At 34.5% G+C, this 72089-nt stretch overlaps 2 pseudogenes; both read right to left on the minus strand.

Annotated features, from left to right (window-relative positions):
* Positions 1-3880: 3880 nt before the first annotated feature.
* On the minus strand, positions 3881-14215 carry LOC101405393 (casein kinase II subunit beta-like; annotated as a pseudogene).
* Positions 14216-14482: 267 nt separating this feature from the next.
* Positions 14483-54569, minus strand: LOC101405655 (T-box transcription factor T pseudogene; annotated as a pseudogene).
* Positions 54570-72089: the final 17520 nt, after the last annotated feature.

Genomic DNA, 72089 nt, shown 5'->3' on the forward strand with positions numbered 1-72089 from the left:
ATTTTAACGTGAACGCTCTCAATTATGGGATGTTGATGTTAACAAAAAGTCCTTGTGAGCCAAAAAAAATAAGTTGGGAAGCTCCTCCTTATTAAGCCAACAGGAAAAGCATTACTTGACCTGGGACCTGTGCCATCCCCAGCTATTGTAATCAAAGCCCTTAAAGGCTTTTTAAAAATATTTAAGTGACAACTGTTTCTCATACCAGTTTTGACTTGGGAAGCATCAAGAGAAAAATTTATTTTCTGTCAAAAGGTTGTCAATTGGTTGAAGACTAAGCAAACTTTAATCATATAATTAAATAAGATTTTTTATGTATTTCCCAATAATCAAATAATGGTTTCTCATTTGGTAAGGAGGAAGGATATTTAAAAGATTATTTTAAAAAGTCACTGTAGAACAGGTGTTTTCTGAAACAAACAGTGATTGCTTTCAACACATTTTTTGCCTAAAATATATGGTCTCTTTCCACATCTCTTCAAAACCTCTAAAGGAATTATCTTACTTTTTCAAAATTGTAGCTATAGGCAGGGCTAAATTACATCAGCTCTGTCACCAGACTCTCGGATTCTGAATCCAGTTCTGGTGTTTACTAGTTATTCCACTTCGTGTGTCTTACCCAGACTCCCTGAGTCCCAGGTTCCTCATGTAGAAAATAATGGTCATTATGGAATCTACCTCACAGGTTTGTTAGGAAAACTTTGTAAGGAAATCTTGAAAGCAGTGAGCATAACAACTGGAAAATAGAAAGTGTTCCATACCTCTTAGTTATTATTATGTCCTTTGAAGTCATTCTATTTTTTTCTGGTTTACGTGGAAATACTGCTGTAGGTGTCAGAAGGCACATTTTCTCCCCAGTTGAAATGTCACACATTTATAGCAATCAACTTCTTGGGGAAAAAATAGTATTTTTATTCACTGCTGCACATATCTAACGCATGTTTGAGATTACACTCTCTGATCTTTTTAAAATTACCATAAAATTATAAGTGGCTTTGACAATTATCCAGTTATTAGACACAAACGGATACACGGGAGCTCAGAGAGAGTGACTGATTTTCCTGGGATGAAAAAAAAAAAAAAAGAAATGGCAGAGCTGGGACTAAAACAAGTTTTCCTCATTTGTTTTGCCTTCATTATACCTTTCTATCTGAAAGCATTTCAGTTAAAAATATAGATATGAGAAAAAAACTTCAAATGTCTTAATTCATAAACTTTTTCCCTTAAATTGGAAAGAAAAGAATACATCAACAAGAGAAAACGATTATTTTTATAGAGAAACAAATTTCTCAGTTCAACTGTAGAATGGCAAACAGCTGGGTACCTGTCAACCAATTCTACATGATTGAGAGTTTGCATTCACATCCAGGTATTTCCGCATTTCGAGATCTGGTTTTACACATTGATAGTTAATGTAAATGATCAATAGAAAATCATATTTTATGGGCATTATGAAGAAAGCTCAACAAGTTTATTTTGGTTTCCTCTAAATAAATATGTCTTAAATGTCACATTTGCACAGCATTTAAAAGTTTTAAGCAAACACTTGTGAAGAGTGCCCCTGTGACACTGATGATGGAATACATTATCTTGTCTCTTTCTAATGAAGAAAATAGTATAGTTGCCAGCTTTATTTGAACTAAGGGAAGATTTCTGACCACTTGAGATGTCCAAAATAGATTTCATTTTGAAGGATGATATTATGCTAAAATAATATGAGATTTATCTTTATTGCCCACTAAAGAAATAAGGAAAATACAATGCCATGGAAATTGTTATTTTAATGTAGTATTCAAAAGAAGAAAAGTTAAATATAGAACTTTGAATTGCTTTTCTCTTTCTTTCTCAGCTAGCAGTATATGTTAGTATTCTGGAGATTGGGAAATTCAGCTTCACACAATACATCCAACTAATGAGATTGCAGAAACATTGCGCTCTCCATCATTTCCTTATCAGTGACAGTCAGTCCATTAAAAGCTCTAACCCCAAGAAGTGAATTTCAGCTTTAAACTTTTGCATTCTGAAAATGGTCTTCCCAAGACTGTTAATAGATAAGATGGATGCCACATTTGGTGACAGGTCAAGGCACTTACCCTCCTAGAACTGTTTTGAAACCAACAACAGACCTATTATCTTCTTTTATAAAGACATTTTATAGTGTTCTTTAATGAATTGTGAAATTCTGAAGAAAGTTTTACTTTTATTTACTTGTGTTTTCGTTTCCTTACACAAAGCAGTATAACACATACGATACACGGGGGCCAGCCCCATGGCTTAGCGGTTAAGGGCACGCGCTCCGCTGCTGGCGGCCCGGGTTCAGATCCCGGGCGCGCACCGACTCACCACTTGTCAGGCCTTGCTGTGGTGGCGTCCCATATAAAGTGGAGGAAGATGGGCACGGATGTTAGCCCAGGGCCAGCCTTCCTCAGCAAAAAGAAAGAGGAGGACTGGCATGGATGTTAGCTCAGGGCTGATCTTCCTCACAAAAAAAAAAAAAAAAGCAGATGATACATGTTCATGGTCTACATTTTAATTGCATCTTTTCAGAAAAAATTGAATAGTTCTACTAAAAACAATCTTTCTTTCAACAGTGGCACTATTTGTCCTTCTGAGAACAGAAAAGTGATAATTTATTCCTGGATCCTTAATAGGATCTAACTATGACTTCCAACATAGTATCCACAGGATAAATCCAAGTACCTCAAGTATAGATAGGTGTAGAAAAATCTAGTTAACAAAAACTAACACTTATAGTATGAGAAAAACTAGAGCAACAAGGTGCTTGGCAAACAATATCTCTTAGCATACTGTGAAGAATATGGATATTACAGTGTCTATATGTGTTGTTACTCACATAGACGTGGTGAATTCATTGGTCATCAAATTGGCCAAGCCAGATTTTAATGGCTAAGGACATTCTCCAAATAGAAGCAAAGCTCCTTGCTTGCTTCCTCTGGGATGGGACTGGTATTTTGGTTCTCCACCCAAGAGATTTCTGTCTTATCACCCCAATTTGATATAACTAGCCAATTCTCAATTCAAGGTATTATCCAATCTCTCCTCACTGATATTTATAAATTTTGCCTACACTCTTATTTAATTAGATTATTCATTATCTTTTAACTTTACTCTCTATTCCAAGACAAAAATATATAGTTTTATAGTACATGATAGAAGCTGATAGGTCAAACACCTCAATTTTATCTTCTGTTCTCATTTACAATATTAAATCTGTTAAATTAATTTCAGAATATTTTGGAATATATATGGATTGAGATACATATTCTTAGTCATGTTTGGATATGTCTATTGCTATTTATGCTTTCCTTGGAATTTTATTAAACATTGAATTAAATTTTATCAAGTATAAAAGTATTTTTTCTTAAGATTTAATTGTTATTTACAAGTGAGATTGGAGATTTGCATTTTAAAAAAATTCCATTCAATGTGGTTTAACGCATGCAATGTCCCTTTCAATCTATATCCCAGAACTGTTTAAATACCATAAGAATTAGTTGATTTTTAGGTAATAAATTTCTGTCTAAAGCCTTATGATTTCCTTAGCTGTTCAATGTGGTAATTTTTGTAGATTGGAAAAAAAAATTTCATTATTATTGTAATGTTCCTATTCTCATTCATTAACCAATTTTGCTAATATATTTTAATAAAAATAACTTTTATTTAATAATTAAATCTATTAGCATGGCATTATCAACAATACCTTATCATTTTGCAATTTCTATATCAGGAGACATGAAGCCCTTCCTTTTACATATATTTCTTGAGGAGATCTGATAAGATTTTATATAAATTTTGAATAAATGTTTTTTTTCCTGCCTTTTCTACTTTATTTCATATTCCCCCCGCAATAATGACTCCTTTAATTTAAACTAAAAACCATATATGGTTCCTGAAAATGTGGCAGCAAAGAAATGGAGGTGTCAAAGGCTGAGGGACAAGTGGGGTGAGGAATCAGCCAATCGTCTTGACTGGGCTCTTGAAGCTTCTGGTAGGCCGTCAGGGGGATCTTGAAACTGTAGAGCCTGGACACAAACTGGTTGGTGGGATGCTTTGGCTCAGCCAGGAAGAGCATGTGAGGGAAACTGGTGCCAAAGTAGGCATGGTCTGTGTGTTGATGCCTCAGGTCTGAACACATCCATGCCCTTGGGGCAGTAGAGCTTCACCATGGCCTCACTTGGGATGTCTGAAAGGCCGATAGAAAGAATTGGCTGGTTCTCATGGTACACATGGGGACGGTAGCCAAAGTCTCCCCGCTCATACTTTCCCAACATCTGGGCAATGCTATGGTTGGTGAGGATATAGCAGGTGTGGATCAATCCATAGAGCATCTCTGCTGCCTGGTCAATCAGGTCACTCTGGTTGGGGTTGTCTTCCAGCTCTTCATCAGGCTCCAGGTCCAAGACCATGTCTAGAGCTTCTCAATGAGTCCAGTGAGATTGAATTTGTCTTTGATGTGGTCTTCATATACTTCACAGAAGAATCCATTGCCATGAAGCCCACAGAAGCAGTATAAATAACACTATTTTCCTAATGTTTAAATCATTCTTATTTAACTTATCACTTATTTATTTTTTCATACTGATTTCTTGATGCTTCCTTGTCTCTATAATTTTTTTGTTTTCTTGAGTGATCACGAAAGTCTTTGAAAGTTATTTTTTCTCTTGTTTTCTTTTGTGTCACAAAGGATGTAATGATTAAAAGTTTTTCCCACTTATTTTTAATGCATTATTTACAAAAAGCAATACACGTGAATAGCATTCTTAATTTCTATGTACTTTTAAGTTTTTCTTGAGTATAGTGTCTGTAGAGAATAGTGCCCACATCAAAAAATTCCACCAGGTGGATTGATATCATAATCAGAAGAAACCTTTCAGTCACACTCAGAGCAAAAAAAGAATGCCATCAACCTAGAACATTCTCATCCCAATCACAACTCCAGTTAACCACTCTCCTGACTTCTAAAACCAAAGATTAGTGCTGTCTCTCTTTTTTTTTTTTGTACTTAATATTAATGAAATTATACATTATATACATTGTAGATCATTGATTCTCATGGTGTGGATATTTCTTAATTTTTGGTGGTTGTTCCTGTGACTGGACATTTTGATAGTTTCGTTTGGGCTTACAAATAATGCTGTTATGGATATTCTAGTGATGCCTTTCAGTGAACTTTTGAATACATTGTTGTTGGGTTCATGTACGTACATAGTGGAATTGATGAAATTTGGAAATGTGTGTGTTCAGCTTTTGTAGATACTGCAAACAGTTTTCTGACCCGGACTTATGCTTAAGTTTTGAGGTACACGATTGTGTTTGATACTTATAAGAAATCGAAAAACTCAGCTTTTATTTTCTTATTTAAACAAATATTCAGAAACATGTATGTTTTAACTTTATAATATTTTTATTTATTTTGTCAAATTTTGTTATTAATTACTAGCTTTGTGACATTGCATTAAGAAAATGGGATTTAAATCTTTATTATTTATACATTTTCAAAATGTGTTGTGATTTACTTTAAAATATACACAGTATGTTAGAAAAATAAGACACAGAAAGATAGGTAGTAGATACGTAGAAAGATTAGTCTATAGCTTAATAATTTTAACTACCTCTTTTTACCTTTTTCTATTTCTTTCTTGTTAGGTTGAAGTTTTATTTTCTTGTTCACACTATCATTATATTTTCATTAACTTCTCTTTGTACTTCTAATAATTTTTTTCTGCTATTTAATGGTTTCAGACTAATTATAGCCCTATTTTAGGCTGTAATATTTGTCAATATCAATTGAAATTTCTTTTATTCTTTTCCACTTTTTAAATATTCTTCTTTGTGTATAACTATTCATATTCCACATTTTTTGGTCAAATATTTGGGTAATTTGATTTTAACTATCTCCATATTTGTTGATCTTTTGTCTTTTAAACTCAGACTTTATATTTTGTCTTTTGATTCAGGAATTTAATCAGAAGAGTTTTATTGGTACAACACTTATAATTATATTAATGTTTCTTTTTGTCTGATGGCCTCTATTGTGGCTGTAATTTTTAGGTTGTATTTTTACTCCCTTAGCAGTGTTTTTTTTTTTTTTTTTTTTGAGTAAGATTAGCCCTTAGCTAACATCTGTTACCAATCCTCCTCTTTTTTTGCTGAAGAAGATTGGCCCTGGGCTAACATCCATGCCCACCTTCCTCTACTTTATATGGGATGCCTCCACAGCATGGCTTGATAAGCAGTGCGTAGGTCCGTGCCCAGGATCCAAACCTATGAACCCTGGGCCCCTGAAGCAGAGAGCTCGAACTCAACTGCTACACCACTGGGCAGGCCACAGCAGTGTTTTTTAAATCTCACCCAAACCCATTTTTGACTCTCATTATTACCTTTGCATTTCACCTTGTTCTTCCTATATGATTAGTTATTGCTGTTGCAGAGATGTTATATATTTTTATGCAATTATGACAGCAAAAGGTTCGGAAATTTATCCTGGGTCACTGATTCTTTTATTTGACACACTGGCACTCAGCTCCAACTATGTTCAAAAAATGGTTCTGAGAATGGATCCATTAACAAGACAAACAAATATTTCTGCATTTGAGGAACTCAAATTCTGGCAGAGGCAGCGGAGGCAATCAATAAACAATACTGAAAATAAAAGAGTAAATAACATAGTTTAAAAACTGATAAGTTATGAAAAAATCTAACAGACCAAGGAGTTTTCAGAGTGCACTGGGGCAGCTGATGTAGAGTGGTCTCTCAGGTATGGCCATACTCTCAGGTATGGCGTCCATGAGAAGTGAAATTGAAGAATCCAGCCATTTGTGACAACATGGATGGACATTGAGGGTATTATGCAAAGTGAAATAAGTCAGAGGGAGAAGGTCAAATACCGTATGATTTCCTTCATTAAGTAGTAGATAATAACAACAATAAACAAACACACAGAGACAGAGATTGGATTGGTGGTTACCAGAGGGGAAGGGGGGAGGGAGGAGGGCGAAAGGGATACTTCGGCGTGTGGTGATGGGTTGTAATTAGTATTTGGATGGTGAACGTGATGTAATCTATGCAGAAATAGACGTATAATGATATACACCTGAAATTTATACAATGTTATAAACCACTGTTACTGCAATAAACAAAAAATTAAAAAAAAAAAAAAAAGAATTAAGCCAGACAATTATGTGGGGGAAGCCATTTCCAGACAAAAGAAATATCCCGTGCAAAAGCCCTAAATCAAGACTAGCATAAAAATACATTTGCTCGTCTTTGGCAAAACGTTACTTTCACACTGATTTGCACCTTAATACTGTCAAACTATCATTTTTAGTCTAATACACTCATTGTTCCAGTTATAACAAATGAGTATAAAGATGTGTTATCTCTTCTTCGGATGAACTTAATCTAGGTAATTCGTCAGAAATTTTTAAGGTATATCATGAGCTAAGATTTATTAATATAAAACTTAAAGAGCCAGTTAAAATAATTTGAAGTTGACTTTTTTAATCGTTAATTTAGAACCACTTTGCATGTTTCCAATTAATTTAGAAATTACCTCTCAAAAGAAGGGGCATTTAAGAAGCATTTGATCTTCAGAAAACCTTTGTTAAGTCATTATAAGCTTTTAAAATCACTCTCCTTTGAAAAGAAAAGCATGTGTTCCTTTGGGTAATCCATCTTAAACTTTAAAGTTTTTCATTCTATGCAGAAGTTTGCTCAATGTTTCCAAAATAAATATTTCTAGATGAACAGTAATTTAACAAAAGACTAGATTTTGACAGTGTTGAATAGAAAACTAAAATTTGCTGTGGCATTTAATTTCCATAAGAATGATTAGAACATTGATGTTCAAAGGATAGGGCTAATGCAATAAAACAAGATCAAAATGAACATAAAATTCCTTAAGTTAAATAAATGCATTATTAACAATTTTATATAAATGTTCACAACTTACAATTCCATGAGTGTGTGTTTGTGTGTATTAACATACTTAATATCTTTGACATATTTAATCAGTATAAAAAAGTTTGATTGGAACATTTAATGCTGAATTTCTACTGAAACATCAGCCTTAGAATGGTTAAATAAAGATGTCCACAAATGTCAGTCACAAAAGAACAAGTAAAATTTGTTCGAAATACTTCAAATATTGTGTCGCAAAAATATTTTCCTAACTAAGCAACCCTAAATAAGAAACACTGTCTGAGTTTTTGTATACATTTGTAATAGTGTATACTTCTGAGTCGTCAGTGGGTGAAAATCCATGATGACTGTAATGCCTTACAAACAGTAAGTTTCTGTCTTTATCCAAACTGTCTTTATCACCTTTCTAGCAAAAAAGTTGCACTAATATATAATATATACACCAAAATACTTGCACTAATAAATAAATGAATATCATTTCCTATCAAGGTTCTCATTTTGGAATCCAACTGGATTTTTTATTCAACATGTTCTTTTTTTCTCTGTCCCAATATATTTTTCTATTATTCGCTTATGCATTTCAAACACAACTGTTCGGAAATTTTACTTCTCTCTCTCTAACATATTCACAATAACAACTTTTGAATGTATTTCTCAAATTCATGCTGATGTGTCAACAGAAATGAACTACGGTTGTCACCTAAAGAATACCTCAGTCCCTCGGTGTAATGCGCCTTCTCAGTGTTCTACAAACAAGATTCTAAATTTTATTTTTCTTCACTGGAGAAATGTTGAGGATGTTAGAAAAATTCAGAGAGGAAGCTGACCTCATTGAAATATTATTTAACCTTTAAAAATATTGACTAACTAAAATGTGATCTAATTTCTCCTCTGAAAACAAAGCACTTATTCCTTTGGGTAATCAACTTCAAGCCTAAAAAATCTACCTTCAGTTAAAAACTAGTTTATTTTATTTTTGGCAAAACAAGTTTTCCTAGCATCATAAAACTTATAGTTTTTGACTAAAAAATGAAATGATTCTTAATCACTTACTATAGTTTCCCTAGTGAATCATATGTAAATGGTGATACATAAGATTGTTGTCAAAAGGAATATTACCTAATTTCAAGGCAGGACAAATCTTTATCAACCTTCAATTGATATATATGATTAGGCTCATATTGTGCTAATAATCAGAAACTTTGAAGGAAATTGCTATAGAGCATTTTAAAACATTGTTTTAGACCACTGTTGGAACAAAACGTGAACAAGATAAAAATGTTCACGTTTATTTTTCACATGTATTTTGACTATCCTAAACATAAATGGAGTCTGTATAAAAAAGCATGAATGTTCATTTCAAGCACTACAGAAAAAGACGATATGAGCATTGCAAAATCTATTTCAAAATTTAAAAAAAGAAGACTCATGTGGACACTAAATGTAAACCACATTGACATAAACAATCTGACTTATTGGTAGCCAATAGCTGAAAAATATTTGTTTTAAAGTAGAGAAATTTTTAGCAAATAACTTTCCGTTACTAGAAGTAACTGCACATTCACACAGTCAAAAGAATGCTCATATTCTTTACATGCACTTGAAAACATAGTTTAGCTTTCCACAGAGGTGTGAGACTATCTATACCATGAGAAACATGTTTTGAAGACAAAAAGAAATGTCACTTGGATGTTTCTGAATACCAAGGTGATTAACTCAAGCTGTCTAATGCCCGCATGATTTTGTCCACTCAAAGTGATGGTTATTTGCCTGCTATGGTTCAATAGCTACATGATTCTTGCTTTACTATCTTTATCAGAACAAGATGCTTGCTACGATTTTTCCTTCCATATTCAGTGATACTCTGAAGCATTCTATAGGAGTAGTGTAAGGGCAAAAGAGATGATTGAATAATAATAGAACCAGGCAAATACGTCGCTTATATTTCCAATCTTTAATATTCTTAAGGAGAATACTATTGCTTCCTTTAAAAAGTAATGATCACACATTTATTCTATGTTATGACTATTCAAAACTTTGGTGTTATAGATGAATTAATACAGTAACATTATTGCAAGTATCAGATGGACTATTAATTAGTCAAGCTAAATGATACACATTTAATAAAAAATTTTATTGACCAAGACAAAGATAAGTTTCAGTTGCTACTTAGAAATAAAATACTAGACATCTTTCCTCTCTCTCAAGAAAGAAATTATACATATACACACACACACAAACTCATAGAGGTATGTGTATATAATTTGTATATCACTAATAAATTTATTTATCAGTTTAGTTATATAAAAGTTGGTTTTAAAAAATCAACAAAATCCAGGGGCCGGCTCTGTGACATAGCAGTTAAGTTCCCGCATTCTGCTTCGGTGGTCTGGGGTTCGCTGGTTTGGATCCTGGGCGGGGACATACTCACCGCTCTTCAAGCCATGCTGAGGCAGCGTCGCATATAGAAGACCTAAAACTCTGCAACTATGATACACAACTATGTACTGGGGCTTTGGGGAGGAAAAAAAAGAAAAAAGAGGAAGATTGGCAACCGATGTTAGCGCAGGGCCAATCTTCCTCAAAAAAAAAAAATCAACAAAATCTGTTATTTTCTTCCTAAAATAATTCTGATATGGCCTATAGGTAGGTCCCTTTGTGACAGCCACTCTGTGGAAGGTGGGTCTTTCTAGATTTTTACCTGTTATACAAAGCAGCTCTCTATTGTGTTGCTACCTGTCATGCACCAGCTTTGGGACAAATTTCTCAATATTACATAGCATAGGTTAAGAAATAGGCTTTATTGAGGAAATGAAAGCTTACATAGAAAAGGGAACTACAAAAGAAAAGGAGGCCAAATCAAAACCACAATGAGATACCATTTCATACCCATTAGGATGGCTATAATCAAAAACAAACCAAAATAACAAGGATTGATGAGGATGTGTAAAAATTGGAACCCTTGTGCATTGCTGGTGGGAATGTAAAATGATGCAGCTGCTGTGGAAAACGGTACAAGCATTCCTCAAATATTTAAGCATATTATTACCATATGATCCAACAATTTCATGTTTTGAGCATATACCTCAAAGAATTGAAAGACGATATTCAAACACATATCAGTTCACCCATGTTCATTGCAGCATTATTCACAATAGTGAAAAAGTAGAATCAACCCAAAAGCCCACTAACAGATAAATGAATAAACAAAATGTGGTATATACATACAATGAAATATTATCCAGCCTTAAAAAAGAAGAAAAGTTTGACACATGCTACAACATCGATGAACCTTGAAGACATTACGCTAAGTGAAATAAGCCAGTTACAAAAGGGTTACAAAAGGATAAATATTGCATGATTCCACTTATATTAGGTACCTAGAATAGTCAAATTTATAAAGACAGAAAGTAGAATGGTGTTTATCGGAGGCTGGGGGAAGGGGGGATGGCAAGTTTTTATTTAATGGGTGCCGAGTTTCGGTTTGGAAAGATGAAAAAGTTCTGTAAATGGATGACGGTGACGATTGTACAACGAGAGTGTATTTAATGCCTCTGAATTTTACACTCAGAAGCAGTTAAAATCTCAAATTACGTTATGTATATTTTGTCACAATAATAAAAAAAAAAGATGTGCAGGTCTTCCTTCGCCCACTACCACACAGAGAGATGTATGGCAAAGCCAGTGTGCTGCTGGGCCGATACGGTCAGTCTCATTTTCATTGGAAAGGCTCATCCCTAGTTACTCCCTCTTTTTATAGTTGGACTTGAGAGCTTGTTACTTTGGAATAAACAGACTGCTTGGTGTCAAGAAGTCTGTGTTTGAGGTGCCAGCTGCTTACAGGAGTTATGTGGGCAAACGAGTTTCCCAGCATCCAGAGATATCTTGGGGCCGATGGGATTCTTGTAGGCACTTGTCAGGAAATTTATTTGGCTTTAGCCACACTTCCCATGGGGAAAGCTGAGCAAGCTCCCCTTTCTGGAAGAAGGAGAGACCCTGGTCCCAGTGATTCCTTAGCCACTTCTCCCAGAGTGAGCTCCTTGAATTTCTCCAGTTGACTCTACTCCTTGTATTCCATGAGGAGAGGAAAACATTTTGTAAGGGAACATGGCATGTGGCCTAACTTAAAATTTTGTTTTAAAATTATAACTTCTTGCCAAAATAATACTTGAAGACGCTAACCAACTCAACACATTTTTCTCTTTCTTATTTTACTGTTACTTCTTTCTCTCTTCTCTTGATTTGTATCACAGTGCAAATTCTAGATTTTCTGATTGCTCCCTGCTAGTTAATTTTCTCTTATAACTAGTCCCTAAATATGAAGATTTCTTAGTGATCCATCCTCATATTTTTCTCTTTTTTATACTACCATTTATAGTTAAGGCTTTTAAAAAATTATATAGATTTTTCCACTCAAAATGATGATTTTAATGAGCTTATTTTCTCTTTCTCCAGAGACCTTAATAGCATGATATTCAATAGTAAAATGATATAAACTTACAAAAGAGAGAGAACAGAAGGGGAAGAAGAATAGACAAGATAATAAGAGATATTATAGACATAAAGCAAGTAGAAATATACTGGCTGAGAAAGTAGAGAAGAAAACTTCCTTTTAGAAGAGACATGGAGGAATTCAGATTTGGGAACTAAATAAATCATAATTTTATTGTCATTGAATATTAGGAATTTTTTTATGCAGCAATAGAAAACTAGAACACTTACAAAGGAGAGAACAGCAGACTTATCAATGTATGAAAATTATACGGCAGCAGTTCTCACAGTTTGGCTCCAGGACCAGGAGTGTCAGCCTCGCTTGAGAACTTGTTAGCAGTGCAGACTCTCAAGACCTACCCAGACCTACTGATTCAAAACCTGAATCAGCAATCCAGGGTTGAACAGGCTCTCCGGGTGACTGTCATTGCATGCGAAAGTTCAAGAACCATTGCCACAATGAAGTCTTTACCTACCTGGTAGAGTCAGGGTTGTTTACTAATAGATTGGTATATTTCTCAATATTCCAACTCTAGTTTACAACATGACAGTTGGTAATATGGATTGACATATGACAGTTGGTAAGATTTCATTTTTAAGATCGCTTTTATAGTGTTTACTGTGGATAGATTAAAATGGGAAGTATACTGAGTCAAGGATTTTTAATAGTCCAGACAAAGAATGCTAGAAACCTAATATAGGGGATAGTTGGGAACTCTGTACTTTCTGGTTGATTATTCTGATAATCTAAACTGCTCTAAAAAAATAGTCTTTTAATTTAAAAAATCCATTTTAATCTGCCAGTGTAATACCTTCGGCAATTTGAGCAGATACTTAATAAAGAAAAGTCATTTTAATCATTTATCAGCTTAAAAATATATATATGTAATAGAGTTTTACAACCTAAAATATATCTTTTTGTTCTAGGATGAGGGCTGAGCTATATAACTTTGTCAAATTTTAGTGGATTATGTTTGAGTTATTTGATTTCTAATATTGAATTCTCCCGCTAAATCTTTTAGCATTATATTTGTTGTTGTTGTTTCATTTTATGTTTGCACATTGTCTTTCTTTTGCTGAAAATATTTGGTTGATTGTTCTGGCTATTTTTTCAGAAGACCAATATAACAGTTGTAGGTTTAAAAATATAAGAAACAATTACATATGCTCAAAATAAACACATTCTAGTGGGCAGAACAATGAAATTTCCATTTCAATTAAAATCTGTTGTCCTCAACTATGAATTTATTCTGTCCTTAACAACTTAACTATAAGTATGATAACTGTCACAAAAGGGACCTGAAAACTACTCCAAAGCAAAAAGAAATAGAATTAAAAGTATGCTTTTTATTTCACTAAATAAGACCTGTTGAGTTTATTAATTCTACTGTATCAAAGTCATCTACATGCTCTATGAGACAAAAAATAAGGTTCTGGACCTTAGCAAACAAATTTGTATTATGACCAAATAATGGCAAATTAGGCCAACTGAATTTTTTTTCCATATTTAAATTTATCTGTGGCATATAAACACAACTCAGGACTAAACTGATATCGCAGGTGATGGGTGGGGTTATTTTTTGATAAGTAGCAGAACATGTATTCCTTTTCATATGTTAAAGTGAAGTTAATAAGGTTTCATGTTTTCTTTTTTTCAACCCATGAGACTGTCATTTTATACCTAGTAGATCAAATCAACACTAGTTGACATAACAAAAAAAGTCTGCGTATATTTTAAGAAAAGGCTTTGATTTACTTGGAAGGTAGTGACAGGGATGTCCATGATGTTATGAGGCCAATATTGATTGTCAAGAATGTATGTGACCATGACAAGATTTTTATACAGTGAGGATTCTGAGAAGAGGGGACCTGAGATTATTTGAGTAAGATAGTGTTCAGTGGGAAGAACTGGACTCCTGTCATACAGCCCTGCTGTCTAAGACCCTGGCGTGATGACACCCTACTAGCTGACCACAGGTTGGGGTACCAATGGAGTCCCATTGTGACTCAGGAGTAACATGATTGTATGTACAGACATCCTAAGGCTGGGTCAATTCTCATGGGATTGGAGCATGGATAACATGTAAATGAATTGTCAGAATAGGTTGGAGAATTATCCAATGAGTGTATAGGCTGAGGAATGGGAGTGAACTGTCGTTCCTCAGAACAGGGCTTCTTTCACACCAAGGGTGGAAGAAAGTGAGCGAGGACCTCCAAACTGAGAGTGGGGCTGGCAACAGACAGAAGGTACTGATTCCAGGGATAAGCCACTTCCATTGAGAATACCCAGGCTGCTGTTTGTCTCTGGGTTCTTCCATCTTATCTTTGTGATTCCTGCTTCTCCTGGCATGAAGGCAAGCCTTTGCAAATGGATTGTATTTAGTTTTGAGAGCTGTAATCTCCTTGTTCTGATAGGCTGTCACAGATATACGTTGAGTCTTGGGAATGCAATGGCTGGTGATCATCTCCTGTAGACCCTCAACTCTTACTACATGAACTTGAAGTTTATATTTATGTAAGGAGTTCAATATGATCTGACACCCTCCATTGTGCTTGTTCATGAGTTTAACTTTGCTGAAGGACACAGGCACATTCATCCAGTGGGCCCCCAAGTTCAGAGAGTTAGAGTGAATGTAGACACAGCTGGACACCTCTAGCTGAGAATGACCACCAGGCACTCACTCTCTGGTCACTTACTTCCATCACCATGAAGTTCAGGAGGAAAGGATACATGGCTTTGGTTCCAGGCCAGACATATTCACCTTCAGCACTGGGAACATCCTCCTACCGTCCTTGGAGACCACGATCTGGTTGGTGAGCTCTTTGAAGTGCAGCCACATCTAGCTTTTCTAGGCTGATGTTGGGGCTGCCCATCTCGCCAGCCTGCAGTTCTCGCTCCAAGGAGCTCAGCTGGTTGTCCATTTGGTACTGCAGGCTCCTCTACAAGCTCTCCTTACCAAAGGAGCTTGTCTTCTTGCCGACCCCTCCACATGGCCCCCAACCCTAATTAGCCACCCAAGAGTCATCTTCAACTCCTTTCAACTGCCACTCTTCCAAGAAGTGGAACTGCAAAGGCCAGCTGTTCCCAGGCATAGATCTGGGAGCAGAGTGAAGACTGGATTTGAAAGGGAGTTGGGGGGCAAACGGGTGAAGATAGAGGTTATTCCACTTGAACTCCAGCAAGGAGCAACTAAAGTAAGTCTTTGTGGTGTTGGATTTGCTTTAAACATTAAAAATTACATTATTAACCAACACATAAATGTTTATAAAATGTACAAATAAAACTATCGATATCTTTAAAGCTCTTTTTTAATCAAAAGGGGCATTTTACATGTGCTAGAATATAAATTATGTGCACATCAGGATTATTACAACATGTAATTTTCTACAATATTTTATTAGATTTTTATGCTGTTTTTATATATGTTGGCCACTGATACTTGAAGTTTGATATATAGTTATAAAGTTTCCTTAAAGGATTATTATGAGACCCAGGATTTTCGACAAGTTACAAGTTATAGACACTTTTGCATGGCAACTGGGTAAAGTACCACATGCTGTCAACATTACTTTTTGTGCTTTCCAATCAACACCAGGATGCCTTTGAACTTGACCTACACAAAGTCCTTATTTTGGTTCTTTAAGCTGCCTGCCAAACTATTGTGGTAGTTTTTTGATATAGGCAGATGGCCACTTCAAAACAAATCAAAATACAATATTTGGTTTCTGAACCTACCTGGATTCGTATCTCTGAATATCAATGCTAGCTCAGATGGAATTTCAGGTCTAAGTAATTGTTTTGATGTCCCTAGGCAGTTTGCATGAAACATGTTTGATCAAGTAGCTAACACAGGCTTCACCTCTTATTAGTTGTTGTGGAACGTCCCTTCTGGTGCTGTGTTAAATGAATGCAATACAAAATTAGAGGATAAAATATTAATCCGTAGCTCCTACCCAGCATAAGATGGACAAAATATGTATTAACAAGCGACATCAATCTATTTCCGAGGCTATGCATGTAAGGTTTACTGATAAAATCTAGCAGAACTTTTAAATGTGTAATTTCCAGGCAGTCTAAGAAATGTGAATATGAGCAAAATAGGTAAATTTAGTGGTATGGCACAGACTGCAAAGTATGATACAGATTTCAAGCAAACGTAATTACATTGATTTAAGGGGTTCTTTCCCATTTATTCATACATTTTATTGTCTTAATTTAGAGCTAGCTCAATGAACACCCCTTCCTTCCTTCCTTCCTTCTTCCCTTCCTTCCTTCCTTCCTTCCTTCCTTCTTTCCTTCCTTCCTTTCTTCCTTCTTTCCTTCTTTCTTTCCTCCCTCTTTCCCTCTCTTCCTTCCTTTCTTTCTCCTAGCTATCTCCTTAAACTGCAGTAGTGGGTAAAATAGATGGATGGTTTAAGATTAGCCCAATTGATTATAATCAAACATCTGTGTCATTAACATGGGGTACTTCCCTGGGTCTCTCATATCCAAAGAATGTAGATTTCATATTTCAGATGAAACAATGTTTGTTGTAAAATATTACATTTTCCATTGTATTAGAAGCATCATAATGAGAAAAATGCAAATTAAAACCGCAACCATTATTCACATATAAGATTCAAAAAATATAAAAAGTTTGATAACACACTCTGTTGATGAGGCTAAGGAGGAAAGAAGCAGTCTTATATTTTGTTTCTCACAATGTAAAACAGGATTACAACTGTGGAGAGGAATTTGGCAATATCTAACAAAATCACATATGCATTCAACCTTTGATCTAGCAATACCTCTTTGGGACATAAATCTGTTCCAAAGGCCCAAAGGTACACTAACATTAACTTGAAATGACATATGTCAAATGTTCTTCCATGTAGCATTATTGGTACTAATACAAAATTGGAATCAACCCCAAAATCCAAAAATCCAACTCCAAAATCCAACAGGTGAATAAATTGCAATATATCTACACAATGGAGTACTATGCACCCGTGAAGATTTTGTATATTTTGGAGTATAAGCTAATAAAATATTTTGTATATTTTGGATCATAAACTGACAAAAGCAAGTTGCAGGAAAGTGGGTATAGCATGTTACCTCTTGTGTAGGAATAGGAGGAGAAAACCTTCCTTTCTTCCTTCCTCCATCCCTCTCACTATCCCTCCCTTGCTTCCTTCCTCCTCTCCCTCCCTCTGGAATCTTATAGACTCTTTATATAATTAAAAAGATAATAAAAGGCAAATTTTAAATGTCATAGGAAACTGAAACAACTGTTTATTGTACAGGTGACTTAATCACACAGAGAAAATAATTAACTAAAGTAGAACACAGGATTTTGACAGTACTCACTCAGTGATTTATAATGTTAGGAACCCCAAAACTGCAAATAATCTTAAAACACAGTCAGCCATATTTTGATAGTAATAATATTGTTATAATGTGTTTGAAGCTGTTGTAAATATATTGTAAGATAATTGAAACAATTCATTGTACCACTGTTCTTAATATCTAAATTTTTTCAACAATAGTTAAAAGAAATACAAATATGAAATGTAAAGAATTAGCAAAACTCTGTAATTTTCGATTTAAGGTAAATATATCAAGGTGGATTTATTATTTTTCTCATTTTAAAATTATATATTTCCTAGCTTTCTCCACTGAAGAACTCTAGGAGCAATAACAATCCAATAACAATGAACACCACTTGTAACAAGATATTGGTATCTAAATACCATTCTTTTTTTTTTAAATTTTAATGTTTTATTTTATTGTAAGAACACTTAACATGAGATCTTTCCTGTTAATTTTTTAACTGTATAATACATCGTTGTTGACTATAGACACAATGTTGTACAGCAGAACTCTACAGTTTTCTTTTTACTTAAGTGAAACTTCACACCTGTTGATTAGTAACTCCCCATTTCCTCCTCCCTTCAACCCAAGGCAACTGCCATTCCACTCGTTGATCCTATGTATTTGACTATTTTAGGTACTTCATATAAATGGAATCATGCAGTGATTTTCTTTCTGTGACTGGCTTATTTTTCGTATAATAATGTCCTCATGATTCATCTATGCTGTCACAAATAGCAGAATTTATTTCTTTTTTCAGGCAGAATAACAATCCATTGTATGTATACACCATATTTTCTTTATCAGTTCATCTGTCAATGGATATTTAGGTTTTTTCCATACCTTGGCTATTGTGAATAGCACTGCAATGAACATGGGAGAGGTAATATCTCTTCAAGATCCTGATTTCCATTATCTTGGAGTATTACACAGAGTGAGAATACTGGATTACATGGTAGCCCTATTTTGAATTTTTGAAGGAACCTCCATACTGTTTTCCATAGGAGGTATACCATTTTGTATTCCCACCAACTGTGGACAAGGCTTCCAGTTTCTCCACATCCTGGCCAACACTTGTCTCTTTTTTTTTTCTTCTTTTTTTGATGACAGCCATCCAGACAGGTGTGAGCTGATATCTCATTGTGGTTTTCATTTGCATTTCCCTGATGATTAGTAACATTGAGGATTTTTTTGTATACCTATTGGCCATTTGTATGTCTTCGGAGAAATATCTATTCAAGTCCTCATGCCATTTTTAATTGGGTTATTTGTTTTTTTGTTGTTATTGAAATATAGGAATTCCTTATATATTTTTGAGATTATCCCTTTATCAGATATATGGTTTGCACATATTTTCTCCCAATCCATAGGCTGCCTTTTACTCTGTTGATTATTCCCTTGGCCATGAAGAGACTTTTTAGTTTGATATAGTCCCCATTGTTTGTTTTAATTTTTGTTACCTGTGCATTTGGCATCATAGTAAAAAAAAAAATCATTGCCAAGACCAATATAATAAAGCTTTTCTCCTATTTTCTTCTAGAAGTTTTACAGTTTCAGGTCTTATGTTTGTCTTTAATCCATTTGAGTTGATTTTTGTGTGTGGTATGATATAAGGTTTCAATTTCATTTTTTTTGCATGTTTTCCCAGCACTATTTGTTGAAGAGACTATCCTTTCCCCATTGTGTATTATTGGCACCTTTGTCAAAGATTGGTTGACTGTATATGAGTGAATTTATTTCTTGGTTTTCTATTCTGTTCCATTAGTCTATATGTCTGTCTTTATGCCAGTACGATACTGTTGTGATTACTGTAACTTAGTAATATATTTGGAAATCAGGAAGTAGGATGCCTTCAACTTTGTTCTTCTTTCTCAAGATAGTTTAATTTCCACATATTTGTGAATTTTCCAGTTTTCTTTTTGCTATTGATTTCTACTTTCAATCTATTGTGGTTGGAGAAGATATTTTGTATGACTTCAATCTTCTTGAGTTTGTTAGGTCTTGTTTGATAACCTAACATGTGATCTATCCTGGAGAAACACACATGCAATTGAAAAGAATGTATATTCTGCTGCCATTGGGTAGAATGTCCTATATATGTCTGTTAGGTCCATTTGGTCTGTAGTGTTATTCAAGTCCTCTTTTTCCTTAGTAATCTTCTTTCTGGATGTTCTCTCCATCATTAAAAGTGGGATACTGAAATCACTTCCTATTACTGCATTGTTGTCTATTTTTCCCGTCAGTTCTGTCCAAGTTTGCTTTATATATTTAGATGCTCTGATGTTGGGTGCATATATATTTGTAATTGTTATATCTTCCTGGTGGATTGACCCTTTTATCATTATATAATGTCCTTGTTTGTCTCTTGTGACTGTTTTTACTTCAAATTGACAATAAACGCTAAGTAAAATTAAGTATCATTAGCACAAATTCATGAAATCTGAGTCTACTCTCTCGTTTTCTCATTTTTTAAAACCTTATATTTATAACCATAATTATTTACATTTGGTAAATAAATTATTTATTAAAAATTTTGAAACAAATAAATGGAGATGTATCACTCAATTTTTCTTTTCTTACTAATGGAGGAATTTAAGCAAAAGTAACAATATTTTTAATTCCTAATTATGGTAATGAATTGATTTTAACTTTAAGTGTTGGGTAAGTATAATTAAAGAATAAAGAAACATTATAATAAATGCTTGATTATTATTAATGTTAAATTCTCTTGAGTCCTGATTTTAATTGAAAATTTTAAAGGTACCTTATATATATACATATATTTGTATTATATGTCTATAGCTAAGATTTGTGAATGTTGATAGAAATGATTATACTGTTGGATAATGAAACATAGTCTCTCATTCATTATTTAATTTTCATAATCTTTGTGGAATGACAAAGTTAACTAACTATTTGAAAACTTGCTATTCTTTATGTATGTGTTTTATAAAAAGAAAAAATTATATTCAGTCATAACTTAAATTTCTAAATTCAGAAAGGAAATTATTTCAAGAACTTTATTAACTTGATCATTTTGAACCTTTCTTAAAAAATAAATTATCTGTTTTTAAGAAAGTTGTGCTTATCAGGAAATAATTTCTACTGACAAATTAAAACAAATATGAATAATTATTCTTAATTATATTCATTATTGGGAGAAAGAAATGGTAGAAAATTACTCATAGAAGAAAAATCATACCCTTTAATTTGTAATAAATTTATTTGTAAATATGTGTGATATCATACCTAGCTGTGAAAATAAATAACACCACAAGTATGTGTTAAACCTATGGAAATGAACTAAAAAACATCTGGGTAATTATTTCAGACAATGTAATTGTGAGTTTCTTGGATAGGATTGGAGGTACCAGCCATTCTCCATTGGGAATAAAGCTATAGTGACTTACTCTCTGTTGCCAGAAGAACTGGGGGATTTAAACATAGAAATAGAATAATTGAATGATTTATTCCATAAACATACATTTTTAAATATTGATGAAGACTTTTCTTGAAAATAAAGCCAGAAAGATTTTAAGATTCTTAACTTTAAATATTAGAAATGAACATTATTATAATTTGCATGCTAAAGTTATTTAAATCTTACTCTTAATTATATATTCCCAATGAAAAGTATTTCTTGTTTTTTATTGTAGCTCTTTTAATGGTCATATTTTATACAAAACAAAATTTTCCTAATTGAAAATTATAATTAATTAAATTAAGAGCACATTTGAGTCGTGAGTATGGCTATTTAGACTATGAAGGCATAATCAGGGCACAACAATCCACTTGGTGGAAATTTAGTCTAATTAAAGACCAATTATTTTATTTACTTGTAATTCACATGATATATGCTTGCAAATAGAAGCAGCTGCTAGCCAAGTAACTAGGAAGAAACAACAAGCCTTGGGTGGGTGATATTTCAAACTCAGCAGTATAAAGCAGGAAAAAATAACATATTTTCACATAAAAAATGCTAGAAAAATATTTATATACATGACTCCAATTTGGTAAATTATTTCCATTCTATATTTTTTCATGTTAATTCAACAATAAGCATCCTTATGTCATAAGTCACTATCACTTATAAGTAAATAGGGTTAAATTTTTAAAATATTTGTTGTTATTAAGTAATATATGCACATTAAAAAAAAATCACATGTTAAAGAATGCCTTACAATGAAAATTAACAGTCTTATACCACTTCTTCACTTCTAGGTCTATTCTCCAGAAGACTTTTTAAAAATTTTTCATATTTTGGTTGTTTCCCTTCTGAAATAATATATGTTATTTTCTGAATTTATTAATATCAGATAACATTTATTATTCCCCCATATACTTCATCTATATAAATATTTAACTTGCTCAAGTCTATCCTCCATCTCTGTCTTTGACAATTGTTTGACTGTTTTGGTTTTGTATCAATTATCTTTAATGTAAAAAATGTGATCAAACCTCAGTTCATTTTTCTTTCATCTTTTTATTCGGTTTCCATACTTTATATGGCAATATTAACGCCCTTCTCTATCAATTTTTCCCACAATCTGCTGTTTATTAGTTACACTTTTTACATTTTCACAACTCTTAGATTTTCATTTCATCCTTTAAGCATAACATCTTCTTTCCTTGACCTGATGATTGATTCTCAAAATTGAAAGGCAAGAAACAATATTTGCATTATTATGTTTGTGAACATATTAAGTAATGAAATACCTATTATCTTTCCATCTCCAGGAGTTCAAAGTCAAAATCCAAATGCCACTTGAGGGAGAATGTTAGGCTAAAAGTATTTCCTCAATTGGTAAAAAATCATTTTAAATTGTGTTTAAAAAATAATCTTCATGCTCAGTTTCTGTCATTATTAGAATTTATAGTAACCATTTTAAAAATTAAATGTACTGCTTTTATCCTCAACATTTTTCAGTTTTAAATCATGCTTCATGCTTCTCATTGTCAAAAGTACCTGTAATGGTCTGCGCTGGAATTTCATTACCTGCTCTGTTGGGTTTTTCTCTCTCTCTTTTTTTTTAATCTTTTATCGTAACTTACTTTTGCTTAATTCACATATTAGGGTTTTTTTCCTTCCCTTAAGCTCACAATGAAAGATCTTCCTAAGTTATAAAACTAACATGCAACATTTCTGAGTCCTAAACTATAAATATACTTATACATGTATAAAATTAGATAGTATGTATCCCCTCAGCTGATTGGTGAATAGGTCTTCCTCCTAATTAGGTCTGTACTCATGTGGAGTATTGCAGGATGTGAGGATGCACAGAGTAATCTTTTTTTTTGACCTGGTTATAGCAGTGTGCCTAGTTCTTGACAACACAAACACGAAACTGACGAAAGCTTTATTTTATAATATCAACATTCAAACTACTATTTTTATCTAGGATTTAACTGCTATTATTTGATTTTTAAATGAAATGGGGGACATTGGTGTCAAGATGGCGGCATAGGCAGACTCTGAAATCACCTCCTCCCATGGACACAGCAGACTTACAACTAATCTTGGAACAATTACCCCTGAGAGAAAACTGGATAAGATGGACCCTTGCAACACACCACAGTCCTGACTGAGGTGGAAGAGACAGAAATTCTCTTCTGGAGAGAAAAAATGGCACCTTCACAAGCTGCAAGGCTTCAGGGCCACTGAAGAGCAACCCAAATGTATGCGGCCTTCCCTGGAGGAGTGGGGGACCTGAGTGGGACACTGTTGCCACTATAAGCATTTTTTGGACCCAGCACAACCGAGACGAGTATCATAATATCTAGCTTTGCTGGCTACTAACAACAACGGGGAATACCCCCAGAAAAGCTATCAGACATAAGCAAAAAAACAAGCCAGCTCTTAAATAAAATGGTCATTTTGAGGTAATCGTAGATTCACTAGTGCTTGTAAGAAATAATACAGAGGGATCTCATGTACTCATTACCCAGTTTCTCTCAAGGGTGACTTCTTAAAGACAACGGTCACAATCAGGGTATTGGAATTGTTACTGTCAAGACAGAGAACAATTCCATCACTCCAAGGATGCCTCATGTTGTCCTTTTATAGACACACATACCTCTTTATTAACCCTTGGCAAACATTAATCTGTTCTCCATTTCTATAATTTTCTAATTTCAATAATGTTATATAAATGGAATCCTATAGTATGTAGATTTGTTTACTCAGTTTTGTCACTTTGGTTTTTTCCCTCAGCATAATTCTTTGGAGACTCATCCAAGTTGCTGTGTTTATCAATAGTCCCTTCCTATTCATTGTTGAGCAGTTATTCCATGAAGTAACCATTCACCCATTGAAGAACAACTGGGTCATTTTGAGTTTTGAGTTACAAATAAAACTGCTATACATGTTCATAGATGGGTTTTTGTGTGAAAATAAATTTTCATTGCTCTGGGATAAATGCTCAGAAGTACAGTTGCTGGATCATATCATAATTGCATCTTTTTTTCCTAAGAGACTAACAAACTGATTTCCATAGAGGCTGTCCCACTTTGAATTCCCACCAGCAATATTTGAGAGATTCAGTTTCTCTACATCAGCATCTGATGTTGTCATAGTGGATTTATTTGGCCCATTACTATAGGTGTATAATCACATCTCATCGTAGTTTTAATTAGCATTTTCTTAACAGCTCATGTTGTTGAAAATCTTTTCAAGTGCTTATTTGCCATCTGAATATCCTCTTATGGGAAATGTCTCTTCATGTCTTTTGTTTAATTTCTAACTGTGATGCTTGGTATGTATTTGTTTATTACTGTTGAGTTTTGAGAGTTCTTTATATATTGCACATGCTAATCCCTTGTTAGATATGTGGTTTACAAATATTTCTCCCTCTCTACAGCTTGTCTTATTCTATTAACAGGTCTTTCACAGAGCAAAAGTTTTTTAATTCCTATGGAGACCAATTTTTCTTTTTATGAATAGTGTTTTTGGCGTCAAAAATCTAAGAACATAGGTTTCCAAAACCTTCTAAGTTTTTTGCTAAAAGCTTTATATTTTATATTTTGCATTTAACTTCATAAGCTATTTTCAGTTAATTTTTGTATAAGGCTTGTGACTTAGGTCAAGACTCACTTTCTTTGCCTATCAAATTTCTCTAGCACCATTGGTTGAAAAAGCTACTTTTCCTCCATTGAATTTTTTTTTCATTTTTGTCAAAAATAATTTGGTCATATTTGTGGGTATATTTCTGAATTCTCTATTCTCTTCCACTGACCTACATGTCTATTCCTCCACCAATACCACACAGTCTTGATTACTATAAATAGTATAATAAGCCTTAAGAATGGGTATACTGATTCCTTCTGCTATATTCTTCATTTTCAAAATTATTTTAGCTCTTCTATTTCCTTCACTCTTTTCCATATATATTTCAAAATAATCTAGTCCATACAAAAACTCTTGTTGGTGTTTTGATGGGAATTGGTTTCAACTTACATATCGATTTTGGCAGAATTGACATTCTTATTGTTATGAGCTGAATTGTGTCTCCTCAAAATTCATGTGTTGAAGTCTTAACCCCCAGATTTAACAATCTGAGAATGCAACTATGTTTAGACACAGGATCTTTAAAGAGGTAATTAAATTAAAATGAGGTAATTAGAGTGGGTCCTAATCCAGTATAACTGGCAATTAGGACACAGACACACACAGAGGAAGACTATGTGGAGGCACAGAGAGAAGATGCCCAACTACAAGACAAATAGGGAAGTCTTAGGCAAAATACAACCCTGCTGACACCTCGATCTGACTTTTAGTTTCCAGGATTGTGAGAAAATATATTTCTGTTATTTAAGTTCCCCGGTCTATGATATTTTGTTATGATAGCCCTTGTAAACTAATACACTTACCAAGTTGAATCTTCCAATCTACAAACACTGCATGTCTTTCCATTTACAGTTGTGTACCACATAACAATGTTTTGGTCAATGATGGACCGCTTATACCACAGGGGTCCCGTAAGGTTAGTACCATATAGCCTAGGTGTGTAGTAGTCTATACCATCTAGGTTTGTCTAAGTAATGTAGAGGAGGAAGAAATTTTCCTCTCCTCTTCTAGGTTCTTCTGGCTAATCTAAGAATTAAATTGACATGAGACAGATTAACAAGAGAAAAACAAACAAAAGTTTAATATTATGTATACACGGGACAAACCTAGCAAAACTGAGTAACTTGCCAAAATGGCCAAAGCCCTCACCTTAATACCATCCTCAGCTAAAGAAAAAAGAAGATGTTGAGGGTAAGGAGGATCCCCCTCTCAAAGAAAGGGAAGACAATTCACTGGTAGGTGAAAAGGAGCAAATGTTTGGAAAACAAGTGTTTGTTTAGCTACACAGAAACAGAACAACACAGAAGGGAGCCCAACAAAACAGGCTTTTCTGGGTTCATCCCTGTATACCATCATATTATACTAAGGTGATAGCTCACTTCCTGAGACAGGTTTTTTCATCTGAATTCTTTTAGGTAGTTAAGGGGGAGGTAACAAGAAAAACTTTGAGTCTTTTGTTTCTTAAAAGTCATCAGCCTGAAATAATCCTCATGTTAAGAAGACACATTTTGGGGTGGCAAATTTTGTTCCCCTTCTGTACACTCTATGACGTTCACACAACGATGAAATCTCCTAATGATGTATTTCTTGGAATATATCTTAGTTAAGTGATCCATGAATATATTTAGAACTTCTTTGATTTCTTTCCTCAGCATTTTATAGTTGTCTAATGACAAGTCTTGTAAATTTTGGTTATTTTAGATGTATTTCATTTTTTAAAGTGCTTATAAATGACATTGAATTTTTAATTTCAGTGTCCATTTGTTAATTTCTAAAGTATAAAAATACAATTAATATTTTATGTTTATCTTGTATCCTGTAACCTTGCTGAACTTATTAATTATTGAAGAGTGTTTTTAAAGTGTATGTGTGTTACTAGACTTTTCTTTGTATATAATCATGTCATCTGCAAATAGAGACAATTTTATTTCTTCTTTTGCCATCTATCTGTTTTTTAATTACTTGTCTTGCCTATTGCACTTGCTAGAACTTCCCATACTATGTTAAATGAGAGGGGTGAGAGTGAATATCCTTGCCTTCTTCCTGATCTTAAGGGGGGAAATAATTCAGTCTTTCATGATTAAGTATAAGGCTAACTGTAGGATTTTTGTTTTTCTTTTTGGTAGAGGCTGTTTATCAAGTGGAAGAAGTTCCTTTTTATTCTTATTTTCTTTGGAGTATTCTGTTTGTTTGTTTTTGTCTTTTTACATCATGAATGGGTTATGAAATTTGGCAAATGCTTTTTCTCCATTGAATTATATGATCATGAAATTTTTCTTAAGATGTTAATTGGGTGCATTACATTGATGTTTTCTGAATATTGAACTGGCCTTGCCTGTTGAGAATAAACATCAATTTGAAATGGTGTTTAATTCTTTTTATATGTTGCTATATTCTATTGATCAATATTTTGCTAAGGATTTCTGCATTTATTTCATGGCGGATATTGCTCTACAGTTTTCTTTTGTTTTGGCAAGGAAGATTTGCCCTGAGCTAACATTTGTTGTCAATCTTCCTCTTTTTTTGCTAGTGGAAGATTAGCCCTGAGCTGACATCTGTGCCAATCTTCCTCTATTTTGTATGTGGATTGCTGCCTCAGCATGGCTGACGAGTAGCGGAGGGCCATGCCTGTGATCCAAACCTGTGAACCCGGGCCACCAAAACGGAGCGCACTGAACTTAACCACTATGTCATGGGCCTCTGTAGTTTTCTTTATGTGTATTGTCTTATTTTTGTTTTGGTATTACTGTAATAACACCTTCATGAAATGAATTGAAAAGTATTTCTTCCTTTTCTATTTTCTGAGAGAGATTTTGAAGAATTCGTCTTAATTTTTCTCTAAATATTTGGTAGAAGTCTTCAATGAAACCACAAAACAGTTGGAGATTTGCTTTTAGGGAGTTTTTTTTTTTGGTTACAAATTCAATTCCTTTATTCGTTATAGAACTATGTAAATGATCTATTTCATAGTGGATAAATGTATTAGATTGTGCTTTTTAAGAAATTGGTCCATTTCATCTAATATATTATATTTATGTGTGTAGAGTTGTTCACAGTATATGTTTATTATCCTTTTGAAGGCTGCAAATTCTGTCTTGATATCCCCTCTTCCTACTTTGATATTCATAAATTGTCTTTTTACTTTGTCAAACTTATTAGAAGTTTGTCAATTTTATTGATCTTTTCAAAGAACCAGCTCTTTGTTTCATTGATTTTCTCTATCATTTTTCTGTTTTCAATTTCATTGATTATTGTTCTTATCTTTATGACTTTCTTTATTCCATTTGCTTCAGGTTTACTTTGCTTCTCTGTTTCCTCTTTTCTAAAGTATACTATTATTGCTGTGCATTTTTCTCTCAGCATAGTTTTAACAGTGTCCTATAAGATTTGATATGCTATATCTCATTTCCATGTAGTTCAATAAAAGTTTTTCCTGAAATTTCCTCTTTGACCTATGGATTACTTAGAAGTGTGTTGTTTAGCATCAAATGTTGGAAGATTTTCTTATTATCTTTCTGTTATTGATTTCTAGTTTGATTCTCTTGTGGCTGGAGAACTTGCTGTGTATGATTTCAACTCAAATTTTTTGAGCTATGTTTTATGGCCCAAGATATGCTCTATCTTGGTTTATGTTCCATGGGTGCTTGAAAAGAACATGTATTCTGTTGTTGTTGGAAGGAGTAGTTTATAAATGTCAATATTATCTTTTTGGTTTTTAATGACTTCAAGTTCTTCTTTATCCTTGAAGATTTTCTATCTACTTGTGCTATCAATAGTTGAGAGAGGAGTTTTGGAGCTACTAGCTATATCTGTGGATCTGTTTATTTCTCCTCTCAATTACGTCAGTTTTTGCTTCACATATTTTGTAGCTCTGTTATTTGCATTATGTTATGTGCACACATACACATTTAGGATTGCTCTGTCATGTTGGAGAATTGGTCCATTTATCATAATAAAATTCCCTCTCTATCTCTGATAATTTTGTTTGCTCTAAAGTCTACTTTTTCTGATACCAATACAGTTACTCCTATATTCTTCACATAAAGATGAGTTTTTCTATCCTATTCATTTCAATATGCTTATATTGTTATATTTGAAATGTGTTTCTTGTAGACTATATATAGCTGAGTGATTTTTTAATCTACTTGCCAATCTCCTCTTCTTAAATAGTGTATTATATTATTTACATTTTATGTAATTGTTGATATAGTTAGACCTAAATGTGTCACTTTACTTTTCTTGTTTTCTGTGTGTTCTCTCTGTTTTTCCTTTTTCTGTTTTCCTGTATGTTACTTGAACATTTTCTCTTAGAATTCCATTTTTATTTAACTAGTATTTTTGAGTGTATCTCTTACTATGCTCTTGTAGTGGTTCTAGGTATTATATTATACATGTGCTACTTAGCACAGTCTGCTGGTGTCATCCTTTTATCAATTGAATAAAGCCTAAAAATCTTAAGTCAATTCATGCTCCTCAATTTATATTTCTCTTAAATATTTATTCTACATATATTTAGAGTCACATTAAATAATTTTTATTATTATAATTGTTGTTTCAACCATTAATCATAATTTAGAAGACGCAAGAGAAAAAGGAAAGTTGTACATAGAATTGTTGGTTTTGCTTCCTATGTTCTTTCTTCTTTCTGATTTCCAAGTTTTCTTGTATCTTTTCCTTTCTGTTTAGTAAATTTTTTAATTTAAAATTTTTTCTATGGTATATCTACTGGCAACATATCTCTTCATTTTCTTTCATTTGAGAAAGTTTTCCTTTCATTCCTAAAGGATATTTTCACTGGGTATAAGTTTCTGGATTGACCACTCTTTTCTTTCAGCTTTTAAAAATTGTGTCATTTTCCTCTTTTGCCCTGTTTTTTATGAGCAAGTGGCTGCCATTCCTATTGTTTTCTCCCTTTTTAGATAAGCTGTTATTTTTTTTCACTGCTGTCAAGACTTTTTTTGTTTTAGTTTTCAGAAGTTTCAGTATGATATGTTTCAGTGTGAATTTCTTTTGATATATCCTGTTTGAGATTTGCTCAGTTTCTTGAATTTGTATGTTTATGTCTTTTGCCAAGTTTGGAATGCTTTCAGCTGTTATTTCTTCCAGTACTTTTTCAGTACTTCCTCTTTCTCCTCTTCTTCAATGAAAGGAGTGTGGCCACCATGTTTTTATAGTGTTTTCCTGGAATGGAGAATTTATTGTCTAAAAATTTTCTATCTCACTTGGCTGCTCTTTCTTGGTGTGTTGGCTCAAGAGAGCAGGCTTTTGGTAGAGCTTTTATTGTCTGGACCTGTTGTCATTTCCAGGTTTCCAGCTTCTTCAGTCCATGTCCAAGATATAGAAAGCAAAAATCAAACCTAGGAAACTCACCACTATGTCATTCCTTGACACAGTATTCTTTATCTAATCTTATTTTCCTCTCTTCATCTTATCTTATCTTGGCTTATCTTATGTTATCTTAAGGAATATTAAGAGTTCCTTATCTTAATCTTCCTTTCTTCATCTTTCAGAATCTTTTTCCATTTGTTTTGTATATGATACCCAGAGTTTTTAGTTGTACTTATTGAGAGGAATACGGAAAAGTTCATCTACTTCGTCTTCCTAGAAGCCCTAATTTAAATGTAAGTTAATTAAAAATGATTAAAATTAAATGATACTAAAATTTACATTAAAGTAAAATTAAAAATTTAAATCAATAGCCACGTTAGCTATAAAGTAACCACATGCGACCAGTAACTACTATATTGGATAGAGCAGGTAATAGAACATTTATATCATCTCTAAAACATTTATGTGGCAGTGCTGCTTTAAGGGTAAACATTCTAATGTTTTTCTTTGGGGAAAATGCCTGGTGCTTCCATCCTTAGTGCATCAATAGGTTGGTGGGAAGTGTACTACTTACATAATGAGTGCAGTTGTCTCTTAAAAAGTCTTTAATAAATTCTTCTATTTTCACCCATATTTCTTCACTTTCCTCCTGACTCTGAGCACAGAAACTCTCTGAGATAACAACAGGAAAATGGCCTCCCACTTACTCCACCCTTGAGAATTAGGCTGTCATTTTTCTTCTTTGTCTATTAATCACTATTACAAAATTTTTAACTTCTTGATGACTTATTCTTTTTTTATAATTGTAAACTTTTACCTAAAAGTGTTTTTTAAGAACACATGAGAAAAATACAATTCCAGTATGACTTCTTTAATGAGAAACAATAAGATTTTACTTCTGTTCTAGAAGCTAGGCAGTGGATTCACTTTATGTTTTTTAATGCTCCCCAATATAAATATACATTGTACATAGTATTTTGCTTACTTTATAAAAATTTAATGTTTTGTATTCCATTAAAAAGGGAAGAAAAAAACAACCTAAAAATCTACAAAATAGGAATTCATTATTTAATAAATGCATTGCATGCATAATTTCTATATATTTTTACTTTTATTTGTTGTAACATATATTACTTTAATAGAGGTAAAATGAAATGCATGATTTGAAGCAACTTACTCCAAAAAATAAATATTTTAATAATCTGATATTTTAGGTCTTTAGAATAATTATCTGCCTTAGATTGATTACTCCATTTATGAGAACAAAAATAGGATAAAAAAGTGAAAATTGTTCAGCATTAGAATGATAAGTAGGTTTATAATAAAACTAAATTATCGGAGATGTGAAGTATAAATTGAAATGTGGAAAAAAATTATTTAGCATAACAATTTCTATGGATGTAATATGTTAAATGCTACATTTAGATTCCTAAATAAAAATTATACTTACTAACAAGCTCATGAATATTTTTTAGTTTCCTTCATATTGCTCTTGGTTTTTGTTTATTCTTCACACCTTTCTTCTTTCCTACCAATGGAATTATACCACCTTGAAAATAGTAATAAAGAGAGGTAACCTTTGAACAGTTTCATTAACATATCACAAAATAAAGCCATGTATACAAACCTACATAAGATAAATTATTATCTCTGAGTTTAAATAACATAGCAATGTATATGTTAAGAATTTTAGAATATTTTTGAAGGTTATTAGTTATCTATCTAAATAGCTATAGTCTTGTATCCCTAATATGAGACATTTGGAACCTAATCATAGATAATCTCATATATTGAGAATTCACTTGCTCATTTAGTAAATGTGTATTGAGTGTTTACTATGTTTGGATTCTATATTCAGGACAGTACATATCTATCATGTAGGCATTCTCTAAGAAGTGGTTTGTTTTGGAAGTGTTTATTTCTTCAGTGACTGGCTAATTCACCCCAATAATTCAAAAACAAAGGAAAACAAGTTGTCCTCTCACTTCTTTCTTTAAGGTGCCATCTGGCTCTCTTTTGTGCTGTCAGATGGAGTATCACTACCTAGGCCAGGGAGACTAAACATGTGGTTGTAAGTTTTGAAAGGTTAAAGGTTATATCTCTCGGACTGTGAGATTTTTCCAGAAATAAATGTCCCTTTTTATAGTGTTTTACAGTGAAATCAAGGGCAAATTGATAGACTCTCATTTTTATAAACACCAAGATTTTGTTTCTAGGAACCTAATAATTGTGTTCATTTCATTCCCAGAAGTTTTAAGAGTATTAACATAAATTTTGGCTACTTCACAAATTTCTTTCTACTGTATATATTTATATGATCTTTTCAGAAGGGAATTTTTTATTTTCGTGTCACCGACAGTGATATCTTGAATTGATAATATTAATTAATTAGTGATGATATTTTTGTTGTTCATTTATAAATCACTCTTGCTTGTCTCACTTATAACTATTTGATTAGTCTATATTATGTAGTTATGAAGTATGGTACTTGGACTATAATTTTTCTGTAAGTCTTTAAAAATAATAATATATGTGAGTCATTCAAATCCATTAAATAAATATGTATCCAAATAAATGTTTAAATTTATACATGAATTTAAATAATTAATATCTTTATAATAAGTACAGAAGAATAAATCACATCTCCCAAAACACAATTACTTATATTTTAACACTTTATTACTATCATGCCACTATTTTCCCCTGGTAATTTTGAATGGGTAAGACAGGTGAGTTCTGCATATGCTTACCTTGGTGAACATGATCAAAGTTTATGAGCCGCTGAGCTAGGCAGTCAGATATTTATTAGGGTCTATTGAAATTGTACTTTACCATTCTCTTTACTATTGAGGCATCTTATTTCTGAAAAGTAGTTTTTCCAAGTTATTATACTTTATATGATAATGGGCCAGGGAACATTGATATTTGTACAAATTATTTTACGTAGGGCACCATATAACTACAACAATAGAAATAAAAATCTCAAAATGCTTAGTATTATACTTTAAAATTTATTATCCTCATGAACTAGATCGGTGATTTCTGTCATTAGAGATTTGCCGGTGCAGAGAATAAATGCCCATTATAGGTAGAAAAAGTTAGATGTTCATAAGTAGTTATGAGGGTGATTATCAGAGAGAGGGAGAGGGAGAAAGAGGAACGTAAATATGGTCATAGAAGGAATGATAGACTTAACAAAAAGGTATATCTAACATATATTATTGGTATTTTTAAGGAAAACTAAGCAAATGAAATATTTAAAATATAGAAAGAGTCAAAAGTATAATTTTTTAAAAATTTTCTAAAATAAAGACAAATTGAATGTGCAGACTGAAGGAGCTCAAAGATTTCCAAGAAATAATGATACCTAACATTCATACCTCACCTTCCAAATCAAAGCATATTCTGGTAAAGATGTTAAAATTCAAGTACAAAGAAAGAATCCTAGGAATAGGCAGGGGGAAAAAATCATGCTTCCTACTAATGTGAAATATCAAGTAGATTCAAATTCTTCACAGTAATATTCAATGCAAGAAGACAGTTTGATCAGTATCTAATATACACTGAGAGGAAGAAAATGTGATGCAAGAATTTTTAGAATCAGCCATGTTACCCTTTGATTAGAAAGAAAACTTCTGAGTATAAAGGCAAAGTATGCACAAAGTTCCACCATTTATGAATAACAAGGTCTGAATCTCCTGGGAAAGAAGCCTAGATGGTGATAAAATAAGAAAAAGGGGAGAACGGAGCTGAAATCAACTGCTTAGATAATGAGAACTACGGTATGGGTATGTTTTTTGAATACACAGAGGTATACACCCATTTCCACCCACCCCCACTTCTGCCCAAATATGTTAAGATAAATTTTTATTTAATGAAAGTCACAGAAATGCTAGTGAGGTGGCAAGAATGATCAGAGCAAAAGTAGGAGTATTCAGCCAGCTTCCTTTGGTTTCCAGAATCCCTAACTCTGACTGTGTCCCCATAAAAGAAGCCTTGTCAATATGCAAAGCTCAATTCTTTCTATGCTTACAGCTTTTTCAGACTCAAGTTACCCAACACCATTCAGAAAGATATTTACACTGCATCTATGTCCTTCCTATGAAATATTTATAGACAACTTGGATTCTGGTTTTCCAGCCAAAGCCCCCAAAATCTAGTGCAAATTCTCTTCTAAGAAAAAGATAAAAATGTAAATCCTATTTATCCTTTGCCCAGTTCTACCTCTCTCTCATTCTGACTCTCTCTCTCTCTCTCTCTCTCTCTCTATATATATATATATATACAGTCATGCCTTGCTTAACAATGGGGATATCTTCTAAGGAATGCATCATTAGGTGATTTCATTGTTGTGCGAACATAATAGAGTGCACTTACACAAACCTAGATGGTATAGCCTATTACACACCTGGGCAATGTGGTACTAATTTCCTTTTTTGTCATGTTGTGACATTTTCCAACTCACTTTCATACCCTATGGGCATCAAATAAAGTCTTCTCAAAACACTTGTTTCTTGTGGTTCAAATTTCACTAATTATTCATAAAAATGATATTATCTATAAATCCTTTGAGAATTTGGAGAACCATTTTCTTCATTTTTCCTGTTTTTCTGTGACCATCTTTTCTTCAGAAATGTCCTTTTACTGACTTAAAGAAAAAAGTTTTATGCATATATTAAGAATTCTAGACCCAATTCCCATGTGTAGAGGGAGGGGATTTCCCACACATCCAAACAATTCTCTGACACTAGCTGGGTGTCCTACAATTTAACTCAATTCTACTCAGAGATAGCATCAGATTTCATCAGGTTAAGAGTTCAGTCCTACAAGACGGCCCCCGAAGCAACTTCAGATATCAGTTGCAAACCCAAGTTATCACCTGTGCTTCTGACTGGCCGGCTATAAATTAGAGGTTCCAATGGCCTCCCCCAACTCAGGATGCCAACTGCAAGTCCAGGTTGTTACCTGTACATCTGATGGAGTGTAAATCAGAGGTTCCCACAACCCCCTCCTCGGTTTGGATTACTTTGCTAGAGTGGCTCACAGAACTACTCAGAGACACATTTTACTTACTAGATCACCAGTTTATTTTAAAAGGATATAACTCAGGAACAGCCAGATGGAAGAGATGCATAGGGCAAGGTATGAGGAAAGGGCATGGAGCTTCCATGCCCTCTCCAGGTGCACCACTCTCTCCACATCTCCATGTGTTCACCAACTTGGAAGCCATTTAGACTCCATCCTTTTGGTTTTTTATGGAGGTTTCACTACATAGGCGTGATTGATTGAATCATTAACCCATTGGTTATTGAACTCAATCTCCAGCCCCTCTTCTGTTTCCAGAGGTCAGGTATGGGACGGAAAGTTCCACTTTGTTATCACATGGTTGGCTCCACTGACAACCAGCCCCCATCCTTAGGTGTTTTCCAAAAGTCACCTCATTAACATAACAAAAGACACATTGATCACTCTCAACATTTACGAAATTCTAAGGTTTTTGGGAGTCGTGAGCCAGGAACTGTGGACAAAGACCAACTACATATTTCTTTTCATAAATCACAATATCACAGCATAAAACCCATATAATTTTATTTATAGTTATGACCCATCTTTGAATTACTTTTGATGCTTATCAGAGAATTTGGCAACCACGGTCACTGGGGCTATTTGGGGTTTGGATTCAAAGATGTTGTTTCCAAACTCTTCCTCAACAAATTGTTTGGTTGACAGAAAATCTTCTTTGGTATTCAGCATACATTTAATAGACATGATTTATCATGCAACAAAGCCCCTTGCTTGATTCAGCCAGTGTCTATTCCAATAAAGGGAAACTGTTCAGTATTTAAGTAGGGAGAAATTTATAGCTGACCATTGGTTACAAAAGTGATGGAATGGCTAAACGTGTTAAGGGAAGAGGAAGGCTGTTCTTCATAGATCAAGGAACTGTCACTACCTTTAAGCTGCAACTCATTTTGCCCCAAAGCTGCTGACAGTGTGAGGTGCAAAGCTGTCTGCTACTGTTAGAAATGTATTTTGCTGTTAAGCCAAAACAAGGAGCCCACCATCCCACTGCTGCCAAACTGAAATCACCTTTTTTTTTTTTGTAAACGGCTTTATGAAATATACATTACATATTATAAAATGCACCAATTTTAAGCATACAATTCAATGGGTTTTAGTTTTTTTGCAGAGCTGGTCTGCCTTTCTCTGCCTCTCACCCCTGCATACTCCTCTCTTTGGGTGGAGGTTCCATGCCAAGAAGACATGGGCAAGATACCTTCTTTTGACCTATAAGACTGCTACAGTCCCAGACCCAGGTACTGACAAAAGCTGAGAGAGACAGTAAAATAAATTCTTTTCCTTCTTTCTCCCTTCCAAATTCTATCCAGTACCTCCCGTTGGCAGAAACAAGGAAAAATTCAGCTAGCAAGGGTCTCTGAAAAATATGGTTTGGAGTTTATGACCCAGAGATACAAAAAAAAGCACAGAAAGGAAAGTGTAGTGTTGAGAGCCCATAGGCAGTATCCATTGTACCCCTCAACTCATCAAGTCGTAGATTGGCTTTCCCTATTCCTGTCTTAGCCCATTCAGGCTACTGTAAAATACCATAGACTGGGTGGCATATAAACAACGGATACTTATTTATCACAGTTCCGGAGGCTGCGAAGTTCAAGATCAAGGTCCCCACAGATTTGGTGTCCAGGGAGACTTTGCTTTGTAGTTCATAGACACATGTCTTTTTGCTATGTCCTCACACGGCAGAGGGAGGAGGGATCTCCTTGGGTCTCTTTTATAAAGGCATTAATGCAATTTAGTGCTCTGCCCTTATGACTTAATCACCTTCCAAAGGTCCACCTCCAAATATCATCACACTGGAAATTAGGTTTCAACTAATTTCAACTAAGTCAATGAATTTGGGGGGACACAAACATTCCATCTATGGCAATACCCTTCCTTCTCTTCTTTAATTTGTTCGGCTTCCATTGGAGCAACTATCAGGCTATCATAGAAAAAGTAGAAATGGTTTGTTAGCTTCTTTTTGTTTTCCAGTTATTTGCTTTTCTGTTGCAAATACCTGAGTTCCAGCAGGATATATTCTGCTGTATCCATAGCCTTCCTATAACTCTCGATATTTCAGCTCTAATTTGTAGGGGTTACGGAGGATAAAACATTTAATTTTATGGAAAAATATATATCTATTTTGGGGACTGAGGAAGGTTTGTGAAAACAAACATTGTGTGTTCTTGTTTAGGTTAATATTTCACATTTTTGGCTAGTATAATTCAGTATGTGTTTTGAAATTGTGATATTTTTCTATTTCTCAAATTTTCTACTATTTTTTCATTTTGAGGGGTATTTGCAATAGGTTGAAAAAGATGAGACTAAGTAAAATGCTTTTAGTCCACTATTTATTTTCCAGAAATTTTGTATTTTCCACTTCTAGCACTGTCTGAGACCAATTTCTAATTGTCTCGCATGAGAAGCAACACTGTTCGTTCATCGAGTATTTTTTGTTATTGCTGTTGTAAAGCTCATATTATGTATCTGGTCACAGGAAGCGAACCATAAATCACAAATCACAAATATAATATTTATATTATATATAAATATAATATAATAATAAAATATAAATATATAAATATAGCAATGCCCATACATATAAGAACATGGCAAAGAAACATTTTTCCAATTGAAATATCACTTGCAAATGTACTGCGTATAGTGTTTGTATTAGCATCCTAGGGCTGCTATAACTAAGTGCCACAAATATGTGGCTTAAAGAAATTGAAACTTATTTTTTCACAGTTTGGCAACTGGAAGTCTGAAATTGAGGTGTTAGCAAGGTCATACTCACCCTGGAGACTATAGGGAAGAATCTTTCCTTGTTTCTTCCTAGCTTCTGATGGTTGCTGGCACATCCTTGGCATATCTTGACTTGGAGTTGAATCAGTCCAATCTCTCTCCATCAACACATGGTCCTATTCCCTGTGTGTCTATTTCTTTGTGTCTCTCTCTCCTTATTAGGACACCAGTCATTGGCTTTAAGGTCCACCAGTATCCAATAAAACTTCACCTTACCTTGATTAAATCTGCAGAGATCCCATTTCCAAATAAGGTCACGTTAACAGGTACCAGGGTTTAGGACTTCAGTATATCTTGGGGCACACAATTCAGCCCACAACAGTACTTGATATTAATAATATGGAGCTGGCAGTTCCAGTAGATTTTTAGACCAATGGCAACCATCATATAGTATATAGATTCTCATATCAAATTGACTAAAATTATCTCAAACAAAATTTCAAAAAAATGAATAAATCCTCACCTTTGAAACTACTCACCTGCTTATTCCATTTTCTATTTAAAATAAATGTACAAAGGATGATGTGTGTGTGTACATGTGTATGTGCTGTACATATCTACATGGATTTTATGTGCAGGACTTTTCAAAACACCGCTTCCTAATTTACTACTGTACAATTGAATTCTGGAGCTTAGACTAGAAGGAAACCAGGACTTGATGTTGAGCTAGTAAAATGACACATGCAATAATTCTGGTAATGAACTTAATTCAACCAATTATTATTTTTCTTTTTTTTTGTTGAGATATAATTGACATATTACTTTTAGTTTGAATAACTGCTCCTCACTGGGTTCTAATTAAGCATGACTCTGGGACATCAAGTGATCATGTGACCAGAGCTGCCCAATATCAACTGGATATTTTCAGATCATTGAGCCTTAAAGTCAATCGGGCACAGTAGAAGTTGACTGTGTAATGAAAATGGTACATTCAGGATTAGACCAGATAGTTCTGGAAGGCACAAGCAAATTGCATGTATAAGTCACTCAGATTCCCCAGTCACCTACAACAGTGTGAACTGTTGCTGTTTCACTAAGTCTCTTGATTTGAGTCCATTCAAGGACCATGGCTGGATACTACCCTTAATGGGTCTCTATGACAGGTGGTACCTGTACCTCCCCTCTCTTAGAGAAGAAGTGCTGGCAAATTTTTCTCCCAGCAATGGAGGACCCATTTTGTAACATGAGAGCTAGAAATATTGGAGAGATACAACGTCCTAGCGTTACAAATGGTGGACTGTTTCTACGTACCACTTCAGATGTCCTCTGTTTTACTCTCTCTTATTCCACTACCACTGAAGGGACCTGTTCTTCAATGTAGAAGGATCTCACCTCAAGTCCATATCATATGCCTCTTGCCTACACCATGTTCCTTCTTTATTGACAGTAAGGCATGGGTTAGCATATAACTAAGGTGACCCAACCAACTCATTGCAGTATTCCCAGGCCTTTCCTGTTTTTAGCACCAAAAGTCTCTCAGGAACCCCCACAGTCCTAAGAAAACTAGGACAATTAATCACTCTAACTACAACCTGTCTGCCTTGCATATGCAACCCCAAAGTGAAGGGGAACTAGTGCATTATGTAGTAAATCTTTGAAAAATATGGAATGGGAGCTGATGGATCAATGCATTCTTCTTTAGCTCCCTGGTCCTGAGATGCACTTGACATCCCTTCTCAGACAGTCCCTTGGACTCATACAACCGATAGCACGTAGAGGTGGAAATATCACTTTGTTTTGGCCCTCCCTCTCGATCTGTTTTCCTCTCACTATTCTTCACTATTTTTCCCTGAGATCACCTCCCCAATAATGTTTTCACATATACTTTTATTTAAGTTGTGCTTTCTCAGGAAGTTGTTATAAATGCATGCTATATTAATAAAATATACTTTTACTTGAATTTGAAGTACTAAAAGAAGCCAAAATAGTACTGAAAGGCATGGTGAATTTCAGATACAAATTTATATTATTCAGATACAAGATTCTTCTTAAACACTCTTCTAAAGTTAAAAAAAGTATATTATGAAAAAATTTGAGTTTGGAGCATTACCTTTATTTAAATGTAAAAAGCTACATAATTTGACTTGGAATTGAGTTCTTTGAAAGATCAGGGAATTAGCTCACTTTAATTTCCTCCCACATCTCCACCCATTACCTCCCAATTTTCATCATTTCTTTTACTTAAATTTTTCTATGATAGCTTTAAATTCCAAATTGTTTAATATAAATTATATTTTATAATAGATTAAAGTCCTTTCACCATATAAAGCCAGAATGAGATTGCTTCAGGATCTACATTACTTCATCCACACCTGGTTTAAAGATTATTCCAACATTTATAATAAGCATGAAATAAAGGGCAGAATGTTCCAGATTTTTCCCATTACTACATCAATAGCAATTCGGATGTATCTAAGTCTTCGCGTTTCTTAATTTTCTTTAGTAGTATTTACAATAGTTCAACATAGCCACCAGTGTCTTTGCTAAAGCTTCTCCAACCGCAGGTTACTTTGTCACATTCAGCTCTTAGTTCATTGAATTTAATTGTATAATTTGTTTGTTGTTTCGCTTTTTTCTTTTGGAACATTTGCAAAAGCAGTTTGCAGATGTCTAGGTTTCTGTATGTTTGTGAATGCTTGAATGTTGCCTTTATTCCACTAAAAAGTAAATGCTGGGTACAAAATTTTTCTTTCACGCTTTCTCTCAGAACTTTTCAGACATGACTCCTCTGTCTGCTTTGAATAAATATCACATAAGACCTTTGCTTGCTTCTCTATGAGTCTTTCATTTGGCTGGATTTTGTCTTCAAGAAAGACCAATGGTGGAGGTGGCCCTGTGGCCTAGTGGTTAAATTTGGAGCACTCCACTTTGGTGGCCCGGGTTCACAGGTTTGGATCCCAGGTGCAGACCTACACCACTCGTCAGTCATGCTGTGGTGGTGACCCACATATAAAGTAGAGGAAGATTGGCAATAGCTGTTAACTCAGGGCAAATCTTCCTCAGCAAAAAAAAATTAACAACAAAAAAAAAGAAAGACCAATGGGTGTTAGATTTTTTCTAACTTTTCAGGCCCACAATGTGTATGTTCTATTTGTATAGTTTAACAGCACCTTAGGCATAATGTGGGGTCATATTTTATTTACTAGAGAAATGTGCTGATGGTTCCTTTATCTTCTGGCACTGATTGGCACTTATAAGAGATCTGGGCCCAGCTTGAATTTCACCCCATGAAAGTGAATTGCTTCTTTCTGCCTGGTTGCTTAAATTCCTTTTTTATTCTTGAAGTTCTGCAACTTAAAATGGATATGTTTCAGCGTCAATTACCTGTATCATTTCTCAGTGTGCTCTTGTAGGCTTCAAATTCAGTTATTCCTGCTTTTTATCAATTTTCTTTCAGAAAATACATTATTTTTAAATCTTTTTCTTCTTAGTCTTCAGGTGTCTAGAAATACCAATTATCTTTAAATTGGATGAAATTTTCTGTCCTCATTATCTGTTATCTTCTTCTGATTTCTTCAAACTATATCATTTTAGTAGTTTTTACTTTTCTTTTTGTCAATGATTCCATTTTTAGCTTCATATATTCTCTTCCTTGCCATGTCTAATCATTTTTTAGTTCTGTGGGAGGTTTGCTTTATTCTCCATGGACTACTATAATTTTCCTTTTCAATTTTGAGTTCCTGTTTATTGGATTTATTTCATCATTAAATCTCTAGGGGAAAATTTCTTCTGTACCTTGAATTAAGTTTTCTCTAAAATTTGGTTCTTTTCTGGCTTTTTCATGCTAGTCTTCTCAAAAAAAAATTGAATAAGTATTTTTCTGTAGTCAGGCAATTTCTTTTCTCCTGGTCATGCTTGTGGAGAGCTCTGTCCACGTGTTTCATTTGTTATCATATTACTGTTAATTTCTCCCCCTTTCTGTCTTAGTTGAGACCTGTTCTTTGCTCTGTTTCTGATTCATTCTGAGGCTTACATAGAGAAGCTGGGCATTCCATCTTTTGTGATATTGTTAATTATTCTTGCATTGTGAGTGAATCCATTTTCTGTTTTTTTAAATCTCCTGTATTGTGGATGCATGGATCCCCAAAGCTCATGGCTCTGTGAGAGAGTTCCTAAGCTTAAGCGTCTGTGAGAGAATTCCTTCTAGTTGCTCAGTCAACCTCTCCTACTCTCTATTCACTGCGACTACTTCCATTTGCACTCCCCTCACCCTCCTCTGAGTGATTGAATGGTAAGGAGAACCATGGGTGTAGCAAACCTTGTTAATCAACCACAAAGGAAAGGGGGGATTTTAGCACTCTCATCATGCCTCTATCCTCACACAATGTCCTTTCTGTTCCAAGGAGCTCTTTAGATTAGAAATGATCTGCCTGAACCCCTTCTTTACCCCCAACCCAGAAAAATCATGATAGTGTATACCTTGTCAAATGACTGTTTTCATTTTCTTCAAGTAAATAACCAGAAATGGTATTGCTGCATCATGTAATGTTCTATTTTGAATTCTTTGAGAAACCTCCTTACTGTTTTCCGTGGTGGTTGCATCAATTTACATTCCCACCAACAGTGCATGAGTGTTCCCTTTTCTCCATGTCCTTTCCAACACTTGTTATTTGTTGACTTTTTTGATAATAGCCATTCTGAAAGGTGTGAAGTGATATCTCATTGTGGTTTTGATTTGCATTTTCCTGATGATTAGTGATGTTGAGCACCTTGTCGTGTACCTGTTGGCCATCTCTGTGTCTTCTTTGGAGAGATATCTGTTCAGGTCTTCTGTCTATTTTTAAAAATCAGATTATTTGTTATATATATGCACCCTTATGTTCATTGCAACATTATTTACAATAGTCAAGATATGGAAGCAAGGTAAATGCACGCTGGTAGATGAAATGGGTAAAGAAGATATGGCATATACATATATATATGTATATATATATATACACACACACACAATGGAATATTACTCAGCCATAAAAAAAAATGAAATCCTCCCATTTGCAACAACATGGATGGATTTAGAGGGTATTATACTAAATGAAATAAGCCAGAGAGAGAGAGAATAATACTGTATGATTTCACTTATATGTGAAATCCAAACAAAACGAAACAAATAAACAAACAAAACAAAACACAGAGTCATAGATACAGAGAACAAATTGGTGGTTGTCAGAGGGAGAGGGGTAGGGGGAAGGGCAAAATAGGTGAAGGAGATAAGAGGTATAAACCTCCAGTCATAAAATAATTAAGTCATGTACAGTATAGGGAATATGGTCAACAATATTGTAATAACTTTGTATGATGACAGATGGTAACTAATCTTATAACGGTGATCATTTTTTAATGTAAATAAATGTCAAATCACTATGCTGTACACTTGAAACTAGTACAATATTGTATGTCAACTATACTTCCATTTGCACTATTGTATTATTGTAGTTTAAAAAAACTACAATAGTATACCCTGGAGATTCTTTTTTTACTGTGAAAAATTTGTTGTACATTATTGTTTAATATTCACCATATAAGTGCATACCTCCACCCCTTGTGCCCACCCCTGACCTCCTTAACCCCTGGTAACCACCAAACAGTTCTATCAGTCCGTGTGTTGGTTTATCTTCTACATATGAGTGAAATCATGCAGTGTTTGTCTTTCTCTTTCTGGGTTATTTCTTTCACTTAACGTAATACCCTCCAGGTCTGTCCATGTTGTTGCAAATGGGACAGTTTTGTCTTTTTTTATGGCTCAGTAGTATTCCATGGTATATATATACCACATATTCTTTATCCAGTCATCATTCGAGGGACACTTGTGTTGCTTCCACTTCTTGGCTATAGTGAATAATGCTGCAATGAACATAGGGGTGCATAAGCCTCTTTGGATTGTTGATTTCAGGGTCATTGGATATATTCCCAGTAGTGGGATAGCTGGATCATAGGGTATTTCTATTGTTAATTTTTTGAGGAATCTCCATACTGTTTTCCAAAGAGGCTGCACTACTTTGCATTCCCATCAGCAGTGAATGACGGCTCCCATTTCTCCACAACTTCTCCAACATTTGTTGTTTTGTGTCTTGGTGATTATAGCCATTGATTTGCATTTCCCTGATGATTAGTGATGTTGAACATCTTTTCATATGCCTATTGGCCATCTGTATATCTTCCTTGGAAAAATGTCTGTTCAGATCCTCTGCCCATTTTTTGATCGGGTTGTCTGCTTTTTGTTATTCAGTTGTGTGAGTTCTTTACATATTACGGAGATTAATCCCTTGTCAGATATATGGTTTGCAAATATTTTTTCCCAGCTGGTGCATCGCCAGTTCATTTTGACCCTGGTTTCATTTGCCTTGTAGAAGCTCTTTAATCTGATGAAGTCCCACTTGTTTATTTTTCTTTTGTTTCCCTTGTCTGAGTAGACAGAGAATTCAAAAAGATCCCTTTGCAGCTGATGACGAGTAGTGTACTACCTATATTTTCCTCCAAGAGTTTTATAGTTTCAGGTCTCTCCTTCAAGTCTTTGATCCATTTTGAGTTAATTTTTGTATATGGTGAAAGAAGATGGTCTACTTTCATTCTTTTGCAAGTGGCTTTCCAGTTTTCCTAGAAGCATTTATTGAAGAGACTTTCTTTTCTCCACTGTATGTCCTTAGCTCCTTTGTCAAAGATTAGCTGCCCATAGATATGAGGTTTTATTTCTGGACTTTCAATTCTGTTCCATTGATCTGTGTGTCTGTTTTTGTACCAGTCCCATGCTGTTTTAATTACTATTGCTTTGTAGTATGTTTTGAAGTCAGGGATTGTGATGCCTCCAGCCTTGATCTTCTTTTCCAGGATTGCTTTAGCTATATGGGGTCTTTTGTTGTCCCACATGAATTTTAGTATTCTTTGTTCTATTTCTGTGAAGAATGTCCTTGGGATTCTGACTGGGATTGCATTGAATCTATAGATTGCTTTAGGTAGTATGGACATTTTAACTATGTTTATTCTTCCAATCCAAGTGCATGAATATTTTTCCATTTCTTTATGTCATCATTGATTTCACTCAATAATGTCTTATAGTTTTCTTTGTATAGGTCTTTCCCTTCCTTGGTTAAATTTACTCCTAGATATTTTATTCTTTTTGTTGCAATTGTAAATGGGATTGTCTTCTTGAGTTCTCTTTCTGTTAGTTCATTGTTGTTATATAGAAATGCAACTGATTTCTGTAAGTTGATTTTGTACCCTGCCACTTGTCTGTACTTGTTGATTGTTTCTAATGGTTTTCCAATGGATTCTTTAGGGTTTTCTATGTATAAGATCATGTCATCTGCAAGCAGCAAGATTTTCACTTCTTTCTTGCCTATTTGGATTCATTTTATTCATTTTTCTTGCCTAATTGCTCTGGCCAGAACATCCAGTACTGTGTTGAATAACAGTGGCGAGAATGGGCACCCTTGTCTTGTCCCTGATTTTGGAGGGATGGCTTTCGGTTTTTCCCCACTGAGTATGATGTTGGCTGTGGTTTTGTCATATATGGCCTTTATTATGTTAAGGTGCTTTCCCTTTATACCCATTTTATTGAGAGTTTTTATCATAAATGGATGTTGGATCTTGTCAAAAGCCTTCTCTGTGTCTATTGAGATGATCATATGGTTTTTATTTCTCATTTTGTTAATGTGGTGTATCACATTGATTGATTTGTAGATGTTGAACCATCCCTGTGTCCCTGGTATAAATTCCACTTGATCATGCTGTATGATCTTTTTAATGTATTGCTGTATTCAGTTTGCCAATATTTTGTTGAGGATTTTTGCATCTATGTTCATCAGGGATATTGGTCTGTAGTTTTCCTTCTTAGTATTGTCTTTGCCTGGCTTTGGTATCAGGGTGATGTTGGCCTCATAGAATGTGTTGGGAAGTGTTCGATCTTCCTCTATTTTTTGGAATAGTTTGAGAAGGATAGGTTTTAAGTCATCTTTGAATGTTTGATAAAATTATCCAGAGAAGCCATCTGGTGCTGGATTTTATTTTTTGGGAGGTTTTTGATTACTGTTTCAATCTCATGTGATTGGTCTATTCAGATTCTCTATTTCTTCTTGATTCAGTTTTGGGAGGTTGTATGAGTATAGGGATTTATCCATTTCTTCTAGATTGTCCAATTTGTTGGCATATAGTTTTTCATAGTATTCTCTTATAATCTTCTGTATTTCTGTGGTATCTGTTGTAATTTCTCCTTTTTCATTTCTAATTTTATTTATTTGAGCCTTCTCTCTTTTTTTCTAGGTGAGTCTGGCTAAGGGTTTGTCAATTTTGTTTATCTTCTCAAAGAACCAGCTCTTTGTTTCATTGATCCTTTCTACTGTTTTTTTAATTTCAATTTCATTTATTTCTGCTCTGATTTTTATTATTTCCTTCCTTCTGCTGACTTTAGGCTTTGTTTGTTCTTCTTTTTCTAATTATGTTAGGAGTAGTTTGAGCTTGCTTATTTGGGCTTTTTCTTGTTTGTTAAGGTGGGCCTATATTGCTATGAGTTTCCCTCTCAGGACCACTTTTGCTGTATCCCATATGAGTTGGTAAGGTGTATTTTCATTTTCATTTGTCTCCAGATATGCTTTGATTTCTCCTTTAATTTCATCAATGATCCATTGGTTGTTTAGTAGCATGTTGTTGAGTCTCCACAGCTATGTCACTTTCCTGATTTTTTCCTTGTAGTCTAAATTCATGGCATTATGGTCTGAAAAGATGCTTGTTATGATTTCAATCTTCTTAAATTTGTATAAGCATGTCTTGTTTCCCAACATATGGTCTATTCTTGAGAATGTTCCATGCACACTTGAGAAGAATGTGTAATCTGCTGTGTTTGGATGGAGTGCTCTGTGTATGTCTATTAAGTCCATCTCATCTAGTTTTTCATTTATGTCCATTATTTCCTTATTTATTTTCTGTCTGGATGATCTGTCCATTGATGAGAGTGGGGTGTTAAGATCCCCTACTATTATTGTGTTGTTGTTAATATCTCCTTTTAGGTTTGTTAATAGTTGCTTTATGTACCTTGGTGCTCCTGTATGAGGTGCATATATATTTAAAAGTGATATGTCTTCTTGGTGGAGTGTCCCTTTTATCGTTATATATTGCCCCTCTTTGTCTCTCATTACCTGTTTTATCTTGAAGTCAACTTTGTCTGATATAAGTATGGCAGCACCTGCTTTCTTTTGTTTGCCATTAGCTTGGGGTATTGTCTCCCATCCTTTCAGTCTGATCCTGTGCTTGTCTTTAGAGCTGAGATGTGTTTCCTGGAGACAGCATATTGTTGGGTCTTGTTTTTTAATCCATCCCACCACTCTGTGTCTCTTGATTGGAGAGTTCAGTCCATTTACATTTAGGGTAATTATTGATATATGGGGGCTTTTTGTTGTTATTTTATCACTCTTTTTCTGGTTCTTTTACATTTCTTTTGTTTCTCATCCCATGTGTTTTGGACTACCAATTTAGTTTGGTAGTTCTGTATGGAGGTTCTCTTAGTTTTCTCTTTCTTTATCATGTGTGATTCTGTTCTGATTATTTGGTTGGTGGTTGCCATGAGGTTTGTATAAAAAATCTCATGGATGTGATAGTCCATTTTTTGATGGCCTCTTATTCCCTTAGACTAAGTCAATTCGATCCCTTTGCTCTTCCCCTCTGTGTTATTGTTGTTACATCTTATTCCTTCTTGTGTTGTGAGTTTGTATTTAACATGATGAGATTATCTTTATGCTTGGTGCTTACCTTCTCTTGATCTTTGGTTTGATAATTAAGTATTTGCTAATCTATTTTGATAGAGGACTGCAATTTTTCTGGTTCTGTCGACCTATTTTCCTCCTTGTTCAAAATTTTGAATCCCCTTTCTTTTTTTTTCCTCAGGGATGAGGGCCTTGTTGAGCACTTCTTGTAGTGGGGGCCTTGTGGCAATGAACTTTTATTAGCTTTTGTTTATCTGGGATAGTTATTATTTCTCCATCATATCTCAAGGATATTTTTGCTGCATAGAGTATTTTTGGCTGAAAGTTTTTGCCCTTCAGGATTTTGAACATATTGTTCCACTCTCTCCTAGCCTGTAAACGTTCTATCAAGAAATCAGCTCAGATCCTGATAGGAAATCCTTTGTATGTTATTTTTTTTTTGTCTAGCTGCCCTTAATATTTTTTCTTTGTGGTTGACTTTTGCCAGCTTTACTACTATATGCATTGGAGAGAGTCTTTTCGTGTTGATATATTTAGGAGATCTATTGATTTCATTCACTGGTATTTCTAGCTCCTTCCTCAGTTTTGGGAAGTTCTCAGATATTACTTCTTTGAACAAGAAATAGTATTTGAACAAGTACTCTGCTCCTTTTTCCCTCGCTTCTCCCTCTGGCACACCTATAATCTTTATGTTGGATTTCCTAATTGAGGCAGATACTTCTTGGAGTGTTTCTTCATTCCTTTTAGTCTTAGTTCTCTTTCCTCCTCCATCTGGGGCATTTCTACATTGCTGTCCTCAATATTTCTAATTCTTTCCTCCATATTGTCAGCTCTGATTTTTACGGCTTCCAGATTTGTCTTTATCTCCTCTACTGTGTTTTTCATCTCTAAGACTTCTGATTGGTTTATTTTTATAGTTTCAATCTCTTTTGTGAAGAAACTTCTGATTTCATTGAATTGTCTGTCTGTGTTTTCTTGTATTTCATTAAGCTATTTTATGATGGCTGTTTTGAATTCTCTGTCATTAAGGTTATACATTTCTGTGCTTTGTGGGTTGACTTCCTGGTGCTTGTCATTTTCCTTTTGGTCTGGAGATTTAATATATTTTTGCATGATGCCTGTTGGTGTTGGCTTACTTTTCCTCATAGTGAAAATATATGTTCACAATTTCCTCTTGCTGCCGCTGGGTGGGGGTCAAGGGCTGTGTATTCTGGCCCACCTCAATCAGCAGGCACTCTTGCCGGCCCCTGGCTGATCTGCGGTGTGGCTGAGTGGAGGCTGCTGGGGGGGAAGCATGGGAACAGCTGGAGCTGGAGTGCAGCTAGGCCAAAGCAGCTGGGGCTCGGGTGTGGGTGGGTTGAAGCACCTGCAGCTGAAGTGCTGCTGGGTCAAAGAAGCTAGGACTGGTGTGTGCTGGGCCAAGGAAGCTGGAACTGGAGTGCGCTGAGCCGAAGAAGGAAGAGCTGGAGCACCGCTGGCCTGAAGAAGTTGGAACTGTAGTGTGCTGGGCCAAAGAAGCTGGAACTAGAGTGCACTGGGCCGAAGAAGGAGGAGCTGGAGTGTGCTGGGCCAAAGAACCTGGAACTGGAGCGCCGCTGGGCCAAAGAAGCTGGAACTGGAGTGCAGTGGGCCGAAGTTGCTGGCACCAAGTCAGCTGGAGTCTGTGCACAGGCCAAACCAAAGCAGCTCCTTCCACTTAGTCTGGGGATTCCAACAATTTGGTCCTTGGGTGTACGGCTGCCTGGGTGCCTCAGACATCCCCTGTGTTGTGTGAATAGCTTCTGTTGGAATATGAATGTCCTTTTTGTTGTGTCTTAGAGGGGGAGAGTTCAATGGGGCAATCTCACTCCGCCATGATGCTGACATCACTCTCTACCCTGGAGATTTTTTTACTCTGAAGACTAAAATTTGTTAGTATCCTCTAATTGCCTATACTTCTCTAAAACTTGAGAAAAAATAAATGTTAAACCTAGCTTCTTAATGAGTTTTATCTTGGAATATTTGAGTAACACTGAACACCAAGTTACTAACAAATTATAAATTGGAAATATTATAATGTAGCAAGTCTCTAAGTGTTGAAACAAAGTTTCATTAGACCCAAATATTCTGATTTGGGAACTCATAAGAGGTTGTTTAATTTATCATGATATAGAGAGGTAAACATTGATAATAACAAGGAGCAAAAAGGGTCACTTGAGCTACAGCCAAAGGGCACTTTTTTAAAATATTAATTGAAGCACAGCATGAACAAGTAAACATTAATTGAAGAACAAATGTATCTATGAATGATTGGTTTGATGAAATAATAGCAGATTATATTTTTTGGTCCAGAGATGACCAATGCTGACATAGCTTATCTCATTGAAACCTGTATCACCTCTCAGGCACATTTTATAGGTGAAGAAATGTAAGAAGAGAGATGTAAGCAATTTGGCCAAGGGCACCCAGGTAATTAAGTGAAGCTAAGTTTCCAACTTCAATTTCCCCAGGTTAACTCCAGAGTCTGCACCCAGTCTTGCACCTCCCGTTCAGGAATGGATTGATTTATCCCCCAGCCTATAGCTTTATGTCTTACCTCATCATTCTGTTCTTCACACATTAATATAATTTTATAGAATCATTGCCATATACACCTTGTCTTACATACCTGTGAGCCAATGCTTCATGTTTTGACCTTCAGATCTTTATTCATCTTCTTAAGTTTTACTCACATTCACTACACAGTTTAGGTTTACACTCTGTGAAACTCAAAGGGAAGGCAGATACACTCATTTTAAACTCCCCAAAATAGCCTAGTGTATATTTGTATCTTAGCATTTATCTTTTCTTACACAAAACCGTTTGTTTATGTGCAAATATCCATCACATAACTCTAATTTCTTTGAAGATATAGAAGATTTCTTAATCCTGTTGTCATCCTAACCCAGCACTTTTTTTGTCACTTAGAAAGAACTCAGTTAATGTTTACTGAATTTAATTGAATGACTATGAGAAGGTTCTAAATAACAAATAAATAACATTATGTGACAAATGAACACTTTAATATAAAAGACACTAGCATGAAATGAGCTTAACGGTTGCAAGTGAAGAGGAAAAGAAGCATCTTTCTTTAGCAGTGACTTAAAGACTTATGTTCTTTCCACACGCTTACCGCCCTCCTTCCTAGTCACCAATCAGTCAGGGATTTTAAGTTACTCTCCCCAAAGTTACTTGGTTCTGATTGTGACTCAAGATAACAGATTTGCTCTTCCTCAACAAAGGTTTAAACCAGCTTCACAAATAATGCAAATATTCCTAGTTGCTCAACGAAGTAGATAAAGTAAGAGATCAAGATGCAAACTCTACTAGAACTCGCTATAAAGTTGAGGGATTGGTCTCACATTCACCTTGAATTCCAGCCACTCAGGAGAACATGATGAAATACATCATCATTTTCCAAAAATAGCAATAAACATGGAAATAGGATGTGTCCTAAATCCATATTCATCTTAAAATATATTGAGAAAAGGGCAGTAAACTATTATGTATGTTGCTCTTCCAAGAGTGCTTTGAATTTGACTTCCTATCTTCTAATTGCATTTTTTTTCTTTTGTATCCCCACCTGAGGCAAGTTTCTTTCTCGTGATTGCTCCTAAATTGTTTCCTTATAAATCTATTACGGAAGTTTTAGTATTAATTTGTGGGAAGGAAATAGCAATAACAATAAACTTTTGTAGGGCATTCCAGTGATTTCTGGAGAGGCATGATCTCCTGATCTGACAGGCAACAGGAGATGGAGTGAGAGGGTGCAGAACTCTGAAAGGTTTTTGTGTGTTCTGGAAAACGCACAGTTATCATAGAGATTCAATGCAGAGTCATTTTAAGGGATTAAAATTTATAAGCAGACCACCTTTAACATACTACATAAGGAAAAACCTGAATTTTATTATAATATCTAGTATAACACGTTTAAGTTAGCATTCATATCAAACTCTCAATATTTGGCATTATAAACCTCTTAAAAGCAAAATTCTCATAAACTTCTTAAACCAAAGAAGTCTTGCACAGCTTAGAAACAAACAAACAAACAAACAAAGAGGCCTTAGGCTAAGATGCAAAGTGGTTTCTTTCAGTTTTGGAAAAACTTATGAGTTTAACAGGAGTTATGAAGAGGAAGAACTGGGGAATGACTCTAATGGGTATGGAGTTTCTTTTTGGGGTGATGAAAATATTGAAGGTTACATAGCAATGATGCTTGCAGAACTCTATGAATATACTAAATACAGAACTGTATACTTTAAAGGGGTGAATTTTATTGTATGTAAATTATATCTTAACAAAGTTATTATTTAAAAATAAAAAACAATTTATAATAAGTGGCCTCTTCCTAGGCACAGGCATTGTATATCAACAGTATATATTACACAGTTCCTGAAATATGACTACTTTCCTCTCTGAACAAACTTAGGAGTATATTACTCTCTCTCTCTCTTTTTTTTTTTTTTTTGAGGAAGATTGGCCCTGAGCTAACATCTGTTGTCAATCTTCCTCTTTTTTTGCTTAAGGAAGATTCACCCTGAGCTAACATCTATGCCAATCTTCCTCTATTTTTTTTTTTTTTTTTCGTATGTGGGATGCTGCCACAGCATGGCTTGATGAGCAGTGTGTAGGTCTTCACGCGGGATCTGAACCTGTGAACCCCAGGCCACCAAAGTGGAGAGTGCAAACTTAACCACTATGCTACCCGGCTGGCCCCTTATATTTCTCTCTTTGAGTATAATTACAGTAAAATTTTTTAAAATAAGTGATTCAAAACACAATTAAATTTATATCAACACATAAATTTTACTAATTTGTAAGGAATCTTAAAACTGATTAAGACTACAACTCTTAGATTTTCACACAGCTTTACTCATTCTGTTTCCTTATCTGTAAAATGGGAGTATCTATCATATGATGAGAAAATACATGGAAAGCAATTAGAATTTTTCCTAGTGCCCAGGTGGTGCTTTGTAAATATTGATTGTTATTAGTAATTACTGGACAGGACGTATTCAGTTCTCCAAGAGAATACTTTTATACTTTACCGAATAAATTTCATATTTTCCATTACTATTATTTTATTTTTTCTTCAAACAACTTTTTTTACAAGCTATCAACTCTTCTAAGAACATGAGACTTTTGAACACCAATTTTTAGTTCAATTAGTTTATAATGTATTTGTGCAATCACAAAACTTTAAGATTTTCTTTTTTCAGAAATCACAGGTGTTTTTAGGAAATTGGAAGATCCAATCACATATGAAAATAAAGTAACTTATAGGTAAAGTAATACAATTCAATTGGTATAGATATTGAAATATTTTTTAAGATAGAATTCCTCATATTTATAATTTAGTGAATTCTAAGCTCTGATTTACTATTTCCAAGTAGAAAATCTTGATATTAACCCAATTCCTCATGCTCGGTTCTGTAATTTTTTATGCATTTTCATTATAAAATTTGGTACTTGGGGGCCAGCCCTGTGGCCGAGTGGTTAAAGTTCTGTGCACTCCGCTTCAGTGGCCAGGGTTCGCAGCTTCGGATCCCGGGTGCAGACCACTCATCAGGCCATGCTGTGGTGGCCACCACATTCAAAAAATAGAGGAAGACTGACACAGAGGTTAGCTCAGGGCTAATCTTTCTCAAGCAGAAAAAAGAGGAAGATTGGCAACTGATGTTATCTCAGGATGAATCTACTTCAGCAAAAAAAAGAGGGAAATTTGGTACTTAATTGTAACTTTGAGTGGGTGAATGCAGCAACCTCAGCCAGAGAAAGGGATGATTACCAAGGTCTCAGTCCCTTTAGAAATTTAGTTTGGGTCACAACAGGGCCAGCTTCATGGGCATTTGACGTGTGCAGTCATGAAAGGCCCCATACTTAGAAGGACCTCATGCTTGGTTTATTGCTCTGCTGTCACTGTCTTGAAATTCTTAGTAATTTTTGAATAAGGAGTCCTGCATTTCATTTTGCACTGGGCACTGCAAATTGTGTAGCTGGTTCTGGGTCACAAAGCCAGGTTAGCTACCAAGTCCTGTTGTAACAGTTAAGGGTAGGGAGGAAATTAGTATGGATAATCAAGGAAGGACATGATGAGTATAAAAGGTACTCTGAATTCACCTGCCCACTAACCTCTCATAAGTTTCCCCTCAGAAACGTAGACCCATAAGAATTGTGGAGGAGTTTTTTCCAAACATGCGTGGAGAAGAGAATCTATGTGAATCAAGGGATAGATGAAAGGTATCCTACTTATATCTCCATTCAAGGGAAACTTCTGCCAAAGGATAGACAGCCTGTCTGGTTGACAGCCTCCAGCTGCCCCGAGATTGGCCAATGTGTTCGTGTAGGATTATGCTTCCCCAGTGAGTGAGCACTTTGATGTATTAGAATGGATATTTCTGCCCCTGCCAGATTCCTGTAATCCCTGTAATGGTAGACTTTGCAAAGGGAGTCTCTTCAGCTAGTCAGCTAGCTCTCTCTCTCTCTCTCTCAAACATATATAATTGCTATCGGATCATGGGTAATTTTTTGTTTCTTTCACCCTGCTTTGCTTATGTGTACATTATTTTTTCTATAAATATATGTGCTATTTCAATGACTTAAAATATAATATTATTGGAAATCATCAAGAATGACATATTTTTGTGACCTTCTTAATAAGAATAAATGATTTGATCCACTGCATTTACTGGCTTCTCATAAAATGCAAAGCTTTTAGCCTTACCTGTACACTATCATCAGGAAAATGATTCCAATTTTGGTGCAAAACGTACACTTTCAGCATCCTTTCTGCAGGATTGTACAAAAGCAATCTCTTGTGCATTTCGTGATAGCTTCTAGATGAATTGCCATGTGTATACTGTGTGTACTGCTGCAAATCAGTGGGCAATGTAGGTGGACAAACACCCAATTATTTTTTACGTTTTCTTAATCTAGTTAGATTGTATTGATTGCACTATTACATTTATTAGTTAGTGCCTTTTAGAATTAACTATATGTTTTTTATTCCTTATTTAATATCCAAACTGTACTTTGAAATATTCAAAGATATGAGAGAAAGGCTTATTAAAGGAAATATTCTGCAATTAATATTTCTCATGCTACTTATAGCATGATTACATGAACAGTAAAATTACTGCTTTTCAATGCTAGGAAAGAAAATAGGAGAAAGCATAATTTATAGGCAAACTTTATTAGGTAATGTTCAGTTTCATTCTGAAAATCTAAGTGCAAATAGGATTTCTTTCCTCTGAATTCATAGTTTTATAAATATATAATTATATATGTATATATATATAATTTTATATATATTTGTGATGGGTTAAGTTTTGATAGCCAGTAAATTGGAAGGGTTCTTGAATCTTCCTTTGGCTATTCCTCCCCTTAATTTCAAATCAATTAGAAAGTCTTTCCAATTTCATGTCTTAAATCTTGCTGGAAGCCCCCTCCTCCACCCTGTTTCCACTGGCACTGGGCCAACGGTAGTGCTCATTATCTCTTCATTTGGGTGCTCAAGTTCTGGCCTCCCTTGTCACCATCCTCCATGTAGCCGCCAGCGTGATTGTTGTGAAATGGAAGTATGGCCATGCTTCTACAATTTATGTTTGTCACTGACTTCCCATAGGCTAATCTGAAGTAAAATACCTTTTGGCAATACATTTGAGACCCTTCCTGATTGTGCTCCTGCTTGCTTCTCAGACTCATCCCTTGTCATCACTCTCTACAAAAACTCTCTGATCCAGCTCAACTGAACCACTTGTCATTGTTCAACGGGTCCATGAGTTTTCACAGCCCTGCAAGTTGAATCTCCTGTTGCCACTGCCTGGAATATATCCACCCCCCCAGCTCAATACCAAAAAATACAACTCATTACTCTTTTCCATTTATATTTTTTCTAAAGTTCATAATTAACATGGATATATTGTCATTTTAAAAAACCTTAAGTCAAAAATACTTAATTTATTCACCACAAAATAATTTGATGTATCCACATTAAATGTTCTTTCTTTTCGCATTTCAGAATAATTAAACAATACTATCACATGACGTCTGTTCTCAGCTCCTTTCACTGATTTTCCCCCAGCAAGCAAGCAGATAATAAACAAATGGCTTACCTTGAGTTAAGCACTTCCTCCTCTGCCTTTTGCTGGGTGCTGAATAAATCTCTAACAAGCATCTTCAGGTAGTGTATTTGGCAAACATTCTAACATGTCCACGAAGTTCTTAAAGTCTGAGATTCTCTTTGTTCATTTCTATATCTTAAATATCTTGAATAATACTTACCACATGGCAAGTGCTTATGTAATATTTGTTTAGAGAATGAAAGATCTCAAATAACTAAGAATAAATTTTAATTTTGATTTTTCTGTGTTATTTTGAAAATTTTCATCAAAATGACAGAGTATAATTACTCAATTATATGATTATCCTTGGTCACGTTCTTGCTTAAATTTTACAAGTATTAACATACAGTTCCCTCCAATAGAATTTTTGTATGCCTACATATTAGGCACTTAGTTAATTGCTTGGGGAACTCAGATAAATAAAACACTGACTCTTTATTCCATATGTCTTTATACTCTTGGTGATGAAATAATAGTTGATATTATTAACTGTACTCTGTGTTACTTACTATTTAATAATCTAATAAGATATTTGGAGGTGAAATCTAGTAATCATAGCATAGTCTTATTTTTTTATGTGTGTAAAATAATTTGAATATATTTAAAATATGCATTGTCTTATGGTAATATAGGTAAATTTATGTATAAAAATCAGCGGACATAGTGATTATTCAGTTAAAACTTTTGAATTGATTGAACATATCACTAATATGAATGAGTAATTCATACTACTTTAATCCTTTCATTTCAACTGCACACTACTTTTTTTCTTTTAAAGAGAATGGCACTTCAATACAACAACAGAAAGAGTGAACAGATGGTATTACATAGTATTTTTTTTTTTTTTGTGAGGAAGATCAGCCCTGAGCTAACATCCATGCCAATCCTACTCTTTTTGCTGAGGAAGACTGGCCCTGAGCTAACATTTATTGCCAATCCTTCTCCTTTTTTTTTCCCTTTTTCTCCCCAAAGCCTCAGTAGATAGTTGTATGTCATAGTTGCACATCCTTCTAGTTGCTGTTTGTGGGAAGCCGCCCCAGCATGGCCAGACAAGTGGTGCGTCGGTGTGCCCCTGGGATCCAAACCAGGACCGCCAGTAGCAGAGTGTGCTCACCCAATCGCTAAACCATGGGGCCGGCCCCTGGGATTACATAGTCTTGATCAATCTACTTTTTACATGCAAAAAACATAAAAGTACATAATTATAAATTCCCTATATTTCCCAGGAAATCATTATTAATAGTTTAAATCTGAGAGTTACAACAATATAAAATGTTAGTGAAATCAATGTTCTGTCAAAATTATATTAATTCATATAAGATTTCTTGAGAAATTGACACTAGTGAAAACTATGAAGTAGTGTAGTTTTTCAGCATTTATTTTCCTTACTTCAGATGGGAAACCCCTTCACCAAGAACCATCCACAGTGCCACACATTTTCCACTCTTATTGCCTCTCATGACACTTACTTTCCCTTCCTCCATTAAAACACTTAGTTCTTTTTGTGCGTGTGTGTGTGTGTGTGTGTGTGTCTAGGAAGATTGGCCCGGAGCTAACATCCATGCCAATGCTCCTCTTTTTGCTGAGGAAGACTGGCCCTGGGCTAACATCTGTGCCTATCTTCCTCCACTTTATATGGGACGTCGCCACAGCATGGCCTGACAAGCGGTACCTCAGTGCTCATCCGAGATCCGAACCCTGGTTGCCAGCAGTGGAGTGTGCACACTTAACTGCTACGCCATGGGGCCAGCCCCAACACTTAGTTCTTAGTAGTAATTTTTCAGGGTTCTGGTCTCTTACCTCTGCATTATAATTTGATGAAAATAATTTTTGAAAGGTTTAATATGTTGGCACATTTTTTGCAAATTTCTAAACAGGTTCTCATATTACTATGATTGTTTCACAATGTTGCTGTAACAAATTACCACAAATTTAGAGGCTTAAAAAAACACAAACATTATCTCAAAGTTCAGTAGGTCTGAAATCTAGCTTGCCTGGGTCTCAGAAGGCTAAAATTAAGGTGTCAGCACAGCTGTGTTCCTTTCTAAAGGCTGTAGGGGAGAATCCACTTCCAGGCTTATGCAAATTGGTGGTAGGATTTACTTCCTTGTGGTTGTAGGGCTAAGATCCCTGTTTTCTTGCCAGCTGTTGACCAGGGATCAGAGATCCTTCTCAGCCTCTAGAGCCTGTTAGCCTTCTTTGGCTCCTGGCCTAGTGCTTCCATCTTCAAACCAGCAAAAGTGGGTCAAGTCCCTTTCATTTCTCAAATCTCTCTGGCCTCACATCTCTGACTGACAATTCTGTCTTTCTTTTTGGTTTTTAAGGGCTCGTGTGATTACATTAGGCCCACTCACATAATCCAGGATAATCTCCCTAATATAAATTAATGGACTAGTAATCTTAATTCCATGTGCAAAATCCCTTCTCTGCAGTACCTATACTAGTGCTTCATTGGATAACCAGGGAACAGAAAATCTTGGGGAGACATTTTTGCAATTCTGTCAGCTATATTATACAATGATTTTTTTCTTCTTATGGAAAGCATATTGAATAAATTAACTATAAATACTGAGTATTTTTTGAGCACATTATCCTATGATGGTGCTGTCTCAAAGAAAGTACAAACAAGGGAGGAAAACATGAAAGAATATTCTCCATCACAAGTGTCTCTCTCTCCCCTCCTCCTCTCTCTTAGGTGTTTTGTTGCTCTTGTTGTAAATTGCTATTAGAATTACAGCTCCTGACCAATGCCATCAAAGGCCCAGATGCATTCTGTCTTCCTCATCTTTAGCATGTGGATTCTATTCGCCTATTCATAGAATAATTGATGAACTTTTGACAACCTGCCATTATTCCAAACATAAAGAAGGGGAAAGAATGGAAAAAATGTTAAGTGCCTAAGTACAAAAGCGTAAGTTTATGCCTCTGGAGCCTGGCCATTCTTTAAAATATTCCCAAAAGCCTGACTCAGTGACTTGTTTTCATTTCCTTGTGGGAACCATGCTACACTGCTCTCCTAGATGAAAAATAACTAGGAAAATAGTGGGGCTGAATAGATTAGGTTGGTGAACACCATTGTGTCTGACACATTATCATCAGACAGAAGACAGTATAATTTATATTTGAATATTTCTTGTCTTACATTTAATAGAGAAAATAAGAGAAATTGAACTCATTTGACTGTACTGTGCCTTTTCATTTCATGGATTGAAGAAATCAATAGGGATTTCTCGGATGTCAGATATCCAGATGGGGAACTCAGCTTTAATTTAATAAATCCTAGATCATATATGAATATTTTATGTTGTTTTAAACTGTTAATCCTTCTGAAAAATTATTGAAATTTTTGATGTTAACTATATAAGATTAACCCAAAGATACTGAGAAGTGAGAGTTCTAGGCCCTACATATTATGAAGTGAAGAATGGTATGAATGTATGATCTTTTGTTTTATCTCAATTTATACCTTGCAGATAGCTTTCACTTGACTTTATCATGTTTCTGTTATGTTACATTCTGTATCTTTCTTAAAATTAAGATTAAGCTAAATTTGAGATAATACATTCTAATCCATGTAATATTTACACATCTGACTTTCGTGGCATTTTGTGACTCTCATTCAAGAACAATAATTCTACAGCAGTCTATCTAACAACAATAATAAAAATCAAGACATGCTATTTTGAACTTTCAATGATCTTAGTCCTTGAACTTAAAAAAAAAATACAACCCCGTATCAATGAAAGTTAATGGGAAGACTTTGAAATGTAACCAGAAAATCAACAATGCTTTTTTACTTCACTGTTCTCTTGTCTGGATGGCATAGTGTAGATGATTGGTAATAAAAAAAAATGAGATTCAAAGCAATTATTTCCCAAAGTGCTTGGCATTGGAACGATTGTAGTCATTTGGAAATATTTAGGACTCTGAACCAAATGAACTTACTATTGTATAAAATATGAAAGTCAAAATACATAACAGTAATCCCTGAATTTCAGGGGTAAATCAGTTAGCTATAATAATTTAAAGTCCTTGAGCATTTATTATAAAATATACTGCACAATGTGAATATACAATTGGCTATATATCTCCTGATAACACATTGATTTTCAGCTATTTCAGTAATGAAATAGATCTCAGCATACAACTGTTCTATGATACAAGCAATCATTCTCAGTGAGGGATGTATTTAAGGCTGTGTCAAGTTGTGAGAAAATTATTAAGTAGTTCTGTTTTAAAACTTTCCCATTTAATATGTTAAAACTTTGTTTACAGTATTATAAGAGTATTTTTATTCCAAAGGCTTTTCATCACAGGATATTTTCAGTGTAACATTTGTTATCATGTGAAAATTCTAGCAGTTAATGCATACTTAAAAATTTAAAATTTGTCAAAGTCAGATTGAGGCTGTTTTTCTTAGAAAGTGACATCCGGGAGACAAACTAATGTTCCAAGTAGTGTAATAGCACTGTTACATACAGATAAAACATGTTCTTAAAACAACACAAAACAAAACAAAATTGGTAGACACAGCAGGACACTGGTCAGAAGAGTTTAGCTGAAATAGCCAACAAATTGGAGAAGGATGATTGCAGGCTGGTAATACCAGGTGAAACATCTGGGCACTGAAGAAATCTGGGGAGTCTGCATGTTCTGGAAGCTTCTTTCTTCATGAACTCCACTGACCTCTCGTAGCAAGTATTCTGAAAGATCACTAAGTGTTCATTGTGATGCAGACTGAGGAAGGGAACACCCCCATGTGGGAGGGGCAAGTGTCTCCAGCCAGATTCTTCCTATTATCTCCACCACAAAACAAAAGCCTTAGTCTGAAAGAACAGCAATACTCTTGGCCTTAGGGCATCTTAAGGAGGGTTTTAAGGTCCTTATATGACAGATGAAATAGTATATCACTTTAAAGTAGAACCTGATTAATTAAAGATATAAAAATGTACATTTTAAATCCTAAGGAAATTACTAAAAAATTTATGAAAGATGTATAAGTAATGTCAGTAGAGGAGATAATATTAAGTCAATAGAGGGGGTAAAATGTTGTAATAGATAATGCTCATTTCATTTAAAACAAAAGAAAACAGTGCAAGAATATACAAACAATAGATGAAATGAGTAGAAAATAGCTAGCAATTTGGTAAATTTTTAATCCAACTACATCCATAATCACATTAAATATAAATGGCTTAAATATAACTTTCTGAAGACTTCCATTGTCAGATTGGATCAAATAGGAAGATTCAATTCTATATTGTCTATAAGAAATGCAGTTAATATATAATCACAAAGATAGGTTAAAAGTAAAAAGATGGATGAAGATATACCGTGAAAACAGTTACCCCAAAAAAGCTGGAATAGCTATATTAACATCAGAAAAAGGAATATAGTCAGGAATAAAATGTGACATTGCATTATGATTAAGAGTCAATTCCCCAAGAAGACATAATAACCCTAAATGTATGTGTTCCTAATAACAGCATCAAAATAAATGAGATAAAAATGAATGTTAGTAAAACAAGTAGGCAAGTCTAAAATTATAATTGGAAAGCTCAACAATCCTCTCACAGTAATTGACAGGACAAGTAGACAGAAAATAGGGAAGAGAATAGAAGATTTGATTACTATCAACTAAATAGTCCTAACTGACATTTGAACAATTCACATAACCACAGCAGAATATACGTTCTTTTCAAAGACATGGCACATTCATCAATATAGGCCATATAATAGGCCATTAAAAAAAAAAAACTCAACCAATTTAAAAGAGTACAAATTATAACAACTATATTCTAATAACATAATGGAATTTAACTATAAATCAATAACAGAAATATATCTGAAAAATCATCAAATATTTCTAAATTAAACGTCCCACTTCTAAATAACCCAGGGTTAAAGAGGAAGTCTTAAAACCAGTTAAAAAAATAGTTTGAACTTCAGGTAAAAATATAGTATCTCAGGAGCTGCCCAGTGACAGCGGTTAAGTTTGTGTGCTCCGCTTTGGCGGCCCAGGGTTCACTGGTTCAGATCCTGGGTGTGGACCTACCCACCTCTCATCAAGCCATGCTGGGGCAGCATCCCACATAGAGCAACTAGAAGGGTGTACAACCATGACATGCAACTATCTACTGGGGCTTTGGGGGGTAAAAAAAGAAAAGGAAAAAAGGAGGAAGATTGGCAACAGATGTTAGCTCAGGGCCAATCTTCCTCAGAATAAATAAATAAATAAATTAAAAAAAAAAGAATTCTCTGCTGCCCCTAATAGGCCAACTGAAGATACACAATTTAAAAAAAAATACAGTATTTCAAAATACCTGAGAGAGAGCTAAAACAGTGTTCTCACAGTAATCTATAGTGTCAGATACTTATATTAGAAAAGAAGAAATGTATCCGATCAATAATCTAATAATCAATAATCTAATCTTCCATCTTAAAAAATTTAAAGAAAAGTTAAGCAAATTAAACCCAAAGCAAGTAGAAAGAAGAATTAATAAAGACTGGAGAAGAAATTAATGAAATCAAAAACAGGAAAACAATAGACAAAATCAGTGCAGGTAAAAGCTTATTCCTTGAAAAGTTCAGTAAAATTGATAAATCTCTAGTTACAGTGACAAAGAAAAACAGAGAGAATTTCCCATAGAAAGAATGAAGTACTGCCAATATTAAAAATGAGAAATAAAGGGCATTACTGTTGACAACATCAGCTCTAAGAGGAGTCCCATGTCTTCCAAAAATCTGCTGTAGGGACATCCTGTGACCTCAGCATCATCACAGAGATGGATTTCAGAGTGGTGGATTTGGAGCCGTTAGGCAAAATCATTCCTGGCATTTAGAGGTAAGTGGAGAAAATTCTCATGGGCACCCCGGCTTAAAAAACCTCCATGTTATACAAATAAAAGGAGGATGGACTGTTCTAGATTAGAGGAGACAAGAGACATGACCAACAAGTCCAATCTGCGGTCTTTTATTAGATCTTTGATCAAAAATAAGCAAACAAACACAGCTATGAAAGATATTCAATGGGATACTTGGGGAAAATTGGTATATTGACTATATGGCATACATATTAAAGAACACTTTTATATATCAATATTAAATGTCCTGGGTGTGATAATTATATTGAGATTAGGTAGAATGTCTTTTATTTAAAAGGAAATACATGCTAAAATATTTAAGTGTGAAGTATCGGAAACTTAGTTTCAAATATTTGGTAAGTATGTAATTCAGAGTGTGTATTGTTGTGTGTGCATATGTTTAGGTGGATAGAGAGTGAGAGATAAAGGATAGACAGCAAACAATAAAATCTAGAGACTCTAGGTAAAGGACATATGAATTCAAACTTTTAGTTTCTGAAGATCACATATTTTTACGCTAAAATTTGAGTCAAAAATAAAAACTGTATACAGTACATCCTTATAGTCAGCAGTTTAAGAAAAGCCAACCCACTACACAGTCTTTATAATTCTGTATTTTTTGTGGTCATACTGCTCAAGTGCCTTAGCCACTATATATTTCAACTTTTCACCTTCCACCTGCATCTCATCCAAATTACAGGTAAAAACTTGGGTAATTGTGCCACTACACGGTGTTCCTACTGCTTTCAGTGGGGGTAAAGTCCAGTTCCAAAATTCTACTCTGAAGATTAGCATTCTAAGTATCAATTGGTAGCTTAATCTTTCCAGAAAGCTGAGCCTGAAGCAGAGGAGTTATGTTCAATCTAGGGAACAGAAGTGTTCCCGAATCAAGTGAGCTCACCTCCTGGTGAGTTAAATAAGACTCTACACCAGTGGAAGTTGTCTCACAAAGTAAAGTGTATTTGCAGCAAATAGGAGACCATGAGGATTCATTTCCAAAGTCATGGGGATCTGGAACAAAGGGAAGCAGGAACTTTTATTTCAGGTGGGGAATATTCAAAAGGGAGAGGTAGGCATTGGCTTGCACAGGCTAAGTTGGAAAACATGCTTCCACATACACTGGAGGCTACAGTAATGAGGCCTAAACTCCTCCTAGAGAGATTTTAAGCATTAAAAATAAGGCAAAGGTCATGGACATAGCTCTTGTGGTGAGGCTTGGTCTGTTTCGTGGTGGTTGGTGGTTGCATCTCCTTAACATAACAAAAGGGAAGAAAACAACTTGGAAAAAGAGTTAAATGCTTCCAAACCCAACCTTGAGTTCCTTGGGGCACCTAGTAGGTAACAGAAGTGAGAGGCAAAGTGGAGGAAGGCAGGAAGAGGGGAAAGCAATACAAGCGTAGATTATTGAATTGCCTACTAAGTAAGACAAATTTTGGAATACCATGATTACTCTCAATAATCCATAGTAACTATATTTGGGGTTCTTCTATTGGAAGGGAGAAATAGGAATGAATTTACCCTATAAATTACTGAATCCTATTGTTCAAAGTTTACCCCACGGGGCATTAACACCCACACACTTTCAGGTTGTGTAAGTGAATGAGCCAAATGAGGCCCTATACCATCTTTAACAGAGAAGTCCTCAGGAGATAGGAGAGGCACAACATAGGTGTTTTGCAAGGCACTGTCAAGTTGTGTATATATGAAGATTTTTGTGGTTCAGTCAGAGCTTATGATCACCCTGGAAAAAGAAGAGATAGCAAAGCAGAGAAGATCTGAATAATTGAATGTATGTGGGGGAGCTTGTGCGTGGTGGGGACTGGACTTGTGAAGTCCCTTCTAACATACAGAATATAGCAGAAGGGATGGGCTGTCATTTCCAAGATTATACTGTGAAAAGACTGCCTTCCATCTTGAATGCTCTCTCACACTCTCGTGAATTTGCTCACTGTGAAATGCCATGTTATGGAGCAGCCCTGTAGGAGGCTTGATACCAGCTCAAGACAAGGTTGACATAAGGGAAGCCATATTGTAGAAAAGAAACTTTATTGTAACTTTGAATGACCTCTGATTAACTAACCCAGCTGGCTATGCACCCTCCAGGAGATCTAACTGCTCTGTAGATTTTACGACCCCTGCTTGTGCATGTACCTCCCAGCTGCAATAAGATGATAACTTTGTTCTTTTGGGGTTCCTTAGGAATGTGATGAGCCCTGAACAGAGAGTCCATGCTGACAGCCATCATCAATGAAAACTGAAAGATCTGATGTGGCGACTCCTAGTCTGTAACACCAACATTCCTAACCCTCTCCCCTATAACCCACCAGTCTATATAATTGTTGTAAGATTTTGTGCCCCCTTAAGACGGTTCTTTGAGACATTAGTTGGCCATCTTCCCCCTTGCTAGCAAGCTGTAATAAACTGCCCTTTGTTTTCCTCATCTTGCCTCTTGATGATTGGATTTTGTCTTTCCACGAGCAGACTGTGCCCTTTGTGCGATAACAGGCTCACACGTCAGGAGCCTGAGGACTGCCAACAACCATATGAATGGACTTTTAAGTAGATTTGTCCCCTCTCTTCACCTTGAGTCCTTAGGTGTGACCAGAGCCCCAGCTGGCCAAGGGCTTGCTTATAATTTCATGATCTACCTTGAGACAGAGACACTTGATTAAGTCACATTCTGCTTCCTGTCTCCCAGAAACTGTTAGAAAATACGTGTTTATTATTTGAAGTCATTAAACTTGGAAGTAGTTTCTTACACAGCAGTAGATGATGCACTCTCCTATCTCATCCCCTTTGTGGGCTGTGCCCCAGGCACAAGGCCTTAGGTTCTCCAATGTGCCATATTTTCCCTCATATCTAGAGCTTGCTAATAGTGCCACCTTGTGTAACATGTTCTTCCCTAATATTTCTAGTTAACTGCAGCTACACCCTAAAATTTAAACTTAATTACATGACCCTTGCAATATGTTGTCATAACTTCCCATGTATTTTCTTAAGGGAACCTATCACAATTTGGAATTACATTTTTGTATGATTATTTGACAGATGCCTGGGATTCCTTATAAATTTTAAGCTTCATGAGGGCAAAGTTTTTTTCACTGCAGCATTGGATATAGTGCCTGCCACAGTTCTTTCTTAGTATGTATTTATTAAATAAAGAAATGATTATATGAGAGGCATTACAATTAGATTTAAGTGGTGCAAAATTTTCACAATTTATATGGAAAATTCTAGTAACACAACAAAAATTAAAAATAAAAATTTGTTGAATTGTCTGGAGATCTAATTGCATACCAGAAATAATACTGTCTTTAATGAAAATTAATAATCTGACAGGAAGCATAATGGAAGAAAAAAATCTCTGTGGCAATAGAACAAAAAATTAAAATACTTAAAAATCTTATTGAGAAATTTGTAGAAATTCAATAGATGAAATAATGAACATTGCTGAAAGTCTTAAAAGAAGACTGGAATAAATGGAAATAAATACCTTGTTCTTGTATGAGAAGATTCAAAATTATTATAAAGAAGTCTTTATATTAGTAATGTGATACACTAACATGATACATCAAAATTATATGGAATATATGTCTGTTTTTAATTTTCACTATTAAAATTAATTACGATTTTGAATAGAACTTTCTAGTAGGGAGGATTATGAGAAAAGTCTCTAGTATCACAGAACACTGCCACTTGCCACCTACAGGACATCAGACAAATAGCTTCCTCTTTCATAGACTAAATTCTTTATCAGAAATATGAATTTAGTTAGTAGAAGCTCTTTAAGGTCTTTTAATAAGGATTAGGAGAAATCATTATTGTAAAGTTCATAGCAGATCACCTGACAACTATAAAGCAATTAATTTGTATTTGCTCTTGTTATTATTATTGTTGTATTATTATCTTATTGTTATTATTACTATTACTGCTATTGTTCTAGTTAGTGCTGCTGTAGCATTATCAAATCTGATTATTTCTGTGGAGCCTTTAAATTGAGTGGTAAAATGAGCACACATGGTCTTTGAGTAGTGCCTCTCATCAGAATCACCCGGGGATTCTTGTCAGGCATTTAGTTTCTTGTGCACCACATTAGCATATTTGGGGATGGGGACCTGAAACGCACATTAGAAAAAGAAACCCGAGTGATTATGCACTCAGACTCAAGTTTTAAATTGTAAAAATCACCGTGTTAGCTCATGAATTAAAGTTACATTCTTGATAGGATTTCTATTCTACACTCAATTTAAATTCTAGAAATATCTAGTTCTAATTTATTTGAAACCAATCGACTTCCCTTATTTACTAATAAAATTCACATTTACTTTATTAGTGTATTTTCTCTTGCTTAATGTTTGAAAAGCACTTTTAATGTGGATGCATTAATCATACTTTTGATTTTAGTAAATGGAAAACTAGATTCCAGAAAACTGGTATGCAATTTTATTAAAATTAATCATAATAAAGTTAAAATAATCACATTTAAGAATATGTAATTCCTTCTAATAGGGATTAAATTTCAAATGCTATTTACATACATTCAAATAGAATTCAGAGAACCGTAGTAATATATAAAACTCTGACTGCTGTTAACTGTTTCTTCTGTTCTTTCACTGTGATATTACATAAAAGGAATGTAAGATTTTGGGGTTCAAAATGTCTGACTAAGGGTATGTGTTAACTTCTTCTTCCTTTGAAAATCATGTTGAAATTACAGAATAACCACAAAATAAGGTAAATAAACCAATTAAAGACTGGGTGGTCCTGAAAAACCAAAAGGATTCCCTTAGAAGATTCAATTATTGAGAATTTCTAGAAGATATTACGGGAAATCAAGATTTGACCACCCTGAAATATATCTCTTTACCTTGATTGTTTTCTCTGAGGGACATTTGACCTCCCCCACTAACTGCCTAAAGAATTTGACTTGGTGGCTCCTTCATGGAACAGATCTTCTATCATGATGGCTATAAAGATAATGTAGGATAGAGGTTACAATAGGAAAGGCAACAAGCCCCTTTTATCAAAAACTCTCTCTCTCCCTGACCACATTATCTATAGATGACCCTGAAAAGAATTGTCTTCCTGCCCTCTGAAGTCCCAGGCCACTACCCACCCCCAACACCTTCCTCACCTTTAGCTACAATACTTAAGCGGGCAACTTAGACAGAGGGACGAATTGCTCATTTCTGAGTTTTTCCCATGTATACATGTTATTAAACTTGGTATTATTTTCTGCTGCTAACTGGTCTTGTTAATTATTTGGCCAGCCATAAGAACCTTAAGGAAAAGGGCAGAGGGAGATTCTCCCTCTCTCCCAACAATATAAAGCCAACAAAATTAGATTGCTTTTGAGTACGAACCTAATCTGAAACTTCCACAACCCAGTGTAGACAAAATTAAGAAACTTCAAAATTGTAAGATTTAAAATCTTCCCAAATGCATCAGATCAAAAAACATGATCTTGCAAACTAGAGGAAGATGTCAAGTATGAATTTCCTCAATGCTGTGCCAGTTAGCTCTTATCATTTTCCATGTCTATAGTATTTGTCTATAGGATTTGCATTTATTTAAAATAAATGCAAACAGCATAGACCCTAGAGAGGAATATAGAGAGAATATAAGAGAAAAAAAGATTCATATAATAAATAGTAGAATATTTCACTGAATCAAAGAAAAGAACTCTTTAGATTGATGTTGCCTTCATTTGAAACATTCCTATGAAATTAATGAACACCCAAAATAATAATAAAATACTACAAACTTCTAGAAAGAAGGAATATTTAGACTTTTTAAAAATTACATTTTTTATCTGATGAGGTGATAAAAAATATATTGATGGATGACCCCACTCTCCAAAAAAATACAGCAATTTGTGTAAGTGTTGTGAGGAAAAATAATATAAAAACAATTCTACATCGAATTATAAATATAAAAGCCCAAAATACTAATATTGAAGAAACAAAATAATTTGAAAAATGAACTACATACTCATTTTTTCTGAAAAAGAAAATTAATCATATAGCTACTCCCAGTGAAACTGAAAATGAATTCATATAAGAAAAAAAAGGAATATAGAATGAGTTTTTTAAAAAAATAGCAAGACACAATTAATGCTAAATCGTGATGCTTAATTTTATGTGACAACATAACTGGGCTAAGGAATGCCCAGATAGCTAGTAAAATATTATTTCTGGGGAGCTGGCTCCATGGCCTAGTGGTTAAGTTTGGCTCGCTCCACTTCAGCAGCCTGGGTTTGGTTCCCTGGCCCAGACCTACACCACTCATCAGCAGCCATGCTGTCATGGCGTCCCACATACAAAATAGAGGAAGATTGGCAGAGATGTTAGCTCAGGGAAAATCTTCCTCAAGCAAAAAGAGGAAGATTGGCAACAAATGTTAGCTCAGGGTCAATCTTCCTCAGCAAAAAATAAAAAAGATTATTTCTGAGTGTGTCTGTGAAGGTGTTAGAGATTAACATTCAAATCAGTAGACTGAGTAACGAAGATTGCCCTCACCAAGGTGGGTGGACATTATCCAATCCATTGAGGGTTTGAATAGAACAAAAAGGCAGAGGAAAGGAGAATTTACTCTCTGCTTGAGCTGAGGTGTCTGTCTTCTGCCCTTGGATGTCAGTGCTTCTAGTTCTCTGACATTCAGACTTGGACTGGGACTTAAGCAATTGGCTGCCCTGGATTCAGGCCTTCTAGTTTGGAGGGAAACTACATCATTGGATTTCCTGGGCCTCTAGGATACAGATGGCAGATTATGGAACTTTTCAGCCTCTGTAATCATTTGAGTGATGCTTCATAAAAATTCTCTCTCTGCCTATCTATGTATAGCCTATTGGCTCTGTTTCTCTGGAGAACCCTGACTAAAACAAATACTTTTTGACCACACTGCTTTAGAATGTAATGCAATTTAAATACTCTTAATATTTATACTGCAAAATAATACATATTTAATTCAGTGGCAAAAATACAATATTTTCCAGCTTCTTCAAACAATGAATGTTGTCTATTTTATAAGTTACTACATCTTTCCTCATGAATTTAAAAGGATACTATGAAGCCATATGAAAACATACACACATACAAACACGTATGTAGATGCGTTTTTTGTTTGTTTCTATAAAAGTTGGAATCAAACTATGCACAGTACTCTGGAACTTGCTTTTCTCACTTAAACAGAAATCACGGGTATCATGCGAGGAAGAACATACAAGTCGCATCTAAAAACTGTGTAATATGTGTTTACTTATATGTATTATAATTTATTCAGCATTTTTACCGTTTAAGAACTTTCAGGTTGTTTGCAATTTTTGTTTGTATGTAAATGAGTTTACAAACAAGAAGAGACATTTTAGATGATATGACCAACCCTCGGGTTTAGAGACATGGAGGAAAGAGGGATCAAGAAGTCCATGCAAATACACTGCCTCGTTATAGGAGAAGTTATGCATATTGATATTTTTGTTGTTGCTGTTTGTTTCACTAGGATATATACATAAATATATGTTTATGTTGCCGTTAAAGTTGTTTTTAATTTAAATATAGTTATTTAAATTAGATATATAATTTGTAAAGAAACTATAGATATTTTTAAGAACTGGGGAAAATAGGAACCATAAATATAAAACACAACTATTTCTAGAAAAGTTTTATGGAATACAAGAAAATGCAGAAACAAGGCAAAAAAAGAAAAGCAGAAGAATTTAAATGAAAATCAGATAAAAGACTATATTATGTATCACAATAATTGTGAATTGATTTGATACTCGTATTAAATGACAAATATTCTTAGACTGACCATTTTAAAAGTATACCATTATAATGTTTATAGTAGACACATCAAAAACAAAATTTAAAACATTTAAAACTAATGTAAGCTCTAGATATAGACCTGGAAATTTTAAGCAAGATTAAAGTATTTTCAACATAAATTTCAGTCAAGCTAGAATTTATGGTAAAAATGATTAAAAAAATCAGAGGGTTTTTTTACATCAATAAAATTTATCATAAACAAGTTAGAAGAGTATCTGAAGTGTGTAAGCCTTGAATAATATAACATACATGTGCCTGAGGAAAATATTCAAAAAAATGGAAGAGGAAATAGAGAAATAATCAATTTCAAATTTGAAAACAATTTTGTCAAATCATAGCAAAGCAAGCAAACAACTAATAGGAAAAAATAGGGAGGAATTATATCATAATAAAACTTAGGTTCACTTGATACTAAAAATTATCTACTAATATCTCTTCTATATTTTATTTTATAATATATATGTCCAATATATTAATAACGTTCAATCTATTCAAACATCTATAATGTTTTACACACATAGAATAAGGGAACTGAGAAAAATATCACAAAACTTCAATAAATGGAAGCCATACATATTATGATCCAATGAATATATGATATGATAAAAACAGTTCCCAGAAGGACATCAATGTCTAAAGAATTAACCACAAACTAAGAAATAAGTAAGCTAATCATTCAAGCTAGAAGATAACATAAGAATAATTTTTTCTCAGTTTTAGATGGTAATTGTTCGTTATTTACTTGTTACTGGTTGCTATAATGCATAGTCTATCAAGATTTAAATGCACATACCTTTTATCACATGCAAATCTGTGTAGAACTACACCAAAATAATATGCACAAGTATGTTTACTACAGCATTATTTATGACAAAAAAAAAAAAAACTTACTAGGGCATTAATATCCAAAATAGAAAATGTGTAACTAAATCATTTTAAAAATAAATAATGAATCATTATAAATTGTAAAGAATGTTATGTAAATATATTTTGTAAAAGAATATAATGTTATAGAAACATTATGGAATAATACGGCTTAGAAGAAATTTTTTAAAGTAAACAAAATGTTATGATCTGTTCACTGGTAGGTGTGGATAGATACAAAGGAGTTTGCCAAATATAAGTTTCAAATTAGGAGATGGGCTACATGGGGGTTCTTATATATCATTTCATTTCTCTTTGCATTATTTACTGTTTAATTTAAACACAAGGTATTTTTTAATGTAATAATAGTTTACAACATTGTAAGAGTCCAGTTGTAGGTTATTATTTGTCAGTCACCATATAAATGCACCCCTTCACCCCTTGTGCCCACCCCCCCACTCCCTTCCCCCTGGTAACTACCAAACTGTTCTCTCTCTCCGAGTGTTAGTTTATATTCCACATATGAGAGAGGTCATGCAGTGTTTGTCTTTCTCTGTCTGGCTTATTTCACTTAACATAATACCCTCCAGGTCCATCCATGTTGTTGCAAATGGGATGATTTTGTCTTTTTTTTTATGGCTGAGTAGTATTCCATTGTATATATATACCA

This window comes from Ceratotherium simum, chromosome 18 (assembly GCF_057802395.1).
Source record: "Ceratotherium simum simum isolate JZ-2026a chromosome 18, ASM5780239v1, whole genome shotgun sequence".
Taxonomy (NCBI): Eukaryota; Metazoa; Chordata; class Mammalia; order Perissodactyla; family Rhinocerotidae; genus Ceratotherium; species Ceratotherium simum.